General features: G+C 35.0%; 1 protein-coding gene and 1 long non-coding RNA gene across 2 annotated transcripts; both read right to left on the bottom strand.

The window, feature by feature from the left end:
* Positions 1-16140: 16140 nt before the first annotated feature.
* On the bottom strand, positions 16141-66401 carry LOC125666313 (receptor-type tyrosine-protein phosphatase alpha-like). The gene is made up of 16 exons (XM_056152444.1): positions 66370-66401; positions 55983-55999; positions 55802-55878; positions 55559-55574; positions 55295-55392; positions 53082-53210; positions 52122-52270; positions 49313-49448; positions 48641-48784; positions 47650-47743; positions 46052-46128; positions 45346-45480; positions 29268-29387; positions 25181-25335; positions 18066-18201; positions 16141-16448 (listed from the first exon to the last, which is right to left on the bottom strand). Exons 1-16 carry the CDS (start codon positions 66399-66401, stop codon positions 16398-16400), a joined length of 1566 nt encoding a protein of 521 aa, XP_056008419.1. The 3' UTR covers positions 16141-16397.
* Positions 41273-44687, bottom strand: LOC125666522 (uncharacterized). The gene is made up of 3 exons (XR_008799186.1): positions 44655-44687; positions 43706-43844; positions 41273-41296 (listed from the first exon to the last, which is right to left on the bottom strand). It is a non-coding gene; the product is annotated as an uncharacterized LOC125666522 (long non-coding RNA).
* Positions 66402-72089: the final 5688 nt, after the last annotated feature.

The raw sequence follows: 72089 nt of genomic DNA, 5'->3' as shown, positions 1-72089 counted from the left end.
TTTTTTAATTACCCCAATGAAAAGTAAAGTTTTTGGCAGGTGATCGCTTGGGTATTTTCCTCTTCCCGCCATGCATGTTAATCGCGCACTCATCGCCCGATAGTTGGTGAGAGCACCTCAACTATGATCATTGGCGATTTGTAACACGATTTGGGTTTACAATTTTTATTCAATGATGACCATGAGGATTTTCTCACAAGCATGTGAGGATCACACATTTCGTGAAATTAAACTGAGAGATGATAAAATGGATATCGACACGGCCGCGAGCCTAGATCTAGTGAATTCTAATTTGAACATCACCATGTGTTGAAATTGTCAGGTGGTGTTCAATAATTTATTTACACAGCACAGTTTTAAAAAATATGCAAATGATGTATCTCCAGTTATTGTACACTTTTTATAAAAGGAAAAACACTACAGCCATGATACAATTTTATTCAAACCAACCAAACTTTGGATACATACCATCTCGCACGAACGACAACTCGTACAAGCAAGAAACTGCGAAAATCCGGAATTTCTATCCGTATGCATTCGGCATCCGTAGGTTCTAGATCATAACGTCTATCAATGCTCAATGAATCGGATGCATATATAATTACACCGCCACCGTGTGAATTCCTATCTTTTCGAAAAATTTATTGAAATCCATCTATATAAATATCATCGTTTATAACTGAAGCGTCCAGGCCAGGTGCGTTTCTGTGAAACATAAAATATCAAAGTCTAACACGAAGCTCAAAAACTGGTCGAACTTATTTCTAATGCTTCTTACGTTCAAGTGGAAAATATCCAGTGTAAATTGTGTTACATGAAATGGCCCTGGGTTTGTTTCAACATCCCCCGATAAAAACAAAAGTAAGTTTATAATTTGAAACACGTAATTCATAAACAATCCCTCTTGCACACCTTTTGACATTAAACGTATGCTTTTCCTAATGATATGATTTTTAAGACACTCTATAAGAAATAAACAAAATCATTAAGTTATATGACATGCGAAATAACTGCGATTTGGTTGTACATCTGATTTACAGTGATATAGTCCGCGGTTGGATATTGATCAAATGGGAACAGCATACTTTGGGAGGAAAAATGAGGGTTACAATGTTTTTGTAATGAGTACATATATATCAGTAAACAATTCATATTAGTATTATATGATGGTAGTGATAATAATACAATTGCATGCTAAATCAAAGTTAAACTGATAATGAATAGGTCAGTATGGAGGTCCATATTAATCAGATCATGACCTTGACAAAATGTGGTAAAGGTCATTGCAGGATCGAGCGGATCAGATGTTTTGGCCCCCTCTCTTCAAATTTCATTCGTCCAGTAAGAATACACTTCACCGTCGCGTTTTGCTTTGGCCAATTCCTGAATCATTCCCTGTCGGTACCTCGTTAGGTCCTCTGTGAAGAATATTGTATTGTTTTTGAGTTTCCGTTTTTCTTAGTATACCCAGTTTTTGTATATTTCCGATTTTGATCGGTTTGCTGATTGGATGGGATCGGAATATGTCGCCGTCTGTCAGATCGATATTCATCTTATTTTAGTCATTTCTATCAATTTTCATCAGGATCGGTACTTTTTTCCCTCCAGTTTGAATATAGTGATTTTATCTAAGATATGGTCATTTCGTTTCAATTTCTTTTTATAATATATTTCTTCGATATGTATATCTCTTTTCTAACTGACATGTTTTTTGAAGATTTTATCCTTAGATTTAAAAAATATTAACAAATAACATTTTCGATTTTTGAAAATATTTTTTTCTAAAAAAAAAAGAATGTTGAACGTTTATATCTGAATCTTTTAGGCTTGTTTTATTAGATATTCATATCATGCACCAAATCACAGCGAAATTTGGACTCATGAATCTCTCACTTGCAAAGAAAAAACCCTTTTTTCATTCCGGGCAAAATCATAAAAAATTCAAATAAAATACTTGAGAGCTTGTATCACTCTTTAGATGGTGAAATCATACTTCATAAGAGGTGTCTTAATTAGTCACTAAGAATTTTTTTTGTGTAATGAGCTACCTTAAGGCTTTCTATTGACACTGGCATCATTTTTCTCGTCTCCCCAAACATAATAATGTTGACCAGAAGATAACACACGTGTACATGTAGAACTGTTTATCTCGCTGTATTTAACACATGTGTACATGTAGAAATGTTTATCTCGCTGTATTTAACACACGTGTACATGTAGAACTGTTTATCTCGCTGTATTTAACACATGTGTACATGTAGAAATGTTTATCTCGCTGTATTTAACACACGTGTACATGTAGAACTGTTTATCTCGTTGTATTTAACACACGTGTACATGTAGAACTGTTTATCTCGCTGTATTTAACACACGTGTGCACGTAGAACTGTTTATCTCGCTGTATTTAACACACGTGTACATGTAGAACTGTTTATCTCGCTGTATTTAACACACGTGTACATGTAGAACTGTTTATCTCGCTGTATTTAACACACGTGTACATGTAGAACTGTTTATCTCGCTGTATTTAACACACGTGTACATGTAGAACTGTTTATCTCGCTGTATTTAACACACGTGTACATGTAGAACTGTTTATCTCACTGTATTTAACACACGTGTACATGTATATCTCACTGTATTTAACACACGTGTACATGTAGAACTGTTTATCTCACTGTATTTAACACACGTGTACATGTAGAACTATTTATCTCGCTGTATTTAACACACGTGTACATGTAGAACTGTTTATCTCGCTGTATTTAACACACGTGTACATGTAGAACTGTTTATCTCGCTGTATTTAACACACGTGTACATGTACACCTATATAAAACCCATTTCATATTGTTTGGGGTATCCCTTCTCTTCATTGTTGTAATTATCTTATTTTTGTCTATTTTGGACTCTGAATTAAAACATTAAAATTCTATTCTATAATCACTCGATTTTGAGTGAATCTTTCGGGTTCCCTGTCACTATAACAAAAACTATTTTCGATCGCCAAACATGAACAACAGAAATATATGTCGTTATGCATTATCAACACTAGTGCTTACTGCGGCCCTTTGCATATATAATTTGACTGTACGAAATAATTTATCACGTAAACTTGACCTATGCTTCAACACGTATATACATATATACACATACTGTAAAAGGTCTGTGATGCGCTGCTGATCAGAGGCCCGGGGATTTTAGGGTTTGGTGAATTATAGTACTAGTTCGTTTTTTATCTGGGATATTTTTCTTCGTTTGACAAAACGGCTAAACTCATTAAAACATAGCAGATGAAGGTCCAGTCATTAAAACAAAGCAGATGAAGGTCCAGAAAGTGTTCAAAGGGTAGACTTGCTCAAGTCTCTATGTTGTTTTTATTATTCTATCATTTCGTTCAAATTTTTCTGTGTTTCAGAAGTCTAAATATCTGCTCTCTGCCATACTTAATGTCACCAAACATTAAAAGAGAGTAATGATTATTAAACATAGAGACTTGAGCAAGTCTATTCAAAGGGCTGCTACCAAGGATGGCACTTTTTTATACCAAAGCCGGAAGGGGGATAAAAATAGCACAACATGACTCTTTTGGTGTTAAAAATAAAAAACATATATACATGTATATATAAATCAAATAAATCAACCGCACCACTCCCGTTAGATCCGCCGCTGATGTACACGAGAACTGTACAGAGCCCCGGTGAATAACTGTTACATGCGTCACATCTTGATTTTTATCTTGTGTATTACTCGTGTTTAGTGTCTGGATAATACAGACTCCTGTAGTTAACCGTAACCCGGAGAGAGAGAGAGAGAGAGAGAGAGAGAGAGAGAGAGAGAGACAGAGAGAGAGAGCAGAGGAGAGAGACAGAGAGAGAAAGACACACACACACACAGAAAGAGAGACAGAGAGAGACAGACAGACAGAGAGAGAGAGAGAGAGAGAGAGAGAGAGATAGGAGAGAGACAGAGACACACACACACAGAGAGAGAGACACACACACAGAGAGAGAGACACACACACAGAGAGAGAGAGTAAAACATGTAGAGTGAAGACAAATTTCAACCAATAGACAGAAGTTTTGAGGACAGAATTGCATTATATGACTTTTTTTTTTTTTTTTTTTTTTTTAGAGAGAACAACTTTAAAAACAAAGACCTCTTCCTGAATGGAATAACATGTTATATATACACTAAGTTGGAACAATGTGACAAGGAATTTGTGTACACCTGTAGGCATAATCTATAGAATGGAAGATACATGTAAATAGTACACAGAGATAATAAATTACAGTTACTGCTTACAGACGAGAAGATCTTGCACAGTTTGAAAAGACCGAAGAGGACTTGAGTATCTTAATTATTCAATAAATCATGAAATTTAACCACAATGGTGTTATCAATATAATATCTAGGTACTTTCTTTCGTTCAGATCTGGAAAAGTCACACCGCAGGAGATAACGAAACTAAGCACCAACATTTCTAGACTCACTCGGAATGCGTATTCTGTCATCCCTGTCGACACACCAAAATCTAACTTGATCACTGATCGATTGTAAATTGATTCAGGAAGCTAAAATGACATAAAACTACTTTTTAAATTACGACGGAGGCCAATCAGGTACCGGTAATTAATTCTCAAACTTATGGAAAGTCTTACAGATAAATCGGAGCTTTAGGTATCTCGTAAATTTTGTAATACCAATTTTAGAATTGATCCATTGACCCAGACATTAAAACCATTTTTATTAGAATTGATCCATTGACACAGACATTAAAACCATTTTTTTTAATCAGGAGCCTTGTCTTGGAGCACACTGAGAAATTCCAAATTCTGATGAAACACCTTCATTGGTTTTTCTCTTTTGATTGTAATACATGTATGTTGTGCTGAAGCTTTGATAAAGATTGTTTAATAAAAAGGATATTTGCTCCTTACCGTTGAGGATTCTTTTTCAAAACAATTGTCAATACTGAATTTAAAGCAATGTCGACCCTAAATCTGAAAAAAATAGTGTTGCTTTAAAATGTGCTATTATCAGTTTTGTATTTTACTGTAACCATTGTTATTGATACAATTAAAACTTAAGTTTAAGATTTGATCAAAATAAAGTTCTCGGTTCTAGTGAATAGATAGCATTATATAGAAATCTATTTTTGTACAGGAAGACAATAATGTAATTTTACTTTATTAGAACCACGGGATAGGTTTTCTAACACAAATATTAATTACAAAAGTTTATAAACCTTATTTTTGTTCTGTCTTTGAAATAGTAAATCACAATTTTACAAAACTTTCACGACACCAAAATGACAGCTAATATTGCTATAATAACAAGAGGCTCATGGGCCACATCGCTCACCTGAGTCACCTTGGCCCATATCTGAAGACTTTCCATATACATTTGCATGTAAAACCTTAGTCCCTATTATGGCCCAAACTACCCTTTGCAAACTTGAATCTACACTATGTCAGAAAGCTTTCATGTAAATGTCAACTTCTTTGGCCCAACGGTTCTTGAGAAGAAGATTTTTAAAGCTTTTTCCTATATTTGTATGTAAAACTTTGAACCCCCCCCCCCCCATTTGTGGCCCCATCCTACCCCCGTGGGCCATAATTTGAACAAACTTGAATCTGCACTATGTCAAAAAGTTTTCTTGTAAATATCAGCTTTTCTGCCTCAGTGGTTATTTAGAAAAAGATTTTAACTATATATTTGTATGTAAAACTTTGATCCCCTTTGTGGCCCCATCCTATCCCCGGGACCCATGATTTGAACAAACTTGAATCTGCACTATGTCAGAAAGTTTTCATGTAAAAACCAGCTTTTTTGACTCAGTGGTTCTTGGGAAGATTTTTCCTATATATTTGTATGTAAAACTTCGATCCCCATATTGTGGCCCCATCCAACCCCCGGGACCCATGATTTGAACAAACTTGAATTTGCATTATGTCAGGAAGCTTTCATGTAAATCTCAGCTTTTCTGGCTTAGTGGTTCTTGAGAAGAAGATTTTAAAAGTTTTTCCCTATATATTTGTATGTAAAACTTTGATCCCCCTTGTGGCCCCATCCTACCACCGGGGGCCATGAATTGAACAAACTTGAATCTGCAATATGTCAGGAAGCTTTCAGGTAAATTTCAGCTCTTCTGGCCCAGTGGTTCTTGAGAAGATTTTTAAATGACCCCACCCTATTTTTGCATTTTTGTGATTATCTCCCCGTTGAAAGGGACATGGCCGTTCATTTGAACAAACTTGAAAGCCCTTCACCCAAGGATGCTTTTGGCCATGTTTGATTGAAATTGGCCCAGTGGTTCTGGAGAAGAAGTCGAAAATGTGAAAAGTTTAACAGACAGACGGACGACGGACAAAAAGCGATCAGAAAAGCTCACTTGAGCTCACTTCAGCTAAAAACCACAATTGGATATCTGCCTAATCAGGGATGTGACTGAATTCCCAAGAAATCGGAGGAAAACTGGTCAAAAAGGGAGGAAAACACCTCACCCTACCTGAAAAAATATCATTTTCTGCCACTTTAGATCAAATTCAGAGTGTTTCATTTTTTCGAAAATTGAGCAAATCAGAGGATTTCCTCTGAAAAGAGGAAAAATCACAAGATCGGTAAAGTTGGCTACTAGTAACCAGCTACTAGTAACTGGCTACTTAAAAAGAGAAAAGTTGGCTACTAGTAGCCAGCTACTTGAACCAGGGAAAGTTAGCTACTAGTAGCCAGTTACTAGTAGCCAGCTACTAAAAGTAAGAAAAGTTAGCTACTTGTAGCCAGCTACTACAAAATATAAAAGTTATAATTACTGATAGCCCGCTAGCAGATAAAGGTTAATGAGTTTGAAAATTATTATCTATCAGATTTATTTCTAAAGAGGACGAGGAGTCGTATGATATTTCATGCTCAATTATCCCCAGTTACATAACGTTACAATGCAAAATACGAATAAACTTTTTCAACTGAGTGTTTACTTTAAAAGTTATACGGATTGAATTCAGACCTTCAATCATTTGATATACCATCCATTTTGAGATATCGGCTACTTTTACAATTTGATTCGAGTTACCCTGAAATTTCAACATAAGTGTGAATACCGTAAGGAACTTTATGTTTGTATTAGATATCTGACGAATTTACGACTATACATATCGCAAGAAGTGATAGATGGTGTTTTGGTACGCCAAGAATTTTCAGATATCGCTCTTTAGGAAATCAGTTACATTTTGATTATCGGTACAATGAAATTTCAAGATCCGTGTGAATACCATAAAGAACTCCGTGTTTATATCATATATTTAACTAACTTACAACGATACGTATGGCGAGTAGTGATATTGGGTATCGTGATATGTCATCAATTTTCAGATATCACGCTTAAAGAAGTCAGCTACATATACCTTTCGATGGCAGGTAAACTGAAATTTCAAGTTTTCGCAAATATCTTAAGGAACTCTGAGTTTGTATTAGATATCTGACTAATTTACAATTATCAAAGTGAAGAAGAGTGATATTAGGTATCTTGACATGCCATAAATTTCCAGATATTACGCTTAAGGAAGTCAGCTACTTATACTTTTTGATTCTAAGAACAAGGTACGGTTGTATATATAAAAAGGCCCAAAAAAATTCTCTCCATAAAATGTGTCTGGAATTAACCTTAATCAGCGTTTTAAGAAAGTAAAATAAATGCCAGGTATACTATGTCAACAAAATCAGAATGATAGTCCTAAATGGATAGCATTATGACATCATGAATAAGACATTTCCCGCCTTTTTCTCAAAATAAGCCTGAAAACTTTCAAATGTCATACAAATCATTGCTCAGGAAAAGATGTGCGCATTTGTCGAGCAAAATGAAAATGATATATATTGTGTATTATTTTGAGATGAAAAACATGCTTCAATATGAATTTGCTCGACGCATGCGCTGTGTGTTTTCTAAAAGGAAAACCACCTGAATTTGTGGATATTTTCATTGAAAATGGCATTTTTGCAATTTTATGCCAACTTCAAGCTCTCGTCATATGACACAAATCATTTTGCTGATCAAACTGAGTGAATTTTGGGTTTGCTAAACTATTCCTTAATTGAATGCCAGAATTTGAGCTCCATGTGAAATCATCAATATTTTGGGCCAGATGACTGTAGAAACTGTACCTACTTCTTAACCTGAAATTTGAAGTTTTTCATAAATATCTTAAAGAACTCCTTGTTTGTATTATATATCTGACTAATTTACAACTATCCATGTGAAGTGGAGTGGTATTAGGTATCTTGATATGTCATAAATATCCAGATATCACACTTAAGGAAGTCAGCTACTTATACCTTTTGATTCCTGGTATCCTGAAATTTCAAGTTTTTCAATATCTTAAAGAACTCTGTGTTTGTATTAGATACCTGACTAGTTTACAACTATTCATGTGAAGTGGAGTGGTCCTAGGTATCTTCATATGCCATTAATTTTGAGATATCACCCTTAAGGAAGTCATCTACTTATACCTTTTGATTGCAGGTAACCTGAAAATTAAAGTTTTTGGAAAATATTTTAAGGAACTCCGTCTTTGTTTTAAATATCTGATTAATTTACAAATGCACATATGACAAAATCTGATATTAGGTATCTTGATATGCCATCAATTTTTAGATATCACGCTTAAGGAAGTCAGCTACTTATACCTTTTGATTCCTGGTAACCTGAAATTTCAAGTTTTTCATAAATATCTCAAGGAACTCTGTGTTTGTACTAGATATCTGATTAATATACAATTATCCATGTGACGAAGACTGATAATAGGTGTCTTGATATACCATCAATTTTAAGATATCGTGTTTAAGGAAGTTAGCTACTTTTATCTTTTGATTACAGGTAAACTGAAATTTCAAGTTTTATCAAATATTTTAAGGAACTCCGTGTTTGTTTTAGATATCTGATTAATTTCTTAATCCAAATATTACAAGATGTGCTATTAGGCATCTTGATATGCCATCAATTTTCAGATATCGCCCTTAATAAAGTCAGCTACTTTTCATTCCTAGTAATCTAAAATTTCACGTTTTCTGTACATATCTTAAGGAACTCTGCGTTTGTACTAAATATTTCATTCATTTACAATCTCACATATGACAAGGAGTGATATTAAGTATTTTAATATGCCATCAATTTTCAGATATCACTAGTAAGGAAGTCAGCTACTTAAAGCATTTGATTCCTGACAACCTGAAATTCAAGTTTTGCATAAAAATCTTAAGGATCTCTTTGTTTGTATTAAATATCTGACTAATTTACAACTATCCTTGTGAAGTGAAGTGATATTAGGTATCTTGATATGCCATCAAATTTTAGATATCACGCTTAAGGAAGTCAGCTACTTATACCTTTTGATTGCAAGTAACCTGAAAATTAAAGTTTTTAGAAAATATTTTAAGAAGCTCCGTGTTTGTTTTAGATATCTGATTAATTTACCAATTCACACATGACAAGATGTGTTATTAGGTATCTTGATTTGCCATTAATTTCCAGATATCACGCTTAAGGAAGTCAACTACTTATATTTTTTTATTCTAATTAAGCTGAAATTTGAAGTTTTCCGTAAATATCTTGAGGAACTCTGCGTTTGTATTAGATATCTGACTAACTTACAACCCTCCACGTGAAGAGGAGTGATATTATGTATCTTGATACCTATTATCATACCTCTTCACGTGGATAGTAGTTTACTAGTCAGATATCTAACAGAAACACAGAGTTCCTTAAGCTATATGCAAAACACTTTAAATTTCAGGATGTCTGGAATCAAAAGGTATAAGTAGCTGACTTCGTTGAACGTGATATCTGAAAATTGATTGCATATCAAGACACTTCATATAAAACCCAGTAATATCGGCAAAGATAAATTAGTCAGATATCTAACATATGTATTTGAAAATTGATGGGATATTAAGAGACCTAATATCACTCCTCTTCAGGTGGATAGTAAATAATTAGTCTGATATCTAATACAAACACACAGTTCTTTAAAAGATATCTACAAAACTTTTGAAATTTCAGGTAACCAGGAATCAAAAGGTCTAAGTAGTTAACTTCCTTAAGCGTGATATCTGAAAATTGATGGCATAATAAGATACTTAATATCACTCATTGTCATATGTGAGATGGTAAATTAAGATATTGTCATACAAACGCAGAGTTCCTCAAGATATGTAAGGAAAACTTGAAAATTCAGGCTACCTAGAATCAAATGGTATAAGTAGCTGACTTCCTTTAAACGTGATATCTGAAAATTAATGGCAAATCAAAATACCTAATATCACATCTTGTCATGTGTGAATTGGTAAATTAATCAGATATCTAAAACAAACACGGAGATCCTTAAAATATTTTCTAAAAACTTTAATTTTCAGGTTACCTGCAATCAAAAGGTATAAGTAGCTGACTTCCTTAAACGTGATATCTTAAAATTAATGGCATATCAAGATACCTAGTATCACTCCATTTCACATGGATAGTTGTAAACTAGTCAGATATCTAATATAAACACAGAGTTCTTTAAGATATTTAAGAAAAACTTGAAATTTCAGGATACCAGGAATTAAAATGTATAAGTAGCTGACTTACTTAAGCGTGATATCTGGAAATTTATGGCATGGCAAGATACCTAATATCACTCTTCTTCACTTTGATAATTGTAAATTAATCAGATATCTAATACAAACTCAGAGTTCCTTAAAATATTGGTCGAAAACTTGAAATTTCAGGTTACTTGCAATCAAAAGGTATAAGTAGCTGACTTCCTTAAAGGTGATATCTGAAAATTGATGGCATATCAAGATACTTAATACCATTCCACTTCACATGGATAGTTGTAAATTAGTCAGATATCTAATACAAACACAGAGTTCTTTAAGATATTTATGAAAAACTTGAAATTTCAGGTTACCTGCAATCAAAAGTTATAAGTAGCTGACTTTGTTAAGTAAGATATCCGAAAATTGTTGTCATATCAAGATACCTAATATCACACCTCTTCATGTGGGTAGTTGTAAATTAGTCAGATATCTAATACAAATACAGAGTTCTTTAAGATATTTTAAAAAAAACTTGAAATTTCAGGTTACCAGGAATCAAAAGGTACAAGTAGCTGACTTCCTTAAGCGTGGTATCTAAAAATTGATGGCATATCAAGATACCTAATACCATTCCACTTCACATGAATAGTTGTAAATTAGTCAGATATCTAATACAAACAAGGAGTTCTTTAAGATATTTATGAAAAACTTGAAATTTCAGGTTACCAGGAATCAAAAGGTATATGTAGTTGACTTCCTTAAGGGTGATATCTGAAAATTGATGGCATATCAAGATACCTAATACCATTCCACTTCACATGGATAGTTGTAAATTAGTCAGATATCTAATACAAACAAGGAGTTCTTTAAGATATTTATGAAAAACTTGAAATTTCAGGTTACCTGCAATCAAAAGTTGTAAGTAGCTGACTTTGTTAAGTATGATATCCGAAAATTGTTGGCATATCACGATACCTAATATCACACCTCTTCACGTGGGTAGTTGTAAATTAGTCAGATATCTAATACAAATACAGAGTTCTTTAAGATATTTATGAAAAACTTGAAATTTCAGGTTACCAAGAATTAAAAGGTATAAGTAGCTGACTTCCTTAAGCGTGATATCTAAAAATTGATGGCATATGAAGATACCTGATATCAGATGTTGTCATATGTGCATTTGTAAATTAATCAGATATTCAAAACAAAGACGGAGTTCCTTAAAATATTTTCCAAAAACTTTAATTTTCAGGTTACCTGGAATCAAAAGGTATAAGTAGCTGACTTCCTTAAGCGTGATATCTTAAAATTAATGGCATATCAAGATACCTAGTATCACTCCATTTCACATGGATAGTTGTAAACTAGTCAGATATCTAATATAAACACAGAGTTCTGTAATTTATGGCATGTCAAGATATCTAATATCACTCTTCTTCACTGTGATAATTGTAAATTCGTCAGATATCTAATACAAACTCAGAGTTCCTTAAAATATTGGTAGAAAACTTGAAATTTCATGTTACCTGCAATCAAAAGGTATAAGTAACTGACTTCCTTAAGCGTGATATCTGGACAATTATGGCGTGTCAAGATACCTAATATCACTCTTCTTCACTTTGATAATTGTAAATTAGTCAGATATCTAATACAAACTTAGAGTGACTTATGATATTTAAAAAAACCCTTGAAATTTCAGTTTACCTGCCATCAAAAGGTATATGCACCTGACTTCCTTAAGTGTGATATCTGAAAATTGATGACATATCACGATACCCAATATCACTACTCGCCATACGTATCGTTGTAAATAAGTTAAATATATGATATAAACACGGAATTCCTTAAGGTATTCATACTGATCTTGAAATTCCATATTACCGATAATCAAAATGTATAAGTAACTGATTTCCTAAAGAGCGACATCTGAAAATTCGTGGCGTACCAAAACACCATCTATCACTTCTTGCGATATGTATAGTCGTAAATTCGTCAGATATCTAATACAAACATAAAGTTTCTTACGGTATTCACACTTATGTTGAAATTTCAGGGTAACTCGAATCAAATTGTAAAAGTAGCCGATATCTCAGAATGGATGGTATATCAAATGATTGAAGGTCTGAATTCAATCCGTATAACTTTTAAAGTAAACACTCAGTTGAAAAAGTTTATTCGTATTTTACATTGCAACGTTATGTAATTGGGGATAATTGAGCATGAAATTTCATAGGACTCCTCGTCCTCTTTAGAAATAAATCTGATAGATAATAATTTTCAAACTCATTAACCTTTATCTGGTAGCGAGCTATCAGTAATTATAACTTATATATTTTGTAGTAGCTGGCTACGAGTAGCTAACGTTTCTTACTTTTAGTAGCTGGCTACTAGTAACTGGCTACTAGTAGCTAACTTTTCCTGGTTCAAGTAGCTGGCTACTAGTAGCCAACTTTTCTCTTTTTAAGTAGCCAGTTACTAGTAGCTGGTTACTAGTAGCCAACTTTACCGATCTAAAATCACACCCCTTCCAATTCACGGAGTAAGGCAGTAATGGGGTGCACTTTTTTAGATTTAGGATTATTTTGCTTATTAATGATAACGACGCGCTCATCCGGGTTAGAATAGGCCTCAGTACTCCTTGCTTGTCGTAAGAGGCGACTAAATAGGGCGGTCCTTCGGATGAGACCGCAAAAACCGATGTTTTCGAGATCTCGCTTACAAGTAAACATAGTTGTCGATAGGCGAAAATTTATAACGTATGACTTTCCGAGACTGATCAGAGCCATTTAAAACATTTGTAAGGTTTGTAAAGGGACGAGAGTAGTTGATAAATGTCTGAGGAATTTTTCATTTCGTGCTTTTGGGTAGATTGTGTGAGAAGTTGGAGAAATAAACCTAGAAGCGAGTGCAGCTTTTCGTGCGCAATAAATATACAGGTTTTACTATGAGTGACACTGTAGCTCTCCGGTCTGTCAACTTATATTTTTTTTTCGGAGAGCTACAGTTCTGCAGCTAGTATATTGGAGGATGTTTGTATATCAGAGGGTGTGTGTATATTGGAGGGTGGGTGTATACTGAAGGAGTGGGTGTATATTGGAGGGTGTGTATATATTGAAGGGTGCGTGCATATTGGAGGATGTTTGTATATCGGAGGGTGTGTTATATTGGAGGGTGGGTGTCTATTGGAGGGTGCGTATATATTGGAGGGTTTGTTATATTGGAGGGTGTATACATATTGGAGGGTGGGTGTATATTGTGGGGTGTGTGCATATTGGAGGGTATATGTATATTGCAGGGTGTGTGCATATTGGAGGGTGGGTGCGTGTATATTGGAGGGTGGGTGTATATCGCAGTGGCGTAGCTAGGGATGTAGACAAATGTAAGCTTCTGAGCTCAGCATAGTTTGGGTTACGGTTTTCAGTTACGGTAGCAAGTTTTCATTCTGGTAATACTTTTATAATACGTCAGCAATGATAATATAATTGTACAGAACAAGCTCTATAAGGTGTAGGAGCAGTCAGCTTTGATTTGATTTGTCTCTTTTTCTCTACTGAAAACAGATTAAAATAGAATATCTAGGAATAAAGGTTTTCAAATCAAACCAAATAAAAAGTGAATAAATATAAAATTGAATAATTTTTTAAAAAAATGCACACAAAGCTAAATATTCCAAATCGCCGTCTGTCCTAAATCGTCGTCCGCCAATATTCTATTGACGTTTTTAGGATAGATTAAACAGAAGTTTTTTTTATTGTACCCCTCTTATATGGGGGTACATAGGTTCCATGTGATGTCTGTCCTCACTCATATCTTTGGTGTTTGTTCACCTATTGGGCTAAAATTTTGTATGTAGATTACAAGTGACCCTCTGACATCCCTCCCTAAAAATGAGAATTCTGGAAAGAGCTTAAAGCGCCGCGAGCTGTGCACATTTTTCAGCAACTCTGGTGTTTGTGAGCCGCTACGTGGGTTACACGTGTCCCTGGCACGTGCTTCACGTAACATAAAATCTCTTGATCGCGAGCCCAAAGCCTTATAGGGAACTATTTCCGACCGTCACTCTGGTGTTTGTGAACCGATTAAGCTGAAATTTTGTATGAAGGTTATATGGGACTAAGCACATAGATTTCATTTCTTTGTTTGCTTGCTTGGTTGTTCATTTACTTATTTGGAGAGAGAGAGAGAGAGAGAGAGAGAGAGAGAGAGAGAGTTAAACAAACATACATTGAAAAATAGAGAGGAAGGATGGATGTTTCTCAAGGTTTTCACGAGTGTCCAAACGGTGGCTAACAGGCTTAATTTAATATGAGGTCAATAACAAATATGCGATGCACAAGACCTAACAACCCCATGATCAGCAGCTAGAATGACCCTACAACAAAAGACAAAATGATTTTTTTTCGAACACATCCCCCTCTATCTCTCTCTGGAGGAATAGACGAACAAAAATTATGTAGACAACAATGACACCACCAACAAAATGTATCATTAGGCCTCTCCACTTTGTGGTCAGTTTCAATCTTAGTATCATTAGGTCTCTCCACTGTGGTCAGATTCAATTTTAGTGCCATTAGTTTCTCCACTATGTGGTCAGATTCAATCTTAGTGTCATTAGGCCTATCCCCTTTGTGGTCAATTTCAATGTTAGTGTCATTAGGCCTCTCCACTTTGTGGTCAATTTCAATGTTAAGTGTCACAAGGCCTCTCCACTTTGTGGTCAATTTCAATGTTAGTGTCATTAAGCCTCTCCACCGTGTGGTCAGTTTCAATCTTGGTATCATTAGACCTCTCCACTTTGTGGTCAGATTCAATCTTGGTATCATTAGGCCTCTCCACTATGTGGTCAGATTCAATCTTAGTGTCATTAGTCTTTCCACTGTGGTCAGATTCAATCTTAGTGTCATTAGGCCTCTCCACAGCCACCATGTCTCCAGATCACTAGTTCAAGTTTGAATTTGAAAAGCTTAACATTTGATTGTATGAGCGATGTTGTATTGTTTAACGTCCCTCTCAAGAATATTTCACTCATATGGAGATGTCATCATTGCTGGTGAAAGGCGGCAAAATTTAGGTCTATGATCTGCGCTTATGGCCATTGAGCAGGGAGGGATCTCTATCATGCCACAACTGCTGTGACAAAGGGCCTCGGTTTTAGCGGTCTCATCCGAAGCGCCTCATTCAGTTGCCTCTTATGGCAAGAAAGGGGTACGGAGGACATATTATCCCCCCGTGACGCTTAACATTTGAAAAATGTAAATACATTTCAAAGTGATGAGGAAATTCTTTATGGAAATTTGTAAACACATTTCAGATCACCAAAGCGATTTCATGAAATTGTGACGGATGTAGAGGGGGTTATAGGGGCCTGCAACCGCCCCTTTGTTGAACATTTGCAAAAAATGGCCATTTCCGCCATTTTGGAGTCTTCATTCCACCCTATTTTTTAGAAGGAAATGCACAATCTTTGGTTACAACCACAACAGCCTCCCCGTACCTTTGAAATTTTTTAGGATCTGCACCCTAATGAAATCCTCAATAGTATCAAAATCATCAAATTGAACATCTTGCTGATATCTGTTTAATGATGTACGACAACCATCCTGTCAGTGTTTTGATGTACACTAATTAAACTATAAAAACACCAAGATATGTACATTACACAAACCCAGTTAAAACATTGACAGTTCATTGTGGGGCATTATACAAGCTCAGTTACATCATCGACTGTTCATTGTGGAATATCAGACTCGGTTATATCATTGACTGTTCATTGTGGGGTATCAGACTCGGTTATATCATCGACTGTTCATTGTGGGGTATTACTGGGTATACAGTTCTGCAATCGCTTGGTAACAAAACTCGTACTCATCCTGGAAAATAATAAAACAAAAGACAAGTTTAACTTTCTAAAAGGATGTAGAAAGGCAGTTCATCACTTCTATTTCAAAGCATGTGTAACAAGAGATGTTTGTAAAACACATATGCCCCCCATGGTGCAAAATTGAAAAGGGTTATACATACACCTCATTTAATTGATAGTATTATCATCAATTCAAAATATTGAGCAGACAATATCTTCCTATGTCAAGAAAGAATTGACCATGTGACCTAAAATTCAATAGGGGTCATCTACTCCTTATGCTGTACCAGTGTACCAAGTTTGGTACATGTCAATCAAGCAAATAATTTTTAAAATATAGGAGACAATATATTACTATGTCCAGTTCAACTATTGACCTCAAAATCAATATGGGTCATCCTCTCCTGAAGATGTACCAGTGTACTAAGTTTGATGTCTGTCAAGTAAAAGGGTTATCATGATATTGAGTGGACAGTATATTACTATGTCCAGTTTGACCCTTGACCATGTGACCTCAAAATCAATAGGAATCATCTTCTCCTGAATATACACCAGTGTACTATTTAAAGTTTGATGTCTGTCAAGCAAAGGGTTCTGAAGATATCGAGCAGACAGTATATTCCAATGTCCAGGTTGACCCTTGACCTTTAACCATGTGACCTCAAAATCAATAGGGTTCATCTTCTCCTGAAGATGTACCAGTGTACCAAGTTTGATGTCTGTCAAGCAAAGGGTTCTGAAGATATTGAACGGACAGTATATTCCTATGTCCAGTTTGACCCTTGCTCATGTGACCTCAAAATCATTAGGGGTCATCTTCTCCTGAAGACGTACCAGTGTAACAAGTTTGATGTCTGTCAAGAAAAGGGTTCTCAAGATATTGAATGGACAATATATTCCTATGTTCAGTGTGACCCTTGACCTTTCACCATGTGACCTCAAAATCAATAGGGGTCAACTTCTCCTGAAGACGTACCAGGGTAACAAGTTTGATGTCTGTCAGGCAAAGGGTTCTCAAGATATTGAACGGACAATATATTCCTATGTCCAGTGTGACCCTTGACCTTTGACCATGTGACCTCAAAATCAATAGGGGTCATCTTCTCCTAAAGATGTACTAGTGTACCAAGTTTGATGTCTGTCAAGCAAAGGGTTCTCTAGACATTGAATGGTCAGTATATTCCTATGCCCAGTTTGACCCTTGACCTTTGGACCTCAAAATCAATAGGGGTCATCTACTCCTTAGGATTTACCAGTGTGCCAAGTTTGATGTCTTTCAAGCAAAGGGTTCTTGAGATATTGAGAGGACATTATATTCCTATGTCCAGAGTAGATTGACCCTTGACCTTTGGACCTAAAAAACAATGATCATCTTCCACTCATAACCAACCCACATATGAAATATCATTATCATCAAGTGAATGGTTCTGAAGATATTGAGTGGACATGTGGTCTACAGACCGACCGACCGACAGTTGCAAAACAATGTGCCCCCTCTTTTTCAAAGGGGGCATATTATGTCAGAATTTCTGTTTATATCTCTGGGCATGCCCAGTTTCAGTAAAGCTGTCAACATGTCAGCTCGAGACCTCCATAGAATTAGTCGCGTGTGGGAGTGTTGTCATACCATGGTAGACATCATCCGTGGAAGCCTGATGTGAATGTCGTGCACGATACTGAACAGGTCCACAGCTCCGTCCATACTCAGTTGTTCCATGGCGTTATACAGAGCTATAAATACCCCACAGCCGGAAGCGCCATCACTACAAAATATTCCACATGCATTTATTAATGTTATCTTATCGTAATGTAGCAAACTAACTTTTTAATTTTGAATTCAGACACTTATACAACTAAAACTACTTTTGACTAATTCTATCGAGGAATTAAATGTGTGCTATTGCTAGACAAAAGTTCCGATCAGATATATTTAGATGAAAGCATTGGATAACAAAAACAAGAGGCCCATGGGCCACATCGCTCACCTGAGAAAAGAGCGTTTATGTTTTAAACCCAACATGGCAGGTGTGACCAGAAAATCAATAGGGGGTCATACACGTTGTAAATATGTGCATTAAGTGTGTAATTATAACAATTGAATGCCCTTCAGTCAAAGGTTTTTGGTGCCAAGATTAATGATATTCACCAAGTTGTTCAAAAGGAATCGACGGCGAGTTTTCTTCTTCTTAATTTATAAATGAAGACAAAAATGAAATTATATCACTAGATTTATTTGGATGCAAAATTAACAAGAGCAGAAAAAATTGAAAATTTATCTACATTTTTCCCTATATATTCCCATGTAAAATTTCTTAAACACTCTTCCTTATATATTCCCATGTATAAAAAAAAAAAAAAAAAAATCAAAAAAAAAAATCGATCTATGTGGCCCCAACCTTCACCAGGGGACCATGAATTCCACAAATTTTAATCTGCACTACCTGATAATGCTTTTACATTAAAATTACTAATCATTACTATGCTCTTCTTGAGATGAAGATTTTTGAACATATATATATTTTTTTAAAATATTTCAATGTCAAACTTAGCTGCAGAACTGTAGCTCTCTGAAAAAATATTTTGACATAACAGAGAGCTACAGTTCCACCCCTATTAAAAACCTTCGATTTACGGCGCACAAAAAGCTGCGCACGGTTGAGGCCTGATATCGTTGTATTCTTGAGTTGCTGTCTCATAAATTTAATATCAAAAAATTCTTAACATATTTTCCTACTATACTTGTGTCTAAACATACCTTCAAATATTCATTAAAGCCCCATACGACCTGAAAACTCCCAGCTTCAAATGATTTCGTTTGTTGACGTAGCCATGTTAGGTAGCCGGTCAATTCGAACCTGGTTAATTCCCATACTTGCACAATAACGTCTAAATGTGAACTAATATACCCACAAATATTTCAGCTAAATATTTTAAATAATATATCATCCCAGTGCCTTTAAATAATAATTATTCAAATAGCTAAACTCACGGTAATGCGTCTTTCATTAGTCTGGTCCGGTCTCCATCCTTGCAACATGAGTGTTAAGGACTTTAGTAGCATTTTCATGAATCAAGAGCTTATTTTACCTTTAGAAAAACTTTATTTTTCTTATTTCTATAAATCATTCGTATTGATAATAAATGGAGAGCGAATACATAACATATAACGAATTTTATGAATAGATACCAACAACAACAGGGTACGAATTGACCGGCTACCTAATATGGCTACGTCAACAAACGAAATCATTTGAAGCTGGGAGTTTTCAGGTCGCATGGGGCTTTAATGAATATTTGAAGGTATGTTTAGACACAAGTATAGTAGGAAAATATGTTAAGAATTTTTTGATATTAAATTTATGAGACAGCAACTCAAGAACACAACGATATCAGGCCTCAACCGTGCGCAGCTTTTTGTGCGCCGTAAATCGAAGGTTTTTAATAGGGGTGGAACTGTAGCTCTCTGTTATGTCAAAATATTTTTTCAGAGAGCTACAGTTCTGCAGCTATGTCAAACTTTGAACCCCTATTGTGGCCCCTCCCTACCCCCGGGGGCATGACTTGAACAAACTTGAATTTACACTACCTGAAGATGCTTCCATATAAATATGATTAATCACAGCTTTGCTATTCTTGAGAAGAAGATTTTTAAAGATTGTCCCTATATATTTGTGTGTAAAACTTTGATCCCCCCTTGGGGCCCCATCTTATCCCCGGGGGCCATGATTTGAACAAACTTGAATCTGCACTGTCAGAAAGTTTTCATGTAAAAATCAGCTTTTCTGGCTCAGTGGTTCTTGAGAAGAAGATTTTTCCTATATATTTGTATGTAAAACTTTGATCCCCTATTGTGGCCCCATCCAACCCCAGGGCCCCATGATTTGAACAAACTTGAATCTGCATTATGTCAGGAAGCTTTCATGTAAATCTCAGCTTTTCTGGCTTAGTGGTTCTTGAGAAGAAGATTTTAAAAGTTTTTCCCTATATATTTGTATGTAAAACTTTGATCCCCCTTGTGGCCCCATCCTACCACCGGGGGGCCATGATTTGAACAAACTTGAATCTGCAATATGTCAGGAAGCTTTCAGGTAAATTTCAGCTCTTCTGGCCCAGTGGTTCTTGAGAAGAAGATTTTCAAATGACCCCACCCTATTTTTGCATTTTTGTGATTATCTCCCCTTTGAAAGGGACATGGCCCTTCATTTGAACAAACTTGAAAGCCCTTCACCCAAGGATGCTTTTGGCCAAGTTAGGTTGAAATTGGCCCAGTGGTTCTGGAGAAGAAGTCGAAAATGTGAAAAGTTTACGGACAGACAGACAGACGGACACCGGACAAAATGTGATCAGAATAGCTCACTTGAACCTTTGGTTCAGGTGAGCTAATAACAAATGTCATTCCGGAATCATAGAATTTTCAACAAGGCTTTTATTCCGTACTGAGCACACCTCAACATGACTGTAAGCAACTGAAGGTATAAATGGTGCACATGTCAAGATTAACTGTTTTGCTTTTACATATTGTACCGGTCACAGTAACCTCCGTGGTTAAGATGCTTGCTTAATTTCTGATCAGAAGTTCTTGGTTTGATTCTCACCTCCAACGCTGCGTCAAACCTAAGACGTTTAAAATACGTATTGAATATTCCTTCACCGTGCGCTGGCAGAATACATATTGAATATTCCTTCACCGTGGGCTGGCATCAGAAGAGAAAGTCACCAAGACGTTTAAAATACGTATTGAATATTCCTTCAATGTGCGCTGGCAGAATACGTATTAAATATTCCTTCACCGTGGGCTGGCATCAGAAGAGAAAGTCACCAAGACGTTTAGAATATGTATTGAATATTCCTTCACCGTGCGCTGGCAGAATACGTATTAAATATTCCTTCACCGTGGGCCGGCATCAGAAGAAAGTCACCAAGACGTTTAGAATATGTATTGAATATTCCTTCACCGTGCGCCGGCAGAATACGTATTAAATATTCCTTCACCGTGCGCCGGCATCAGAAGAGAAAGTCATGTGTCTATTTGCTACTTATGACATCTCTGCAGGGGATGCTTACTCCTCCTAGACACCTGATCCCAGCTCTGGTACAGTCCTAGACACCTGATCCCAGCTCTGGTACAGTCCTAGACACCTGATCCCAGCTCTGGTACAGTCCCTGAAACGTTCTACTTTACCATTTTTCTGTTCGCTCACCGTGCGTTCACCGTTCACAAAGCGTTCACCGTCATTCAGAACACTATAAAGTCAAAGGATCGATTTTCATAGCAAGGCAAAAACGAAAAAGGAACTTGTACATAAGAGTGAAAGTAAACTTCTTATTATATCAGAAAATTGATTTATAAAGTACAAATATCAGGAGTATCAACTGCCAAAATTCAAGGAAAACTGCAAATCACTCATCAATATCAAAGAATAGAATAAATCATTGTTATTATCATTACAAAACACAAGTATTGTTTGGGTAAAAAGTGGGAGAAGTTCTGAATGAGAGAAAAATGCAAGAACCTTCAGTTATGAATTTAACCCTTATACATGTGCATATAGCAAAGAACAAGCATCGTGCGCTGGTACGTGTACAAAAATGAGGCAGTTTCAGTTAATAAATACCTTGCCCCCACCCGAATTATCATTTTAATATTTTGAAGTATGGAAAAAAGCACAATTTATAATATTTTATTTTATCTCACTTGACAAGAATTCTATATAAGTTTATCATTTTTCTTACCCCCCCCCCCCCCTCTCTCTCTTACTTAAAAAAAACCCACAATGCTACACTGTATGTTTCAATGCACATTCGTGCTCAAATGTCAAATTGATTTGACAAATATTTCTGATTGTTTTACGCCTATCTTTATGAGAGACATTGTCAATAAATATATTTACTCCTTTCCCCAAATTTAAGTTTTGAACATTTGTCTCCAATATAAAGAGGAAATATTTCTCGTATATTTCTGCCCCACATATGATAATACGTATAGTTCAATGCAATAAACAGTTTTATCCGCATCAGAAATATACAAATATTGCACAATTTAAATGTAAATTCATGGTCACACTATTTATTTTGTACGTACGTAAATTAATTCTGGGATATTATTTCCTCAGTTCGATATACTCAGTACCTATATTTACAGTAAAGTGAATTACGCAAAATCTGCATGGGAATTCTTTTATACTATTTAGAAGCGTTCAGATGTCAACACGAGGTACATGATGTACCTGTTCTACCCGTGCTCATTGTTCAGTGTATTTATCTCCACTCCTGTCGGGGATGTTTTTTTAATTCAGTGTGTAATCCAAACGACCACGCTCGTAAATTTTGAAGTCATTTATGTGCATCTGTAAATTCTTGGCACTAATTACTAGACTATCTTTAATTCACATGCATCATTAATATACTCTTGTATTAAGAAATATAATACTATGCATCTTAAGTCAAAATCTATAATTACATGTAGCATACCGAGATAAAGCACCGACATTCATGATTTATGAAAACATCAAGAATTCTAAATATCAAAAAATATACGTTTCTAGTTTTCACGTATTGTATCTGTACAGAATATAAAAATATACGTTTCTAGTTTTCACGTATTGTATCTGTACAGAATATACGTTTCTAGTTTTCACGTATTGTATCTGTACAGAATATACGTTTCTAGTTTTCACGTATTGTATCTGTACAGAATATGCGTTTCTAGTTTTCACGTATTGTATCTGTACAGAATATGCGTTTCTAGTTTTCACGTATTGTATCTGTACAGAATATGCGTTTCTAGTTTTCACGTATTGTATCTGTACAGAATATGCGTTTCTAGTTTTCACGTATTGTATCTGTACAGAATATGCGTTTCTAGTTTTCACGTATTGTATCTGTACAGAATATACGTTTCTAGTTTTCACGTATTGTATCTGTACAGAATATACGTTTCTAGTTTTCACGTATTGTATCTGTACAGAATATACGTTTCTAGTTTTCACGTATTGTATCTGTACAGAATATACGTTTCTAGTTTTCACGTATTGTATCTGTACAGAATATACGTTTCTAGTTTTCACGTATTGTATCTGTACAGAATATACGTTTCTAGTTTTCACGTATTGTATCTGTACAGAATATACGTTTCTAGTTTTCACGTATTGTATCTGTACAGAATATACGTTTCTAGTTTTCACGTATTGTATCTGTACAGAATATGCAATACCTTTCTTTTGTACAGAATATAAAAATATACGTTTCTAGTTTTCACGTATTGTATCTGTACAGAATATACGTTTCTAGTTTTCACGTATTGTATCTGTACAGAATATGCGTTTCTAGTTTTCACGTATTGTATCTGTACAGAATATACGTTTCTAGTTTTCACGTATTGTATCTGTACAGAATATACGTTTCTAGTTTTCACGTATTGTATCTGTACTGAATATACGTTTCTAGTTTTCACGTATTGTATCTGTACAGAATATACGTTTCTAGTTTTCACGTATTGTATCTGTACAGAATATACGTTTCTAGTTTTCACGTATTGTATCTGTACAGAATATACGTTTCTAGTTTTCACGTATTGTATCTGTACAGAATATACGTTTCTAGTTTTCACGTATTGTATCTGTACAGAATATACGTTTCTAGTTTTCACGTATTGTATCTGTACAGAATATACGTTTCTAGTTTTCACGTATTGTATCTGTACAGAATATGCAATACCTTTCTTTTGTTTGTCCATCATTGTTACGTGCATTGATGTGAAATTTACGATCATTTTCATGAAAAGTATACATCCAGTATTTGCACAAAAATGAACAAACAGATGTATTCATATATATATATCCTCTACCTAATTATAAAGTAAGTACAATCCAAGGGAAAAATCCGAAATATACCAAATGAATAAACCATTTTGCGTTCACAAAATTGCGTTCACCGTTCGCTCACCGTTCAAGTGGGAAAGAAGAACGTTTCAGGGACTGTATATCCAGGGGTCCGTGTTTGCCCAACTCTTTTTTTTTTTTTTTTTTGGATATTGATCACTGTTCGATATTTTCGCCTTTTATCTATACATAAACTATGACATTCATGCATTTATAGACTTGTAGGGATCCAGGTTAAAATAAGTCCTTAATAGTATATCTTGTTTATCGTAAGAGGCAATTAAATGGGGGTGGTCCTTCAGATGAGACTGCAAAAACAAGGTCTCATTCCAACACGATAAAGATCCCTCCCAGCTCAAAGGCCATAAGCGTAAAGCATAGGCCTAAACTTCAAAGCCTTTCACTGGCAATGGCGACGTCCCATGTGAGTGAAAATTCTCGAGCGGGATGTTAAACAAGACACAACCAACCAACATGTAGCAATTTACTAAATATAACATATAAATATACTACGATAAATTTATATATACTAACTATGACATAACTATTTACTTGCTATAACATAACTCTTTACTAACTATGACATAATTATTTACTAACTATGACATAATTATTTACTAACTATAACATAGCTATTTATTAACTATGACATAACTATTTACTAGCTATAACATAACTCTTTACTAACTATAACATAGCTATTTATTAACTATGACATAATCATTTACTAACTATAACATAGCTATTTATTAACTATGACATAACTATTTACTAACTATGACATAACTATTTATTAACTATGACTACTATTTACTAACTATGATATAACTATATACTAACTATGACATAACTATTTACTAACTATGACATGACTGTTATAGGTCCTCCTCCCTCTTCCTCTCGTGTCTGACGAGCTTCCTTAATCACTGTTGTGGCAAGCTTTGTGTCACGTGGTATTATGTTCTTAGTGCTCCAAGATAGAATCTCATACACATGTACACGATGAACCTCTGACCTCTGCAAGTAAACGATAAAATAACAATAAAAATCACAAGATAGGATCTCATACACGTGTACACGATGAACCTCTGACCTCTGTAAGTAAACGATTAAATAACAAGAGGCCCATGGGCCACATCGCTCACCTGAGTAACCTTGGCCCATATTAGAAGATTTTCCATATCTATTTGCATGTAAAACCGTAGTCCCTATTATGGCCCCAAACCTACCCCAGGAGGCCATGGTTTTTGCAAACTTGAATCTACACTATGTCAGAAAGCTTTCATGTAAATGTGAACTTCTTTGGCCCAATGGTTCTTGAGAAGAAGATTTTCCCTATATATTTGTATGTAAAACTTTGATCCCCTATTGTGGCCCCATCCTACCCCAGAGGGGCATGATTTTAACAAACTTGAATCTGCACTATATCAGAAAGCTTTCATATAAATCTCAGTTTTTCTGGCTTAGTGGTTCTGGGAAGAAGATTTTTAAAGATTTTTCCTATATATTTGTATGTAAAACTTTGACCCCCTATTGTGCCCCTGGGCATCCAACCCCCCGGGGGCCATGATCTTAACAATTTATAATCTGCACTATATCAGGAAGCTTTTATATAAACCTCAGCTTTTCTGGCTCAGTAGTTCTTGAGAAGAAGATTTAAAAAGATTTTTCCTATAAATTTGTATGTAAAACTTTGATGCCCCCCCCCCCCCCCCCCTTGAGGCCCCATCCAATCCCCGGGGTCCATGATTTTAACAAACTTGAATCTGCACTATATCAAAAAAACAAAAAAAAAAAAAAAAACAACAACAAACTTCGACCCGCTATTGTGGCCCCATCCGATCCCCGGGGGCCATGATTTTAACAATTTAGAATCTGTACTATATCAGGAAGCTTTCATATAAATCTCGGCTTTTCTGGCTCAGTGGTTCTTGGGAAGAAGATTTTTCCTCTATATTTGTATGTAAAACTTTGACCCCCTATTGTGGCCCCATCCGACCCCTGGGGGCCATAATTTTAACAATTTAGAATCTGTACTATATCAGGAAGCTTTCATATAAATCTCAGCTTTTCTGGCTTAGTGGTTCTTGGGAAGAAGATTTTTCCTATATATTTGTATGTAAAACTTTGATCCCCTATTGTGGCCCCATCCGACCCCCGGGGGCCATGATTTTAACAATTTAGAATCTGCATTATATAAGGAAGCTTTCATATAAATCTCAGCTTTTCTGGCTCAGTGGTTCCTGAGAAGAAGATTTTTAAAGATTTTCCCTATATATTTGTATGTAAAACTTTGATCCCCTATTGTGGCTCCATCCGACCCCCAGGGGCCATGATTTTAACAATTTAGAATCTGCACTACCTAATAAAGCTTATCTATAAATTTCATCTTTTCTGGCCCAGTGGTTCTTGAGAAGAAGATTTTTTAATGACCCTACCCTATTTTTACCTTTTCTTGATTATCTCCCCTTAGAAGGTGGCCTGGCCCTTTATTTTAACAATTTAGAATTCCCTTTACCTAAGGATGTTTTGTGCCAACTTTGGTTGAAATTGGTCCAGTGGTTGTTGAGAAGAAGTTGAAAATGTGAAAAGTTTACAGACGGACGGACGGTGGAATACGGGTGATCAGAAAAGCTCACTTGAGCTTTCAGTGATCGCGAAATGTTGAAATGTTTTACAGGACATTCAGTCTGGTAAACACAGGAACATTACCGAACCGAATCACATTTTACCAGACCGAAAAAAAGTAGTAGTATTTTTATATTAAAACATGAAAGACTTTGAGCCTCCTGGTCATTGGATTTTCGTTTTAAAGGTTTACTGTGGACTGCATTACTGTTCCATTTTAATTGGAACATGTTGCCGTTTTTGTATGGTTTTTTTATATAAATGGAACTGGAAGTCGAAACGTAGCAGCGATTTTTTTTCTCTACCCACTGGTACCGGTACCAATTCAATTGGGAAAAATAGCGTCAAAATCGAACAAATTGGGAATTTTCTACCAATGTATAGGCAAATGATTTCAGCTAAAAGAAAAGAAAAAATACAACAAAACAAGAAGTGTTCATTTCTTTACAAACTTCTTTACGGTAATATTTGTTGTTGTGAAACATAAGGAATCATCGTACAAAACACACTGCCATGATCTGTACTTTCGATTTAATACCGGAAGGGAACATTTTAGTTAACTCATACGTTTCAGACTAAGAAAATTACGATTTCAGTGGTCTATTTTTCGGCAAGTGAATTGGGAATTTTTAGTCTCAAAATTGGGAAAAATCAACGGTTTTTGGCATTGGAAATGGTACTGTTTATCGGTACCAGTTATATAAGGGGGGACAATGCTGCGTAGTTTTCGAAACCGTTGCTGGAAAGTCACCGGACATTTGGACCGAAAATATAATGAAGTTTACCGGACCGAGAGTCAAATTACCGGACATGTCCGTCGGTCCGACGACATTTCGCTTTCACTGGCTTTCAGCTCAGGTGAGCTAAAAATCACAAGATAGGATCTCATACACAATGAACCTCTGACCTCTGTAAGGAAATGATCAAATAATAAAAATCACAAAAAGGTGTGTAATTCAACGTTTAATATAAATGAACGGATCGGCGTTTGTAGGCTTAATCTTATTTATGTATTACATAAAACATATCAGTGCTAGATGATAACAAGTCAGAATTAGATATCAGCTGTGATTACCAATCATATCAGCCGTGAATTAATCATATAATCTGTGATCATAAATCATATACACTACAATTTAATCATATTAATCATATCAGCCGTGAATTAATCATATAATCTGTGATCATAAATCAAATGGCCCATGATTTAATCATATTAGTAATCATATCAGCAGTAATTATAAACCATGTCATATGTTATTATCAATTGTATCAGATGTAATTATAAATCATATCATCTGTGTAAAATCTTATTTAGTACTACATGTATTACATGCAACATATTACTGCTAGATTAGAATATGTCAGAATTAGATATCAGCTGTGATTACCAATCATATCACTCATTTTATCATAAAATTTGTGATTATAAATCAAATGGATGCAGATCTAATAATTAATAATCATATCAGCAGTGATTATCAGTTTTAACAGCAGTAATTATAAATCATATCATCTGTGTATAACTGACTGATGTATTCCACGAACCATATTACTGCTAGATTTGAATATGTCAGAATTAGATATCAGCTGTGATTATCAATCATATCAGTGTGATTTAATCATATAATCTGTGATTATAAGTCATATACACGACAATTTAATCATATTAATCATATCAGCCGTGAATTAATCATATAATCTGTGATTATTAATCAAAGACCCCACGATTTAATCATTAATAATCATATCAGCAGTAATTATAAATCATATCATCTGTGTATAATCTTATACTTATGTATTCCACGAACCATATTACTGCTAGATTAGTACAAGTCAGAATTAAATATCAGCTGTGATTATCAATCATATCAGTGTGATTTAATCATATAATCTGTGATTATAAATCAAATGGAAGACTCATCTAATCATATTAATAATCATATCAGCTGTATTTATCTATCATATCAGTCACAGTGTCATTTAATCCTATAATTTGTGATTATATTAATCATAACAGCTGTAATTATCAATCATATCATCTGTGACCAATCAATACAATTTATTGTTAACATAGCTTACTTTTATACATTCTATCCGTGACCAATCAATACTATACAATTATTGCTGTTTTTGAGGTCAATACGATGATTTAGACACCTGAGGAATACAATATTCCGAGCCCGAAGGTAAACATTGTTGGATCTCAGCCAATGAGAGAGCTAGGAATTATTCAATCATATAATAAAATCTATTGTTAACATAGCGTACCTTTATCTATCTGTGACCAATCAATACAATCTATTGTTGACATAGCTTACCTTTGTGCTTTCTATCCGAATGGTAACTCTTTGAATGTCACTGGTAAGAAATCCACTCGCTTCTCTGTAGATTTTGTACTGTGATAACTCAGATGACTTGTCCGGATACCAAAGCACGGTCTGTAATATCATAAACATATTAATAAAACAGGTTAACACAGACGTCACAAGACGAAAATAATATCATAAACACATTAATAAAACAGGTTAACACAGACGTCACAAGACGAAAATAATATCATAAACATATTAATAAAACGGGTTAACACAGACGTCATAAGATGGAATAAGTAATTGTAACCGAGTGTAGTTATAAAAATGTCATCAAATGAAATAACTAATTTTGTATTGTAACCAAAAATTTTATATTGTAACCGAGAATAATAATACAATTATTTCAGAAATTGCAAGACACTAGCAATATTTGATTATATATTTTATTTGGTGATAAAGCGCATGGCTGATAAAAGTATCAAAAGCAAACAAGACAAGTTCAAATTGTGGGCTGCCTCACACCAATGGCAAGCCCCAAAAGCATCATATCAAAGTCAACATCAACTAGGGATGACATTGACCTTAGGAAATACAAAGGTCAAGGTCAAACACAAAATTCAAGATATGACCTTGACCCTGGGAGATGCAGAGGTCAAGGTAGTGATTCAAACAAACATGGCCTTAAGCCTGGGAGGATCAGAAATCAAGGCCGAATAAATCCAATGTCATATCTTTCCAATGAACAAAATAAGCGGCTCGTTGGGCAATGTGCTCTTTAATCCCATCAGTCATTGTTTCTGTATCAGCCACGCCGACATTTATTTGGGAGAGTGTAACCTGAAAAATAAACAAGAGGCCCATGGGCCACATCGCTCACCTTGGCCCATATCTGAAGACTTTCCATATATATTTGCATGTAAAACCTTAGTCCCTATTGTGACCTCAAACTATCCCTGGAGGCCAGGATTTTTGCAAACTTGAATCTGCACTATGTCAGAAAGCTTTCATGTAAATGTCAACTTCTTTGGCCCAATGGTTCTTGAGAAGAATATTTTTAAGGATTTTAACAATATATTTCTATTTAAAATTTTGATCCCCTACTGTAGCCCCAACCTATCCCTGAAGGTCATGATTTGAACAAACTTGAATCTGCACTATGTCAGGAAGCTTTTATGTAAATGTCAGCTCCTCTGGCCTAGTGATTCTTAAGATTTTTAAATGACCCTACCTTAATATTGCATTTTTGTGATTCCTGTGAACAAACTTGAATCCCCTTTGCCCAAGGATGCTTTGTGGCAAGTTTGGCTGAAATTGGCCCAGCGGTTTTTGAGAAGAAGTTGAAAATGTGAAAAGTTTACACCACCGCCAGACAAATTTTGATCAGAAAAGCTCACTTGAGCCTTTGGCTCAGGTGAGCCAAAATCTCAAGTCGTCAAGAAAAAAAAATATATCTGAAAGCCCATTAATTGGAATAAAATTAACAATCGACTGATTTTCGATTATTATCGATGATTTGATCACTAGGTTTTGGAGAAGAAGTAAAAAATGTAGAAAGTTTACAGACAGATGGACAGACAGACAACAGGCAACAGAGTATGCAAAATACGTCGGACCGTCGGACATTTCCGTTAAAAAAGGATCGGTCGGGTTAAAGTTTGTATAGTTCCTGACCAAATGTCCGGTATTGTGTTAGTATTTCCGGTATTAAACATGTTAAACTAACTTCAGTTTTTCCAAATAAACGTGTATACGCAAGGTAAATCAGGGTAGATATATGAATTTCAGTAGGCCCGTCGATAACCGTCTTTAGTAAAATCAGGATCGGACTACCAAGTATTATTGACGCACATGCCCTGTGCCAGTTATATATTTCCGGTGGGGATTATGATCCCCTACTAAAATATAAAAATGTGCAATTCCTGGTAGGAAATCAGGGAAACAACCCGTTCTTACAGAGAAAGTTGCTGCTAAGAAGTGTGAGGAAACAAAGAAAATGTTAGTGTGCTTGGCAGGAAAACCGGCCCCAATTTGAATACAATGATCTGGTGCAGAAAGGAAAACACTGCAAATTGTAAGTTCGTGTCTGGCTCTGATAATTATAGAATTAATTCTGTAAAAGGACACGGAAATAATAAATGGTGTAAACACTGCGCCAAAGTAACATCCACAAGTGACCGCCTCAGACATTCAGAATATGTGACTGAACTATTGAATAACCCCCGTTTATACCTTTATTAGGATGAGAGTAATTATGAAGAACTAGAAAAGTCAGAATTGGAGGATTCTGAAGATACTGAAGGTGAAATGACTGAGAATTAGAAGTTGAAAGAGTTTAAACTTGAAATTTCGAATCATGTTGAATCATTCCACACAACATTTGGGCTAGTAAAATTTTATTTGGGCTACCAATTATTTGTACTCTCATTTGCCCTATAGGCTTGTAGTCAGATTAAACATTAAGCGCAAAGATTGAATTTTGCACATAAGAAAATTTGGTCTGGTAAAATTATTTTTGGTCTGGTAAAGCTAGATTGTTTACCAGACCGAATGTCTGGTAAAATTAAAAATCATTTGCGTACACTGGGCAATCAGAAAAGCTCATTGAGCTTTCAGCTCAGTGAGCTAATGTTGTAGAGTTATTTTTTGTTAATTTTCTATATCAATGCAATGTATCATAATTCAAATTGAATTATCTCCCTTAGACAGTGGTAAATAGATATGTTAAGTCATAATAAGGAAGATGATGACATACAGACAGACAAAGTGACATGACCCCAAAATCCATAGGTGTCGACTTCTTATTCTAAAACATTTCTGTACAAAATTTGAATACTATACAATGAAAACTGAGTTATCGTGTCACAAAGGAAGTGTTGAGGGATGGACGGATGTGATTACTATAGGGCTCTCGCATTTCATGCGGGGCGCTAATCCGCAATTACATTCCATTTTGTATTGATGTATACTGCCCTAAACAACAAGTTGTTCAAACATACATTTCATTTATATGAAAGGACGGAGCAAACTCATCACTGAGGCTTTTCGATTTGGACGTTTGCTTAATTGTTGAGGATAGTGACCAGTGCCTGGTCATCATCACTCTTTTTGATTTGGACGTTTGCTTAATTGTTGAGGATAGTGATCAGTGCCTGGTTATCAATGTGAAACAGTACTTTCCTATTTTCCAGCTTTCTCCCCCATAGACTTATGGCCAACACCACTTGGATCAAGTGTTGTCATGTCTGAAAGGATGTCTGATCTATCCCAACCCGAAAGCCACTTGGAAAGTAGCACCATTCAATGATTACCTTTGAAAGTATGCCCCACAGCCCAGATCCTTAGCACCTGAGCTGTCTAGAAGTTTAAAACTAAGTGTGAAGACCACTCTGACTTGCAAAAGTACACTTTCCCATTAAACTCTTCCAAAAATGTAAACCATAAGTGCATATATCTTCTTTCATTTCTTGATTTGATTTCACCAAGTAGACTAAGTGTGGCTACTGAACTCCAATGGTTGTGTCATGCATTCGATTTCACCGAGTAATGTGGCTACTGAACTCCAATGGTTGTGTCATGCATTCGATTTCACCGAGTAATGTGGCTACTGAGCTCCAATGGTTGCGTCATGCATTAGCCTAACAAAAGCCCTGACCTGGTGTCATAGCTTTAGTAGAGAAATTGAGCTTCCCTAACAATGACTAATTGCTGTAGCGTTACCCGCTTTCTGCTTACAAGTTGCTTTAGAACAGACCAAGTTCTATGCACTTTGCAGTTGGAACCCGTACCATCATGTCAACAGCATCAATTTCTAGCCCTAAAAACACCAGACTGTGTGGGACGTAAAGATTTGGTAGCAAAAATAAAACCATCTAGGTAATGATCAATGGTAGTTAAGCCACTCTTTTGTTCCACAACCCATTGTAAAAAAGTAGGAAACTCCTCGAAAACTTTGCATGATAAAGAACAACTCATTGGAAGTGCGGCACTTGTCTAGATGTAATAATTTCCAACTACCTTGATTCCCAATAGGTCAGTCACCTGGATTAATAGGTAGAAGTCTAAATGCTTCCCAATATAAGCCCCCCTACCCTTACCTACTTTAGCTTACATTTGGACAACAGAATCAAAAGATGTATAATATTGCACTGCAGGGTTCGAAATTAACTTTTTCAAGCACTAGTCCGTACGGACTAGTCGCTGTTGATGTTCACTAGTCCGTAAAACATTTCACTAGTCCATCCAGTACATCATATTAAATGATCTTCATTTTATTCAACAGTATTTAATGAAACCAAACACACCACAGTTGCAATCAATTTAATTTCTGACACATACAGAAGAAATAGACCACCATATTTTATTTCGCATTCTAGATCTTCAGAAGCATACAATATTAATCTCCGAGTTAATCCTTTTATAAACATCCATAAGTGCGTTCGAGATCGACATTCCTGTTGTTTTGGTGCTCAGATCTTAGAGCCACAGGAGTTCGAAATTTTATCAATAAAGTCAATAAAATTCACTCGATTGACCAAGTCATGAGCTATAGTGTTATGAACTACTGTGTTAGAGCATAGACATATAACCGTTATATGTCTATGGTTAGAGTCGCGAATGACGAGAACATGTGCACACAAACGTGCATGTTCTCAGACCACACTACTTGCAATTCTTGCACCTAGAATACGTTCTCGTGATGTGTACTTGGCGTTCGGAATCGGCAGGAATTTGACAATTTGTGCACGTTCGAAGAACGGCGGTCTCGAATGCACTCCATGTGTTTGGAAGCTCAGGATGTCATAGTCACGCAAACACTTAACCATGCAGGTAATTAATCGACCATACGTTCAAACATCTAAGAGACTCGGACAAAACTTGCTAAAAATCTTTACCATATTCAAGATTGTTTTCCAGATTTTCACTAGTCCGTACGGACTAGTGCTCTAGAGAGTTCACTAGTCCAACACGTTTTTTACTAGTGTCGGACTTACGGACATGAGTTAATTTCGAACCCTGCACTGTGGATTCTAAAGGGTCATGCAGTATACAGGTTCAGGCTATTATCCGGAGGAAATGACAAATGATTAATAAGGCGCCACCCTAAGTTATCACCTTTCGGAACAATTCCAGTAGGAGATACACAGAGATTAGATATAGGCAGGTTCTGAAATAGTCCCCCAATCCTTCCTAATTTGACCTCATTGCAGTCTTCGACGTTAACCGGTGGCCCGATGCCCGAGGATGGTTTCTTATATGTTCTGTATATATTACAAATAAAGCGTGGATTGACTCAGACTGTCGTGACTTAACAGTCAAATTTTGCCTCGTAAAACGATCAACCATGCTGCCTTTTCTAAAGTATTAAGGGAGGGGACTCATCCAGGAAATTCCAAACCTCCCAAAGCGTATTTCACAATCACAACCTGAACCATCAGATCAAAAAAAAAAAAACAACATTGGTCATACGAGCAGAAAAGAGAACGAAAATTCATGCCCCATTGGACCGAGGGTAGACCTTGGCTAAGATTTGATTCTGGAGAAAACAAAATGTTTTGTACGTGGTGTATAGAAAGGACATGGTGTTTACAAAACAAAGTAGAACATGAGCTGCTGATGTATCCGCGAGATTGATATGTTAAAAAACAAAATAAGATAATCCTTTTAATGTCAGTTGTTCTCTAACTTATGATCATCGTGACCTGTATTTTCCTACAGTAGAACATACGTTTATCAGAATCAGCATTATAACACATTGCAAATGACAAGTGGTCAAATTAGAAAAAACATGTTGGGCCTGTAAAATATTGTTCAGGCTTGCAAATTATTATACTGGGAAGCCCATAGGGCCTGACTGCTTCACAAAGTTTTTCGTGAAGACCATCATTGTTTATTTTTTCCATAATTTTGTGGGAATGTCAATATGCTGAAACTAAATTCCTATTTTCTAAATGGGTTCTTGGGCCTGAATGATGTAAATGCCATAAACGGCATCCAAAGGAAAATCCTGACAGTAATGTGTGTGCTATAGATCTTTCGGGATATAGTTTGCCAGGTAGTTTTTAAGCACTGATTTATTGATTGGGGTTTTTCCTAGTTCCCTTATGTTTTTGGTTGCCTCTATTACTCAATTTTTGTGGTTGTGGCGACTGCTGCCTCCAATGATGTTAGTTTTGAAACCCTGCATGCTGATTGGATGAGGTGTATGAGGGGCTTGAAACCCTGCATGCCGATTGGATAAGGTGTATGAGGGGCTTGGGCAACGAAAAGATGATTGAGCCGATTTTTGTCCATAAGGTGCATAGAACTGAGGCTCATTTGGATTGCAATTAACTTACAGGTGCAGGACACTACAAATGCACTGATGAGAATAATAAAACTGCCCTTTTGTGTTGTTTGTGATGGAATGTAGGGCTTAGGTGACATATGAAGTAACCATAATTCGGTATCAACCCCCCCCCCCCACCGGAGCTGGAAGAATTGATGGCCTTATGAAGTCTGTACTGGGTATCACAGAGCTCCAGATAATTAATTTACCACAAAGAATATCTACCCCCTGATTTTCAAAACAGTGATTTTTTGGGGGCCAAAATGCCACCGATATTCGGCTGTTTCGCGATCCCCTCACTAAAATTAGCTATTTTTTCCCCAATTTCAAATCTAGGGAAATTAGGCCATTTAAAAAAAGGTTACCGTATATATATATTTTTTTATTGTTTGATTTTTTATTTGACTTTTACATTATATACATATATGTAATTTAATCTACACAATAATATCATCAATATTCATATGCAAAAGACATTTCATAAATAGAAAGAAGGAGAAAGAAAGAGAGAAAGAAAGAAAACATATAAAACAAAGGGGGCATGGAACACAATCTTAGGTTAAAAAAAAAACAAAAACAAAAACAAAACAACTTTTTAAGGTAACTCCATACTCGCAGTTTTATCTGATACAAGTTTGAAAAATGTATTTATTTCCATTCATTAGAGTTAAAACTAACGAATTATCAAATAAAATACATATGTCATCACACTTTTTAAGATACGAGACGTACATAAACAGAATCATCTATCACCGTCAGAAAATCGCAATTTTCCTTAAATAGCGTTATCAAAATTTCATACAAACTGGTTATGACGATATAGTAGCATTCATAACAATTTCATGAAACTGTATCTTCACAAAAATATACAAAATGTCTGTAAAAATAAAGGAAATCTATCGCATAATAGACTTGATAAAGAAATCAATAGAAACAGTTATTGCCCTTGGATTCAATATTTCAAAACGTATCATTGATTATTCATCTATAATTTAGACTTTTGAAATAGTTTATTTTTAACAAGATTTTTTACAATAACTATCGGGAAAGACTCCAACAAAATGTATGTTCCTATCACGCATAAATGTAAAGAAATCATTGATTTTGCAAAATCTGATGACATCACAGGAGGGTGGAATTACTTTAATACAATCATAATTTATCATAAATATTTTGCCAGTATCTCTCAAACTCCCTATACCTGCAGTTTTTCAACAACAAAAGTTTTTCTACTGTAATTCTATCAATGATAATTTTTTTGGATGCATCTATACTTAATTTGCTTACACTTGAGAATTTACTAATATAAATATATTGCTTTATCATCAGAATTATCAAATTTTCCACCTTGTGTACATTCTTATTAGCAAATTTTCCAAAAAGAATTGCTTGTCTATCAAAACTAATATGCCTGTCCAGTTTTTCGCAAAGCCTTTCTTCAATTCCGTACCAGATCTCTTTCACACATGGACATTCTACAAATATGTGATCAATAGTTTCAAAATCCCTCTTGCAAAATGTGCAAATTGGGGAATCAACAATTCTAAGTTTATGTAAATAGTAGTTGCATGGAAATATTCTGTGTAAGATTTGAAACTGTAACCATTGCAATTTAGATTCTTGAGTTGTTTTAAAAGGAAGTTCAAATATATTTTTCCATTCTAGCTCTGAAAAGCCTTCTTCTGTTTCTTCCCATTTTGATATAGATTTAATTTTGGTTGCTTTATGGCTTATCAATTGCTTATACATATCTTTACAACCTTTTTTATCTTTGAAATATATTGAAATAGTAGAGGGAATAATAGGCAAAAGTGGTTTTGTAGTTCTTGTATTGTCTTGTATAAGAACTTGTCTTTGTTGGATTGCTTTCTTTAGTCCTGCATATTCTACAAAATTCATTTTAACTTTCAAAACATTTTGTACATAATCAAAGCTGTACAAGTTACTATTTTCATCAAGAAGATCATAAATAAATATAATCCCTAAATCATGCAGACTTTTAACAATACTGATCTTCCACCAATAGTAATATTTGGATTATAACAAATATGTTCATAATAAAAATCTGGGTTGATTTTATCTTTTGCAGAATTTATATTTGACCAGCTCTGAAACACATCTATCCAAAAACTGTTGGTTATTTTTACCCTTAAATTATTGATAAAATCGATTCCAAATACCCATATCTTTTCTATACAAGTCATTAGTTCTGCCCCCAGTAGTTTTGTCCATTTTGCATTTGAATGTAGAATACGTCGAATCCATGTTGTTTTAAGAGCAGTGATAAATTCTTTATAGTCAACCATTTTAATACCCCCATTAGCATATTCTTGAATTATGACATTTTTCTTTACCGTATATTGCTGACAAAGAGTAAATACGTTTTTTTTCTTCTTCAGTTTTATTCTCCAAACCACTGCACATGCAAAAGGTTTTGTAAAGAATATGTAAAACGATAGAGGCATCCATGCATATATTAAGCTGAGATGCAGCGAAGTATATAGTTTCCAGATACACATTAAGCCATTGTTGACAATTTAGTTTGACCGCCATTATATGTAGGGTCAGGCTAATAATAGGAAGTGGTCAACAGTATAGGGTTTTACTAAAATCCGAAAAATAAAAACAGGAGACATTCTGGAAACTTGATTATTAATATAATATTTACAAGATTATGGGTACAAATGCTGGTGAATTAATAATTTATTATTTTGTTTATGAAATTAGACAATAAGTATTTCTTAGAAAAAGTAAATAATATCTATACAAGGTGTGACTTCCAATACACATTTAATGTTAAATAATAATTTATTTTATGATTTTAAATCAGATCTGAAATAAACCTCAAAACAAAAAAAATGTTATTTGATTATTTTATGCATCGTTTTACCATTTTAATTTACTACGGAATGATTTTTCCCAATTAGAGGAAAATGTCACTAATTTTTCCCATTCAAAAGGAGGGGTGGTAGTTTGAAAAACAAGAAATCACTGCAAAACAATGAGTATTTTTTCTTTTCAGAAAAAGTCAAAAGAATATTTTGTCAATTTACAGATTATCTTTGCTGTTTTGCCACTAATACAGAATTTGATTACTTAATCTAAATATAATCACATATTATGTGACCGAGTGTCTGACACTAAAATTCAATATCCTAATGACAACGACGAGTTTATAATGAAAAGAAATACAAAATATTTTCACCTTTAAATATACAATTATAAATTTATTGTAAATATTGAATAAATTTCATGAACACCAATCAAACAAAATAATTTATCAGTTTGTAAATTAAATTGTTTTAAGCATCTATGACCCAAACATATCAGTTTCAATGTCAAAAGATTTTGGTTGTTTTTTCTAAGCTCACAGGGATTTTTTTTACCCCTTGAATCCAGGGGCCAGGGCCTTCAAGTTTGAGAAAAATAACGATATTTGATTTAAATTGGGAAATCTGTTTCATACAAATAAATAAGAAAAACAAGTAAAAAGTTAACCATTGATTTGATTGATGGATTGAATATGGATTTACGTCCCTCTCGAGAATATTTCACTCATATGGAGATGTTACCACTGCATTGGGAATGGGGCCAAATTTCGACCCTCTAGTCTACAGACCCTAAAACAATCCCTGGCTCACCTTAGCCCAATTATTTAAAGATTTCTCTTTGTAAATATTCGCATGCAAAACTTTGATCCCTATTGTGGCCCCAATCTACTCCCAGGGGCCATGATTTTTACAAACTTGAATCTGCACTATGTCAGGAAGATTTTCATGCAGGGCTTGAAATTAGCGAGAAATACTCGCAAAATGTGAGTACATTTGAAAAATAGCGAGTAACAAGAGGTACTGTGAGCAATGCTCACTAAGAATACCCCCCGCTTACCCCAATCTCCCAAAGGGTGTTGGTAATAGGTAAAACTTCAGTATTATGATCCAAAAGGTATCTAGGAACACAGCATCTCCATGCGATGAAAAAAGCCATTAAAGAATTTAAATGGAAACCATATTGCTACTTCGATGTCCAGTGCACGTGACCTTTGACCTTTTGACCCCAAAATCGATAGGGAACATCTTCATCCCATGGGTAGTCCATATGTACGATATGGTGACTGTAGGTGGAAAGGATAACGCTTTAGAGCCCCGAAACCATATTGCTACTTCGATGTCCAGTGCACTTGACCTTTGACCTTTTGACCCCAAAATCGATAGGGAATATCTTCATCCCATGGGTAGTCCATATGTACGATATGGTGACTGTAGGTGGAATGGATAACGCTTTAGAGCCCGGAAACCATATTGATACTTCGATGTCCAGTGCGTTTGACCTTTGACCTTTTGACCCCAAAATCGATAGGGAACATCTTCATCCCATGGGTAGTCCATATGTACGATATGGTGATGGTAGGTGGAAAGGATAACGCTTTAGAGCCCGGAAACCATATTGCTACTTCGATGTCCAGTGCGCTTGACCTTTGGACCCCAAAATCGATAGGGAACATCTTCATCCCATGGGTAGTCCATATGTATGATATGGTGACTGTAGGTGGAAAGGATAATGCTTTAGAGCCCGGAAACCATATTGCTACTTCGATGTCCAGTGCGCTTGACCTTTGACCTTTTGACCCCAAAATCGATAGGGAACATCTTCATCCCATGGGTAGTCCATATATATGATATGGTGATGGTAGGTGGAAAGGATAATGCTTTAGAGTCCGGAAACCATTGCGTCTACAGACGGACAACCCGATTCCAGTATACCCCCCCCACAACTTGTTGCGGGGGGTATAAAAATAGTGGACACTCGAAAATCTTAGCGAGTGGTGATTTACAAACCATGATCGTATCCTATCCGTTTTATATGGCGAAGCGCTGTTCGCTCTTCTTAAACTTGCATTCAGAATCATACAAACACTTACATGAACGACCGATTTCAACAACCGTTTCTATCCGGATTTTTCTTATATGATTTTTTAAAGAAACTCGGAGTCAAACAAATGCTTAAGAGGTCGGACATCGCATTATGATCATGTGCCACAAGTTCTGTTAACTTATAGGGGGTGATTAAATTGAATTCCAAGTATGAGATTTTTGTTATTCATTTTATCTATAAAAAAGAAAAAAAGAAAATTGGAGTCTAGTTTTACCAAGTCTTCTGGTAGTCATTTTCATCAGAATGACCAACATTGTATATCAATTTACTGTCATATTGATGTCGGGTTGTTGTGATGACGGTTTAGCGGTTCTTGAGAAGATTTTTAAACGACCCCATCCTATTTTTGCGATTATCTCCCCTTTTGATGGTGCCATGGCCCTTCATTTGAACAAACTTGAAAGCCCTTTACCCAAGGATGCTTTGACCAAGTTTGGTTATAATTGGCCTGGTGGTAATGTAGAAGTCGAAAATGTAAAAAGTTTACAGACATACGAACACATAGACGACGGACAAGAGGCAATCAGAAAAGCTCAGGCAAGCTAAAAAAATTAGACAAACCTTATTCTGCCCATATATATTGTTTACATTTTCTTCTCACTGCAAACTTCACAGAGAACTCTCGGATTCCTCTCACCTTGTAATGTTTCATGGTAACCAAGAATTCCTTTTCCTCCACCTGTGTAAACAGAGTGTATGAGTGAACCAATAATTCGTTTTCCTCCACCTGTGTAAACAGAGTGCATGAGTGAACCAATAATTCGTTTTCCTCCACCTGTGTAAACAGAGTGCATGTGTGACAGGAGGTTGACATATAAATGCAGGACTCCCATTCTCGCAAAAAGGGGTGAAACGATGCATCGCGATGCAGCTGAATCGCGAAGTAGTGGTCTCCATTCGATGTTCAATTTATTCGGGGTCTCTTTCGGTTCGATACGGTTCTAAAATCAAAGCACACATTGCTCTTGAAAACAGTTTCTGATTAGCCAATGGAATTGAAAATTGCCCAATCAACACACGAGTAAACTTTGCTGTATCAAAATGGACGCATGCGATTTGAAAAGTGCACCCCCAAAGTATAAATCCTGGGTATGGCGACATTTGGGCTTTAGAACAAGTGATAAGAGTGTTGCTCTATGTTAAACGTTTTTACATTATGTAGAATTTATTTGCAGAGAGCAATAAATGCAACGAAACATAAGAAAATCTTAGCATTAAAAAGACTTTGTTACAATATTGTATCAAATCGAAAATCATCGAATCGAGACTATAATATTGAGAATCGAATCGAGAAGGTACTGTATCGTTTCACCCCTACTGCTGATGGGGCGGCATTTCAGTAATTTTTCTAAAGTTTAATGGAAGAGGTATCATTGTTTTGGTGAAATTTTCTGTGTCATGATTTTAGCAGCAATCAATCGTTTACGATCGACAATACTAATCTATTTTACATGTATGGGTCTTCGACTGAACTCTACCTCTTTAAGAAAGAAGTAAAACAAATATTGGTTTTGAGTTAAATCTTCCGAAATCTTTAACCGTCTTTCAAAATTGTCATCTAATGTTTTTCATAGTGATTATTTAATGCAAGATCAAGCACTGAGCTAACCTCAATTCATAGCTATCGTATAGATTATTCGTACTTATACTATCACAAGTACGGGAGTGTAAAGCGTATAAATTTTGCATTCTCTTATGCGTAATTTTACATATGATTTTCAACTTAAATGCATATTTGGTACTAAAAATTTAACGAGTGTTTACGCCCATATGCACCTTACCGTATATACTCGCCTACAAGTCGGATTTTTGGGAGTCAATTCTTGGTCCAAAACCCTATGTCCGACTTATAGGCGCGTCCTAAGAAGATTGGTATTTTTCTGGGCGGCGAAATGTAGTGTTTTTTAAACAACTCTGACGATTATCATGGAATACCACACAAATGATTATTGTTCACAAATATCTAGACATATTGTATTGTTTGTGTATTTTAAAATCATGTATAAAGTACAAGTATTTACATATTTTTATCTAGTTAAAAATAATTTACATACCAATAACTAATACTTTCAATTCAACTAATCTATCGTTTATCTGTAAAATTGAATTACGAACCCGATTTAATATTGAAATATTCATATGTATACTGGCTGAAATATATTTCATAACAGATTGAATATTGTTAACAGATAATTTAGATCCTCATTCTCGACTCTTAAAAACTCTATTGTTGATACAATGAATTATACCGGAATCCCACAATAACAGTTTGCGCGAGGCGCGTGCCACTAAGTAAACACGGTGTCAGGTACTGGTAATTAGACCATAATTGCTTAGGTAACAAGGGATCATTGCCCATAATAGAACAAGGGTTGCGTTTAAACCCCAAATAGATGTGGCTTGGATATTGAGCAGATCATAATTATTAATTTCTCGAAATATTTGTTGAAACATTGGTAAAAACACTAGAGCATCGACTTGAAATTGTCAACCGAATCTGACAAAAATTTGTACCGACTTATAAGCGGGTCAATGGCAAATTCCTACAAAATAACCTTAAACAATACAACCGACTTATAGGCGAGTATATACGGTATCTGGAGCTCTGAATGATAATCAAACCAACTTACTGCCCCTCGCAATATTGTATGATGTACTTTAGTAACTCGGACGATTTAGCAGGGCGTAAGGCCAGATATATTGATACAAATACTAGCATTGTGTCACTCCATTTATCAATGGCGTCAATCTTTTTTGTAGCCTCTTTCAACTTTGGTAATTATCTCCCTTGTACTAGCGAGTACTAAGTTTCTTTGACTTGTATTAGCGAGTACTAAGTTTCTTTGACTTGTATTAGCGAGTACTAAGTTTCTTCGACTTGTACTAGCGAGTACTAAGTTTCTTTGACTTGTATTAGCGAGTACTAAGTTTCTTTGACTTGTACTAGCGAGTACTAAGTTTCTTTGACTTGTATTAGCATGGTTTTGTGTCCACTCACGCTCCATATGATGATGGAGAGAATCAAATAGAAGCACCCGTGGGTAACTGACGACGATTAGCACCATGGCCCCCAGAAGATGGAATGAGAGATTGATGTTCGATTTGCCTTGCACTAAATTGTTCCTGACTCACTGACATTCATGCATACCTAAACTATGCACCAATTGCATAGGTACATTTTTACCTTCTGCGGGCTGCTGTACCCATGGTGGGCTCTGCTGTGAGGCTGGCAGATTTTGTAGGTCCTCCGTACCCTGCAGCTGGGCCTTGTCCAATGATTTCCCTCAATGGAAATTCAACTTCTTTATATTATATTCATGTACCTACATAAATCGGTAAATAGAAATCGAATAATGAATACAATTCTCTAGCTTTTCGGTTTAGGGTATCTAAATGTATATTGGAACGAAATACCTAACTGCTAGCGGCTATAATATACTTCGTAAATCAACGTCAACTTTTTCGATTACAAGAGTAAGAAATTTGAGACAATATCTAGTCTAGATCACTGTACCGACATATTAATTGAAACTAGATGACTAGTCGTGTAAAGTTAAAAAATACTCAACTTCAAACTTGCAATCCACGAAAACTCCATTGGGTAAAATGTCGATCCCGATTTGAATTATGAGTAGTTCGCGCGTAAACATCGAGTTGTGACTTCGATATAACGTGCAGAAAATGTAATCTAACTAAAGCCAGTCCCTACTAATTCACTTCTTGTAGGGAAAATTTTATAATTAATATATTTGTAATAGTTTGCATTCTAACAAAAGGAATTTATACCCCCCCCCCCCCCCCCAATTAAAATTGGTATTTCAGCGTAAAAATTAATTCGAATCTATTTCACTTGTACATAATTCTGCTGTATCAGTATGTTTAAAAAATTTAACAATCAATGTTTTATCAATTAAATTGAAAATGTAATGAGGGAACCAGCATGGCGGCCGATGATCAGAGACACGTGTAAAATTAATTCGACAAACAATCCTACATCATCGTAAATCTGACGCGGTAAATGTGACAAAGAAATCTAACAGAAGATACAACTGTGCCAAACCAAATCTCAGGTTTTGCGTATTTGAAAATTCAGATATTAAATACAAATTCTTATGAACTAGTGGAACACCAACCTCCTTGTAGCAGTTAATGAAACAATGAAAAAGGTTGTTTGAATCCGGGACACTTAATTTATATATGTGCAAGGGAAGTAATTGTAGAACAATGAAAGACAACTCAAATAGTTTGCAACCCTTCGATAACAGCATCATATCACATAGATGTCAAAATGTCATCAGATGTAACAAAGTAATACCCAGTGTATACAGACGTCACGAGATGTAACAAAGTAATGCTATATTGTAACCCAGTGTATACTGACGTCACGAGATGTAACAAAGTAATGCTATATTGTAACCCAGTGTATACAGACGTCACGAGATGTAACAAAGTAATGCTATATTGTAACCCAGTGTATACAGACGTCACGAGATGTAACAAAGTAATGCTATATTGTAACCCAGTGTATACTGACGTCACGAGATGTAACAAAGTAATGCTATATTGTAACCCAGTGTATACAGACGTCACGAGATTAACAAAGTAATGCTATATTGTAACCCAGTGTATACTGACGTCACGAGATGTAACAAAGTAATGCTATATTGTAACCCAGTGTATACAGACGTCACGAGATGTAATAAAGTAATGCTATATTGTAACCCAGTGTATACTGACGTCACGAGATGTAACAAAGTAATGCTATATTGTAACCCAGTGTATACTGACGTCACGAGATGTAACAAAGTAATGCTATATTGTAACCGAGTGTAGTTCAATCAGGGGATGCATGGTAACCAGCACACGTGACTTCTGACGCATCATCAGCCGTATCAAGTCCTCGGCCGTGTTGTCAGCAGGATACGGGGCTACTATCAGACCATTATATTCTGTTATTGTCTGTGAAGAGAATTCTAGTCAGTAGAGAAACTACAGAGGCATTACGTTCAAGATTTATTTCTATCAAAGCCAAATGGACGGGTTTATTAGTGATTGTTTGATATTTACTATACTTCTATAAAATACAGGACATTGAACATAGCTATACATTTACTATGTTTCTTAGACTTGCTCAAGTCTCTGTGTTTAATAACCAGTACTCTCTTTAATACTTTTTAATAATGCCAAACATAGTTTGGTGACATAGTATGATAGAGAGCAGATATTTAGACTTCTGAAATAAGTAAAATTTGGACAAAATGATAAAGTAATAAAAACAACATAGAGACTTGAGCAAGTCTATATGGTTCTATAAAATGCAGGACATTGAACATAGCTATATAAGAATGATTAAAGAAATTCTTCAATTTTACTTCCGATGCAATTAAAAAAAAAAGACACACCCAGTACGCAATAGCTAACACGTGTACAGGGGCGTGGTAACATTATGTACAGGGGCGTGGTAACATTATGTACAGGGGCGTGGTAACATTATGTACAGGGGCGTGGTAACATTTCTACAGAGACGTACGGAGAGGAATACTGTGTTGTAGAAATCATTTCTTGTCCTTCTCTCCCCGGACGGGAACGTCACACGAAATTCTTCATCTTCAATGTGAAATAGATAAAAAAAGAAAATGGATTAGAAAATTTGATTTTCCAATATTGTATATATATAGGACAAATGTCGTCTTTAATTTATATCCACCCAATTTGACGTTATCCTAAATGGGCATATTTAAAACTGAGCGAATCTGAATTCATTCATTACTTTAAAACGGCAACAACCAACATTTTCCATTTTACATTACATATAGCAAAAATGACACTGACCAAAATTTACCAACATACAGTATTCAAATTCAGTTACAAATAAATGAAACTATTTTCTCCCTCAGTGCCCTCGTCCGAAAATAAATATTTTCTTGACTATTTGATAATAAAACAAAGCAGAAAAAGTGAATAGGTTGGTTGCGTTCGTTACAAGATCGCTTTTAATGAGCAAACATCAAATCGACAAAGCTGAAAAATCACTCATGAAAACATGAATTCAAAACTGAAAATGGGCTGGGTGGGAGGGAAGGCTAAGGCACAGAAATACAAAAGCGACCTTTGTTGCTTGTAACGAACCTTGCACTGCCTGAACACTGACCAGTAGTAGTAGTAGTAGTATATATATATATATATATATATATATATATATATATATATATATATATATATACTAAGCGCAAAAGCCTCGTGTATTCATGAGCTGAAAAACCCGCGAAATGTATTTACGGAAAATAACGAAAAAAGACGAAATGTAAAACGTAAAGAAATGAATTTCATTCTTTCTATTCCAAACACAAGGTTATATACCATAAAAGTTTCCAACAACATCAAACTATGACGATTACTAATGAGACACACCCAACTTTACTGATAAGATGTTTATAATGATTATTTACCTGATAAGATGTTCATAATTAATTACCTGATAAGATGTTTATGATTAATTACCTGATAAGACGTTTATCATTAATTACCTGATAAGATATTTATAATTAATTACCTGATAAGATGTTTATAATTAATTAACTGATAAGATATTTATAATTAATTACCTGATAAGATATTTATAATTGATTACCTGATAAGATGTTTATAATTAATTACCTGATAAGACGTTTATCATTAATTACCTGATAAGATATTTATAATTAATTACCTGATAAGATGTTTATAATTAATTACCTGATAAGATATTTATAATTAATTACCTGATAAGACGTTTATCATTAATTACCTGATAAGATATTTATCATTAATTACCTGATAAGATGTTTATGATTAATTACCTGATACGATGTTTATCATTAATTACCTGATAAGATGTTTATCATTAATTACCTGATAAGATGTCTATCATTAATTACCTGATAAGATGTTTATCATTAATTACCTGATAAGATATTTATAATTAATTACCTGATAAGATATTTATAATTAATTACCTGATAAGATGTTTATCATTAATTACCTGATAAGATGTTTATCATTAATTACCTGATAAGATGTTTATGATTAATTACCTGATGAGATGTTTATCATTAATTACCTGATAAGATAATTGTAATGATTGCTTACCCGGTAGGACGGTAGGCATTAAGTTGAGTTGGATGTTTCTGTATCCAGTTTCATTGATGAGATCATCATAGACTGGTCTCACACACATCAGCTCCTGTATTGAACTTAACGTGTTACTTATCTTGATGTCAAACGAATTAAAGGCAGCATTTCGCAAATTTTATTGATGTTATAATGGTCTAGCTTACAAATACAAAGTTCCAGTGAGTTCAATGCTGTCTGACGTGTTTCATATTAATTGCCAGGCCATGCTTTACAAACTGACGTGTTTCATATTAAATGTCAGGCCATGCTTTACAAACTGACGTGTTTCATATTAAATGTCAGGCTATGCTTTACAAACTGACGTGTTTCATATTAAATGTCAGGCCATGCTTTACAAACTGACGTGTTTCATATTAAATGTCAGGCCATGCTTTACAAACTGACATGTTTCATATTAATTGTCAGGTCATTCTTTACAAACTGACGTGTTTCATATAAATTGCCAGGCCATGCTTTACAAACTGACGTGTTTCATATAAATTGCCAGGCCATGATTTACAAACTGACGTGTTTCATATTAATTGTCAGGCCATGCTTTACAAACTGACGTGTTTCATATAAATTATCAGGCCATGCTTTACAAACTGACGTGTGTCAGGCCATGCTTTACAAACTGACGTGTTTCATATTAATTGTCAGGCCATTCTTTGAATACTGATTTTGACTACAGATTACTCTGTTTACTCGATAAAGATTAATCGCTCATGGCAGATATGACCGGTCAACGGGGATGCCTACCCCTCCTAAGCCACTAACCCCACCTCTAGTTTGTCCAGGGGTCCGTGTTAGCCATTCTTGTAATTTTGTATTCTTTAAAGGAATTATGAGATTGATCACAGTTCGTTATCTTCACCTTTTCTCAATGGATAAATCTTGGAATTCAGATAGAACTGACAGAACGAATGATAGAAGTAATGAAAGGTGGAACTGACAAGATGGCGCTCACACAGAACTGTTTTCTCAGATAGTTTTCCTTGTCCGGTTTCTGCATTTCTTCTGTCAATATTGTGGAGAGTTTCTCTTTTCTGATCGGGTAGACATTCCGATGAAACGACTCCTTCAGTGTGTGGTAGAGTAGTATATACTGTTCCTATTGACAGATGGAGGAACACACCGTCAGTATTATTAAAAAATAGACTTGTATCTGGAATTTATCCTCTGATTAGATCAGTGGGTTCTCTCTCTCTCTCTCTCTCTCTCTCTCTCTCGATCGATCGATCGATCGTTCGTTCGTTCATGATCGAACGTTCGTTCGTTCGTTCGTCCCACAGAAGGTTTCATTTAGTGTTGAACGACTTTGAATAAGATTGCAAGTTCCTACTATATGTGTACACAATTTGAATTTAGAACACCATGACTTCATCACATATTTTTTTCTATTCATGACAATTTTAATATGTGTCTTATACCCTATTAGTTAAGACAACAACTTGTGACCAACCATAACAAGCATTTGCATTCATCATGAAATTTCATATAACAAAAATGGTTTAGAAAGAAAGATAGAAGATACCAATAACTTTCGGATTAAGAAATTAATATGAGTGATTGTTTCGTTTATAAAACTTTGAAAACGAGCTTATTTCCCAGTTCACTGTCTGTAAACAAAATTGCTTACCATATTTTCCACCATGTTCATTCTCTGCTCACACATTTCCACCAGACATTTAGTGACGTTGACCCGTCCAGCTCTCTGACCAGCTCTGTGTAATTTGTCCAGGGCTATAAACGTTCCCGTCCGTCCACCTCCTTCACTGTGGGTCAAAATCAAGGACAGTGTCCATTTAATCATCAAAGCTTAGCTCTAACCATTCACAGTTACAAGTAATTCAACACAATATATGAAATACAGTATTATTTTAGTGATTGTATCATCTAATCATCAAAACTTAGCTCTAACCATTCACAGTTATAAATAATTCAAAATAGTAAATCGCATGCATGATGTCTTAAACGTTGTGAAAATTCTATAAGAAAATGGAAGACATTATTCATAATTCAGTGATTCCGTCTACTCAAAGAATTGTTTGGAGTTACTCCACCACGCCTAATACACGACATTTAGAATCACTCCATCACGCCTAATACCCGACATTTAGATTTACTCCATCACGACTAATACCCGACATTTAGAATTACTCCATCACGCCTAATACCCGACATTTAGAATCACTCCATTATGCCTAATACACGACATTTAGAATTACTCCATCACGCCTAATACTAGACATTTAGAATTACTCCATCACGCCTAATACACGACATTTAGAATTACTCCATTACACCTAATACCCGACATTTAGAATTACTCCATCACGCCTAATACCCGACATTTAGAATTACTCCATTACGCCTAATACTCGACATTTAGAATTACTCCATCACGCCTAATACCCGACATTTAGAATTACTCCATCACGCCTAATACCCGACATTTAGAATTACTCCATCACGCCTAATACACGACATTTAGAATTACTCCATTACGCCTAATACCCGACATTTAGATTTACTCCATCACGCCTAATAACCCGAAATTTAGAATTATTCCATTACGCCTAATAACCCGACATTTAGAATCACTCCATTACGCCTAATAACCCGACATTAGAATTACTCAATTACGCCTAATAACCCGACATTTAGAATTACTCCATTACGCCTAATAACCCGACATTTAGAATTACTCCATCACGCATAATAATCCGACATTTAGAATTACTCCATCACGCCTAATAACCCGACATTAAGAGCGGGAGCATGCATTTAATCTTTAGTTTTTTTTCCACACGAAAAATGATATGTGATGGAATTTTCAAAAGATGAAGAGCAAATAGAAATGGTGAATTTCAGCAACATGTGATATTTGCATATTTACATTTCCAACGCTTTGCCTGATATCTCTACACATTGTAATGATGACCATTTCTTCACGAATACGCTGTGCGACTAACGCGCACTGATAATTTTAATGTCTGAGGATCCCAACAGAAATGAAAATACTGTTGTGTGTTTCTATTTGCACTAAATTGACCTAGATTGTTCTAGAGACGTGATGTTTATACCTGTTGTGACACCTGTGACCTAGATTATTCTAGATCTCAATAAATGCTATTTTTAGTAGAAAGATTACGTAATGGTTGCATTATGGTCTTTCAAGATTTTCCTTTAAAAATTCATTCCTATTGTATATAGACTGAAAATCTTCTGATTAGAAAAGCTCTGGTTAGACCCTTACTATTCATCTGGACTTTATATCATACTGGGGAGTACGATTTTGGAATTATTATATTTGTGTGTGAAGTTTCTGGCTGGATTTATTGTTAACCTATATTGTGAATAAGTTGGATATACAATGCCCTATACATGATAAAAATATTGTTTCAATTGTTAGTAATAAGTTATATGAAAAATTTAAATACCAGTGGTGTAATACACTCTCAGACAAACAATTTGGTGAATTGCGAACATATGCACTATTCAAAACAAGATTCAGTAATTTGTACTCCTCGTGTTTTGCAATGTTTCACAAATTTCAGAATCAGTTCTCACTCTTTGGCTATTGAAACTGGACGTTACACACAAACACATGTAAATGAGAGAATATGTACTGTCTGCAAGTCTGACTGTGTAGAAGATGGATGTATGTACTGTGACGTCAGCACTACTTTTCACAGCGCTACATGCAAACTCCCCGTCGAGGCCTCATTACGTCACCTACGAATAGACCTCTCCTATGTGACGCACCACAATATACAGATTTGTATATTGTGAGTCCGCGATTATCACGCAGACAAATTACACTAAAGAAGTAGTTTGCAGTTAAAAGTTTGAAGATATTAATATTAAGAGCATTAATATAAAAGTATGGATTTTATTTTAAACATAAAATGATCAAAAGATCATTAAAAAGTAGGGAGACTGCTCAAATTATTGTGTAAAGTAATGAACTTGATGTTTACGTTCTTGTTTTGAAAGTTATTTACGTTTGACGTTACGTCATTCTACAGTGACGTCACAGTATACGCGGCCTAAGAAATCACTATCCCATAATGCCTAAGTGGAAGAGTTTGGTTTGTGAGCAAACGAACTCTGGTGGAAGTTTGCGCTACATGATGTATGTACTGTGACGTCAGCACTACTTTTCACAGCGCTACATGATGTATGTACTGTGACGTCAGCACTACTTTTCACAGCGCTACATGATGAGGGTATGTACTGTGACGTCAGCACTATTTTTCACAGCGCTACATGATGTATGTACTGTGACGTCAGCACTATTTTTCACAGTGCTACATGATGTATGTACTGTGACGTCAGCACTACTTTTCACAACGCTACATGATGTATGTTGGTCTGAAGCGTCGCAGTTCATACCCTCGTGAATTTTCGAAAAGTTATTTCTGAAATCAATCCCTTTAAATAACCTGCAATGCACGAGGACTGGAGAACTGGGACAGGCGTCCTGCGCCCTCTTCACACTCCTGTAAAACTGGACCAGCTCGGAGGGATACGGAATCTCACTGTCTGACCACATCGTGAATTGAAAATGACACACCAATCTACTGGTTGCTGTCTGTAATAATCAAAGTACTGAAATGAACTACTGGGAGTGAAACGTTTCAAACATTTAGAGAGAAAAAAGTAACACAGTTTTTTCTCCTAATATTGATTTACATTCACTTTTGCACAGTTAACATTGACTCCATTAATTCCTAAATTCATTTATTTACTATATCTAGAGGTTCAATTAATTTGTTTATCACACATTTATTCATTAGATGCAGAGACTCAGGCGTGTTCTGGAGTATGTCAGCCTCCAACCCCTCTAATCAGCAACGAACTCGTCCATATAGTGCCTACGATTTAATCAGCAATGAACTCGTCCATAAAGTGCCTAGCATCTAATCAGCAATGAACTCGTCCATATAGTGCCTAGCATCTAATCAGCAATGAACTCGTCCATATAGTGCCTAGCATCTAATCAGCAATGAACTCGTCCATATAGTGCCTAGCATCTAATCAGCAATGAACTCGTCCATAAATTGCCTAGCGCGCAAGTTACAATAAAAGTGTCCGTTTCATAATGTTGGTGAAAATTAAAGCTGAAGTTTATACTCAATAAATTAAAGAAAAAGCCACGTCTTTATCCTTCATAACACATTCAACGAAATATTTTTTTCTGAAATGGAATCGAGTTTTCGAGTAAGATCATATGTTTTAGTCACTTACAATTACATCGCTTGAATACGAATTCACTTAAAGCTATCATGGACCTCGATTAAGGATTGGGGTAAGATGTTTAACTTTAAAACTTTCAGGACCAGATATTACGATTGTCATACTTAGTCCTTAACATAAAGTTTGTTGCGGCTTTCAGAACTTACCGTTTTTTGTTCCAACTTAATTTTCCTCAGGGTATAAAACGCATACTTCTTCTCTTGTAACAGGCGTACGGAAATAGACCCCTCTACCCGAACTTTTCCTTTAATGGGCCAGTACTGGTAACATTTCTCCTACATAAATAGATAATAGCTATAAATAGATAATAGCTGTTTAATGGGCCAGTACTGGTAACATTTCTCCTACATAAATAGATAACAGCTATAAATAGATAATAGCTATAAATAGATAATAGCTGTTTAAAGTGAAAGTTGCTTTATAATATGTATATCTATATTTCCATTCACTCAACTGTCGTTGAACTTGTAAGGAGGAGAATATGCTAACGACAGTACGCAGTAATACAAGTTTCTGCTGTGGACAAGATGTGGAAGAAGAGACGATTTCTTTGGTACAGTGTGCGTTTCGGATTTATTAGTTCTGCTTTCTTTGGTACAGTGTGCGTTTCGGATTTATTAGTTCTGCTTTCTTTGGTACAGTGTGCGTTTCGGATTTATTAGTTCTGCTTTCTTTGGTACAGTGTGCATTTCGGATTTATTATTTCTGCTTTTCTCCGGGTCTACATTGCAACTACTATCACAACACAAACTTCCGATAGTAATCCATTATGCTACTACTCCACACTCTGGGAGAACAGAACATGGAAGAACGTGGCGTATTTTGTGATCACCTTTGTGATTGACTTTGTGATGCAGGATGTTGTGTTTCAGTTCCATGATATAGATATACAATAATGCTTACAGTAATATAATCAATAGACAACAGGACAGTTGTATTCACGACGAGTTACCACTTAAAAGTTTCGGTAAAGCAGTATATTTAATGGATCACTGTCGTTATAGATTTAGCTTATTGTTTCCGTGACGTTGTATATTTAACAGATCACTGTTGTATATCAATCTATATTATTGTCTGTGATGTTGTATGTTTAATATATCACTGTTGTATATCAATCTATATTGTTGTCTGTGATGTTGTATGATTAATATATCACTGTTGTATATCAATCTATATTGTTGTTTGTGATGTTGTATGTTTAATATATCACTGTTGTATATCAATCTATATTGTTGTCTGTGATGTTGTATGTTTAATATATCACTGTTGTATATCAATCTATATTGTTGTCTGTGACGTTGTATGTTTAATATATCACTGTTGTATATAAATCTATATTGTTGTCTGTGATGTTGTATGTTTAATATATCACTGTTGTATATAAATCTATATTGTTGTCTGTGATGTTGTATGTTTAATATATCAGTTGTATATCAATCTATATTGTTGTCTATGATGTTGTATGTTTAATATATCACTGTTGTATATCAATCTATATTGTTGTCTGTGATGTTGTATGATTAATATATCACTGTTGTATATCAATCTATATTGTTGTCTGTGATGTTGTATGTTTAATATATCACTGTTGTATATCAATCTATATTGTTGTCTGTGATGTTGTATGATTAATATATCACTGTTGTATATCAATCTATATTGTTGTCTGTGATGTTGTATGTTTAATATATCACTGTTGTATATCAATCTATATTGTTGTCTGTGATGTTGTATGTTTAATATATCACTGTTGTATATCAATCTGTATCATTGTCTGTGACGTTGTATGTTTAATATATCACTGTTGTATATCAATCTATATTGTTGTCTGTGATGTTGTATGTTTAATATATCACTGTTGTATATCAATCTATATTGTTGTCTGTGATGTTGTATGTTTAATATATCACTGTTGTATATCAATCTGTATCATTGTCTGTGACGTTGTATGTTTAATATATCACTGTTGTATATCAATCTATATTGTTGTCTGTGATGTTGTATGTTTAATATATCACTGTTGTATATAAATCTATATTGTTGTCTGTGATGTTGTATGTTTAATATATCACTGTTGTATATCAATCTATATTGTTGTCTGTGATGTTGTATGTTTAATATATCACTGTTGTATATCAATCTATATTGTTGTCTGTGACGTTGTATGTTTAATATATCACTGTTGTATATCAATCTATATTGTTGTCTGTGATGTTGTATGTTTAATATATCACTGTTGTATATCAATCTATATTGTTGTCTGTGATGTTGTATGTTTAATATATCATTGTTGTATATCAATCTATATTATTGTATGTGACGTTGTATGTTTAACAGTTCACTGTTGTTATAAGTTTACCTTATTATCTTCTGTGAAATTGGACAACATGACAACAACTGAAACCTGTTCCTGCCAGATCATCAACCAGTGGTCATCTACCGTGCTCTCCAGGGGTCCTGAGAATAGTATCAAAGATTAGTATAAACTATTGGTCATCTACCGTGCTCTCCAGGGGTCCTGAGAATAGTATCAAAGATTAGTATAAACTATTGGTCATCTACCGTGCTCTCCAGGGGTCCTGAGAATAGTATCAAAGATTAGTATAAACTATTGGTCATCTACCGTGCTCTCCAGGGTCCTGAAAATAGTATCAAAGATTAGTATAAACTATTGGTCATCTACCGTGCTCTCCAGGGGTCCTGAGAATAGTATCAAAGATTAATTTAAACCAGTGGTCATCTACCGTGCTCTCCAGGGGTCCTGAAAATAATATCAAAGATTAATTTAAACCAGTGGTCATCTACCGTGCTCTCCAGGGGTCCTGAGAATAGTATCAAAGATTAATTTAAACCAGTGGCCATATACCGTGCTCTCCAGGGACATGAGAATAGTATCAAAGATTAATTTAAACCAGTGGTCATCTACCGTGCTCTCCAGGGGTCCTGAAAATAGAATCAAAGATTAATCTAAACCAGTGGCCATCTACCGTGCTCTCTGGGGACATGAGAATAGTATCAAAGATTAGTATAAACTATTGGTCATCTACCGTGCTCTCCAGGGGTCCTGAAAATAGTATCAAAGATTAATTTAAACCAGTGGCCATCTACCGTGCTCTCCGGGGTCCTGATGTAAACAACAGTGTCAAAGATTAGTTGTTTTATAAGCCAGAGGTCCTGAGGGTGGAGAACAGGTTAGTATAAACTAGAGGTCCTGGAAGTGGAAAACAATTAAAAAGATTAGCTGTTTTATAAACCAGAGGTCCTGAGGGTGGAAATCAGGTTAGTATAAACTAGAGGTCCTGAGAATGGAAAATAGCATCAAAGATTAGTTGTTTCATAAACAAGAGGTCCTGAGAGTGGAAAACAGTATCAAAGATTAGTTGTTTCATAAACCAGAGGTCCTGAGAGTGGAAAATAGCATCAAATATTAGTTGTTTCATAAACCAGAGTTCCAGAGAGTGGAAAACAGTATCAAAGATTAGTTGTTTTATAAACCAGAGGTCCTGATAGTGGAAAACAGTATCAGAGATTAGTTGTTTTATAAACCAGAGGTCCTGATAGTGGAAAACAGTATCAGAGATTAGTTGTTTTATAAACCAGAGGTCCTGAGAGTGGAAAATAGCATCAAAGATTAATTGTTTTATAAACCAGAGGTCCTGAGAGTGGAAAATAGCATCAAAGATTAGTTGTTTTATAAACCAGAGAGTGAAGACCAGTGTTTTATAAATAAGAAATCAAGCATGCATTTTCGTGTTTCTCGCAGGAAAACCTCGATTTCATTGTTGTATAAGCAGAACATACACCAATGGTAAAGCAGAAGGGAGGTTCACGGAAGAGCTATAGACTACGTCTACATGTAACAGCTGATTTAAGGCAATGTATACTGTATAATCGGGTTATAGACGCTTCAGTAAGAATTACATTTGAAATAACCCTGATAGAATGGAAAATAATGGACACGGCGTTTCTTTGCTGTATACAATAACCCTGATAGAATTGAAAATAATGGACACGGCATTTCTTTGGAATATATGCCATACAGTAAAGTTAAAAAGATATCCATTTTCTTTTAGTATAAGCTTTGGCTACGTCAAACAGAAGGTCAGGATGTGTATTCCGGAACTGCTCTATCTCGTTTGATGCTTACTGTCAGGTCAGCTGTTGTCATTCTGGTGGAGAGAGCCGCTTCAGGGTGCCTGTGATGAGTATTTATCCATTGTATGAAAGAAATAACTAACCCCGTGAAACATTGCTCTCTTTTTTTATACGCAAATCTGTTGTAAGATGTTCCACTGCATCCTCACTTATCCTTGTAATTCTGATCTAAACCAACTGTTTAATGTTGGAATTCATAACATCCCCACCCCCACATGATTGCATGGACTTGATATATTTTGTGTACCTATGATTCAATTTTTCTCCATATATTTTTAGGGTACCCACTGATCTTAAATCTTAACATGAAGACACATACCTTGAGATGCTATATATCGGAGCCCGTCTTCAGACTAGTGAGAATATGAAAAGAAATATCATTAAGATATTGACCATTAAAGTCAGTTATCACACGCAAACCATTCAATATTACAATTAACATTGTCCATATCAGAAGGAATCGAAAATCTAAAAATCTAATACATATTTTCAAATAACATCCTTTATCTATATTTATGAGATATCTCAGCACCAAAGGTGGATTTTTCTTATATTCGTTGGATGTGTTTTAAAGATGTGATACTTGATAAGCAATAAATAAAGAATGTGAAAGGTGAAGATAACGAACAGTGATCAATTTAGAGTTGGGTAAACATGGCCCCTGGGCATACCAGAGGTGGGATCAGGTGTCTAGGAGGAGTAAGCATCCCCTGTTGAATGTTTAGCTTCTTTAATTACCCAGTAAAATGCGTGTCACAGTTCTTGTTTTTGTGTCAAGGTTAAACCAAGGTCACAATCTTTCCATACCAAATTCCAGCAGAGAAAAGAAAGTGAATGGTAATAATTCTAATTTAAACGTTACAACAGTAGTAGATACTATTTATGTCTTCTTCACAAAGCAGACTGATATATCTAAACCAATATAAGATGACCCGAACTTAGATTTCTGCACATCGATCCTTGTTCAATGTTTTATTTTTTTTTTTACTTTGTGAAACTGCTGTAAAAAGGTATATATATATATATATATATATATATATATATATATATATATAACGACACAAAATAAAGTATGTACTATTTAATCCAGTTGATCTGAAAATCGCTTTAGCTGAGATTTTGTTCTGACAGAGAAAATAAACAGAACTTTAAAGCTTCCAATCGGACAATATAGTGATATTTTACTACGCCGTTGATCCAAGAGGAAATATAGTCCCCCATCATCCAAGTTCTCCAGACCCTATCTGAGCGTTAAATGTTACACAGGTAGGCAAGAGCACCGTTGCTTCCTCACCGACATGTTTCATATCTGTATAAGAATTATTTGTAAAGGACTCGTTGCGTTTGAGGCCAATTTTTGCCCCGTTTCCAAATTAAATGATATTTCTCAAAAGTCTTCGATAGGGTGTATCTTTTCGTAATTGATTTCGTAAGAACATTTATTTACGTATAATAAAAGTCATGAACAGGAAGGCCATGTTGTGAATTTATGATTAAAGTAATCCATATTACATGCATTTCGCCTCATGTTTTCAGCTTTATTTATTTTGCAGTGTAAGGTTTGAATCAACATATACTTCAGTTTTGAAAAAAATTGCGATGCCAAATAGGATACCGAACGAACTTAGTTTGTTTTTTGTGGATATCTTCTAATTCGTCGAAATGATGACAATGATTTTTAAAATTGATTATTTCTAACATGAACAAGTGAAGATAATGAACAGTCATCAATCGCATAAATCCTAAAAATTAAATGAAGAGAGGGGCAAACACGCATCCCTGGTTATACCAGAGGTGAATTAGGTGGCTGGGGTACATTTACAGAGGTGAATTAGGTGGCTGGGGTACATTTACAGAGGTGAATTAGGTGGCTGGGGTACATTTACAGAGGTGAATTAGGTGGCTGGGGTACATTTACAGAGGTGAATTAGGTGGCTGGGGTACATTTACAGCGCTGGTAACACGAAATGGTGTTAAGAAGAATGATAAGTGTGCCAAAGTAATCACGAAAATTAACATTTTTTTAAAATATTTTGAAACGCTACGCTCACTCCTAGTACGTACAGTACACGACACGAGTTTTATACACCCCACCGTGGAAAGACCACGGTGGAAAATCCACGGAGATACACCGTGTCCTCCGTGTTCCACGGTGTGTGTTATTTGCGAATACACACAGCTGCTAGGAGCTTTGTTCTGGCCACGGGCGCCTTGCGGGAGATGTGAAAATGTGCCGCAGGCCAAATAATAAGATAAGGGTGGAATTTTAAAAAAAGAAAAAATGTCAATATTTTCCCCTCTGATACTTATATTGTTTTTCAGCATATTGAGCCGATTCCAACGATACCAAACACTTTATATTATGTTTTTAAGAAAACCTGGTTTTGACTTTTTTTCTTTTAGTCTTCTTTCTTCATTGAAATATTCTTAAATTCTATGTTAAAATAATGAGTACTTGCAGGCAATTCCTGTTTTGAATGCGAATTAGTATATTCAGTAAATGAAAAACATACATGTACAACATGTGATAGGGATATTTAATAATTACCGATGTGCTCTCTCTCTCTCTCTCTCTCTCTGACAAATGCGCTGTTTAACATAATTACCTCCATCATATTGTGTTGATATGCATCTTGACAAATATAACTTGATCCAATATAGACATTAGAGCATTATATATGATTAACAAATTGGAATTAATTTATTACGTAATTAATAGAAGCAAAAATACAAACCATTGAATGATTTATTTTTAAAATCCCGAGTTAATAACATTCGACCGAGATTTATGTTCAAAGTACTTTGATAGAGGTTTTCATAAAAAAAAAAATGTTCATCGGGAGTGTCTGGATAATGCAATGATTTTTGTATAATAAGTATATACCATGCAAATTCCTAGGGTCTTTCTCACAGTATAACTAAATTACGGTTAGCTAGTTTGGGTTTTGACTTCTCATGAAAAGAGTGAAATATATTGGGTCGGTGCGATATCAGATCTAGTCTAAGATCACGGGTATCTTACGCCGACCCAATATATTTCACACTTTCCGCAAGAAGCTAAGCACTTCAGTTGATTTCAAATACACGGATTAGCTGACCCCCATTGTTCTACTGAGACAAAAACCCCTTCGAATTTGCATGGAATGTACAAGTTATACACAGGTCATTGTTATAGTCATACATCATAGTACCGCTAACCCGACAAACATTTTTTTTTTATTTTGAATAAGTTATTGAATGACGAAGTATGACCAAACTGCAATTGAACTTTATAGAGCCCCGTGCTAACATTACTTATATTTTTCAATGTATCAGAAGGGGTATGTTGCCGGTTAAGTTGTGTAAATTTCTTGACAAGCAATAAAATAACAACAAAAATGGTGCTTAAATTGTCCGATTACGAAAACCTTTCAAGTTTTCAAAGTACACCCTCTCCGATTCTACGTGCTCGTAATCAATATTTAAGGATGTAAATCCTCGGTGTCAAATGCAACTAGTTCATAAAAAAAAAAAAACTAATATAAATATAAACAGAAATGACTTAACGATTATTTGCTTTTATTCATATACGTTATCGATTATTAAAATCTTTAATTTAATCTTTAGATGCATTAGATAATGAAAGCAAGAGAGAGAGAGAGAGAGAGAGAGAGAGAGAGAGAGAGAGCATTGGTAATCATTAATTATAATATTCATGAATGTATGCAGATACGGGAAGTTTAATACGTTCAGTATAAATCTTGAAAGTACAATTTCTTTCTGATTAATTAATCAGAAAGAAATTGTATCCATCCCCTTTCATTCTGATATATTTTTTTTATTTCCCATTTTGTTTTCTTTACATGTTAAATTTTTCGGCTGGTCCGGGTTAGGACTAATGAATGAGTCCCCCCCCCCCCCCCTTTCTAAAACGATGTTACGTGCTTAGCTGTCTATCTCCCTCTCAGTCAAAAATAAAATAAATACATGCTATATATACTGCAACATCATTGGATTTACTGGATAATTTTTCGATTGCACCTTCATAAAACATGTTAATGCAAGCGGACTATCTAGGCTTCTTTTTTTCATCTTCGTTAGCCGAGATTATTCGTGCACGAATGCACAGTTGACTCAAAACCCATTGCTAGCGGATATTAGATGAATTTTACCCCTGTATTATGTTATAACTGACCAAAACCTAGTACGTTTGTTTTACAACTTTCATTCAGAAGACGCGCAAGTTATTGAGTTACTGAATAAACGAGAAAACGTCTGCATTTTTATTTCAATCGTTGTCAACTCTTTACTTTGTGATATTTCAAGACTACATGTACTCAATTCAATTTATTGAATCTCATCACCATTATGCAATGGTATACAAAAATATAAAGACAAAAAGCTGTTATATATACATTTAGTAAATAATACATGCGTGTAATAAAGTATTTATCAAGTTAGAAAAAAACCCTTAAAAAAACGTGTTATTATTAATGTGAAGTATGGGCATTCTAATGAAATTTTCTTAATGAAAGTACGGAGTTTTCTAAAGGTTTGTTTAAAAGTAAAGATAGTTTTAATATTTATTTGTTTAAGTGATAAAAATTTGATTCTTTGCTCACATTGCTTCACAGTTGAGTACATAATGAAATTCATATCCAATGTAAACATGTACATGTATATAGCTGACCTTAATCACATATTCTTAATTACAATGAAAACTTTACGTAAAAATAAACTATTGCTTATGGTACACATTTCTTTGAACTGCTGTTTATCAAATTGAAATTACTGGCATGTGATTGTCGTTGTTCATGACCCTTTTTTTATTTGGTGAAATTGTGCTGCACGTGCCGTGAAACAATGTACCGACGAGTGGTAGGAATAACACAGGTGTTTATATACAGGATGTCGAGAATTTGGGCGTTTCATAAAAAGATATGAACGTCTGCAGGGAAGTCTACATACGGATATGAACCGAAAACACCAACGTATCATTAAACAACAATTACAAGAATTTAATGATTTATAGCTAATTTCTAAATAAGTAATGGGGTGAGGGCATGTATGCTGGCCAAGCGAAAAGGTTTTTTGGGTGAATCATTTCGGAAATTATTTCTTTGTTTTATCACACGGAGGTACACGATGGCATCGACGGAGGTACAGGTGACATCCACGGAGATGCGCGGTGGCATCCACGGAGATCCTCCGTGGACTTCAATGTCTAGCTCGCGCGGAAAAATAGGACTTCAAAGGTGCCGACAATTTTAAAGGTCCACCGTGTTTGGGGCAAATTTGTTCCACCGCGTTGCGTGGAACACGCATAAAACTCGTGTCGTGTACTGTACGTGAAATTAACGTGTGACCGGTCGACAGGGGATGCTTACTCCTTCTAGGCACCTGATCCCACCTCTGATGTGTCCAGGGGTCCGTGTTTGCCCAACTATCCATTTTGTATTGCTTATGGGATTTATGAGATTGATCACTGTTCGTTATCTTCACCTTCCATATGCATCATCAAAAATTAATTAACAGAACAGCAAACAGGTGGCCCAGCCATTTTGACCAGATCCATAACACGCACAAATGTAGGGCTCTGCTTTGCGGCTAGGAAGGTAATACATAGTTTCCTTTTATCATAGAATAAAACAAGAAGTTACCGATATATAGCTGGCGTTAATGTAGTCTGGTTGATTTTCTTTTCGTCTTAGAATAACCCTGGACTGGTCATCTGAAACAAAAACAAAACACTAATTAACATCACTGAATTTACAAACACTAATTAACATTACTGAATTTACAAACACTAATTAACATCACTGAATTTACAAACACTAATTAACATTACTGAATTTACAAACACTAATTAACATCACTGAATTTACAAACACTAATTAACATCACTGAATTTACAAACACTAATTAACATCACTGAATTTACAAACACTAATTAACATTACTGAATTTACAAACACTAATTAACATCACTGAATTTACAAACACTAATTAACATTACTGAATTTACAAACACTAATTAACATCACTGAATTTACAAACACTAATTAACATTACTGAATTTACAAACACTAATTAACATCACTGAATTTACAAACACTAATTAACATCACTGAATTTACAAACACTAATTAACATCACTGAATTTACAAACACCAATTAACATCACTGAATTTACAAACACTAATTAACATCACTGAATTTACAAACACCAATTAACATCACTGAATTTACAAACACTAATTAACATCACTGAATTTACAAACACCAATTAACATCACTGAATTTACAAACACTAATTAACATTACTGAATTTACAAACACTAATTAACATTACTGAATTTACAAACACCAATTAACATCACTGAATTTACAAACACCAATTAACATCACTGAATTTACAAACACTAATTAACATCACTGAATTTACAAACACCAATTAACATCACTGAATTTACAAACACTAATTAACATTACTGAATTTACAAACACTAATTAACATTACTGAATTTACAAACACCAATTAACATCACTGAATTTACAAACACTAATTAACATCACTGAATTTACAAACACCAATTAACATCACTGAATTTACAAACACTAATTAACATTACTGAATTTCAAGGATACATTAAAGAGCAGCACACTATCTAAGGTATATCTTACTTAATGTGGCTAAAATTCGTTGACCGTTTGTTCTTAAAAACGTTTGAAATTCCTAACCTTATCCTGATACTTGGGACCTGTGGGCCTTGTCTATATAAATAATACACAATTTATATAAACTACACACATAGCAATGAACACACCAGTAATAGAGCTCTATATAAATAATACACAGTTTATATAAACTACACACATAGCAATGAACACACCAGTAATAGAGCTCTATATAAATAATACACAGTTTATATAAACTACACACATAGCAATGAACACACCAGTAATAGAGCTCTATATAAATAATACACAATTATATAAACTACACACACAGCAATGAACACACCAGTAATAGAGCTCTATATAAATAATACACAGTTTATATAAACTACACACATAGCAATGAACACACCAGTAATAGAGCTGTCTATATAAATAATACACAATTTATATAAACTACACACATAGCAATGAACACACCAGTAATAGAGCTGTCTATATAAATAATACACAGTTTATATAAACTACACACATAGCAATGAACACACCAGTAATAGAGCTGTCTATATAAATAATACACAGTTTATATAAACTACACACATAGCAATGAACACACCAGTAATAGAGCTGTCTATATAAATAATACACAGTTTATATAAACTACACACATAGCAATGAACACACCAGTAATAGAGCTCTATATAAATAATACACAATTTATATAAACTACACACATAGCAATGAACACACCAGTAATAGAGCTGGGATCTATATAAATAATACACAGTTTATATAAACTACACACATAGCAATGAACACACCAGTAATAGAGCTGGGATCAGGTGCCTGGGAGGAGTAAACATCCCATGTGGACCGGTCACATCCGCCGTGAGCACTTTATATTGATCAGGTAAATGGAGTTATCCGTAGTCAAAATCAGTGTGTAAAGAATGACCGAATAATTTGTGTGAAACACTTCAGACATCATTCGACCCAGTGATAGCTTGTATTTGCAAATTAAATCGTTATATTAACAATCATAGAATTTGCAAATTGCTTACTTTAACCCTTTAACGCCCAGTGACGCCTTTTGACGCCTTTTATGTGACGACCGGATTAAATTGGGGGCGTTTTGTTAATAATTGGAATATAATGAAACAAATCATATTTTCTAAAAGTAGAGTAAAAACTAAACAATTTTTCTACTCAAAAGTTTTTCTGTGCGATGTTGGGAACTAGTTGAAAACACGCATTTAAAATCACACATCGTTACCGGAAAGTAGGAAAATTAAGTCGAAATGACAAAAACTGTGTTATATTCTGTTAGTAAAATCTTTTCTGAAAAACACAATATTTAAAAACGTATATCATATTCAGAAATGCTGAAATATTTGCTTCATTTTTTCTTATGATCATATTTAGGTACGGGCAAGTGTCATAGACCTATTTCTTCATGAAAGTAATGCAATTTACAAGTTAAACGCGAAAAAAGTGCACTTTGACGTCATTTGACATTAGCGTGCGTGTGTATTGCGCAAATAAATTATATAACGATACAAAAGTATATTTACGTGGGAAAAGTAAATAAATTTGTGATTGGGTTTTTGTTTTTGTTTTATGAATTAGAACTACTGTTTTACAACCTAAATACAATGTACATTTATTTTCCCTATGCAAGCGTGTCCGCCTTCAGCCTAGGTATACGTGTGTGAACAATGGCTAATGGTATCTTCACATTCACGGATTTTCTTACGGACCCTTACGTATTCCACAAATCCATAAAAGTACACGGATTGTTACGATTTAGACATGGATACCAACGAGTGATTTACGAATGCTTGTGATTGACTACGAGTCGGAGATCCGAAAGGACTCGTAAGAAAAATCCGTGATTTTGAAGGTGGTATAATGCGCACGGGATTTGTGGTTTTTTTTTCTCTCTCTCTATCTTTTTCACGTACATGTCCGCATTCAGCCTAAGTACATTTTTTGTATATGTGTGTGAAAAATGGCTAAAGCGCACGGGATTTGTGTGTTTTTTCTCTCTCTATCTTTTTCACATACATGTATTATATAATCTAGAAGAATAAAGATTTGTTCACATTTGAGTGTCTCACATGCATGGATTAAAAAAAGGTATAGATTTATAGTTCCATTAGATGAATAGGCAATAAATATGATGCAGGCTATGGAAAGGACTAAAATGTACATTTTTTATAAGTTAATCATTACGAGCGAGTTGTCAGTGTGTGTTTGATGTAAGTATGTATACTCATTTAAAAGTGTTAGCGTTTAGATTAGGATTTTTCCCTTTATTTGCAATAATAATCTGTTAGAATTTAAAAATAACTTCAGTACAAGTATGTCAAATGAGTTGTTTTAACTAAATATTTCCATTTCTTGTTACGTTGTCATGACTGTAACATAAACAGCGCATAATTTAATCATGGAGTATAGCGCTGAAAGCGATACAAGGCTCAGTTTTGTTGTCCGTTGGGTCACCGTCAGACATTGGTGAAGATGACTACAGTTATGAAGAAGTTTCTATAATAAGGACAATGAATCAGAATATATAGAAACACAGTCACCAGTGTACACTGGACAGTCATTTGAGTGCCATACCGGATTTCTACTTCTAGTCGCATCAACTCCATAGCGTAAATATTGTAAAGTTCCATGAAGATGCTGGTCCTTCTCATGAACTTGACTCCTTATATAAGGGGGTAGCCGTCTCCCCATCTCTTCCCCCGAATAGTGATAAATTGCATATTTCATTTGGGAACTAAAGCGTATTACATGCCAGTTTACTACCCATATGCACTGCAACGGTTATAATATTTATATATAAATATAACAGGCTAACGCGATATTGCAAATGTATTTATATTCTGTATTTGTTAATTGTTTCTTTTATCTGTCAAAACACAATGGGTACGGCATCGAATACGTATATGATCCATTGATGCAGTGGTGGAAAAGGAAAAACGAAGGAGTTTTAAGAAAAGAAGAATAAGAACCTCCCCACTAAACCTCTTTTCTCCCCCTCCCAGCCCCTTCCTTTCATCCTCTTATATCATGTATACTGTTACGTTCTGCTGATATTACCTCTTATCAGTTTTGGGGAAACAGCAAAGGATACAGATATGTACGGAACAGAAAGCAGATCGAGTACAGGACGGCGTGACCTCAACAAACCACATGCGTATCTTTGATGGGAATTAAACAATTACCCAATATCCAAATGTACAGAGACATATATACAAATACGTAATATGTACTGGTCAGATGACAATGCATCGGTAAATTTCTTTAAATATTTGATGACAATGACAACAATTTTGATCAAATTTCCGTTATTAAAAAAAAACACCACAAAACACACACACATACAGCATAAAGTATACAGATATGTAAATAAAAAATATTGCGAACTTTTTTAATTACGTCAGAGAAAAAGTACGATTGTGTACAGTGCCGACGAAGACTCTCTGATCTACATATAATACTAAATAGTGATGCTTTTAAAAGTACGCTTAAAATATTAGTAATCAATTATCACTACATGTAAAATCATGCAAGAAACTACTCTATTGATTGAATATTGTTTAATGTCCCTCTCGAGAATTTTTCACTCATATGGAAACTACTTTGTAAAAAGGGATTCTATTATGTACGGTACACACTCAGTACACAGGGACCTGCAGGATAACCGCATTACATGCAGGTATTTTATACAGGACAGGTACGTACATGTATGTAGCATAATTTTTCAACAGGGGGAGGGGAAGCAGGAAAAAAATCCCTACACCATTGTCTAAATTTCTTAACGAGCAAATAAAAATAAATAAATGGATAAATGAATAGATAAACCAAAAAAACATTTTTAAAAAGTTCTTCTTTAGGACAATCAGCACTTAAATTCTCCAAACTCGAGGTGGGGATGCGGGAGTAACGTGCAACCTTTAAAAAATTCTGAAAATTTAAAATTGAGGGGTGTTACATGTATTAGCGCCGACTCATAAATAATCCCAAACTTCGACTTCTTAAATAGGGGGAGGGGGTTTCGCACCTTTCAATACATGTACACAAGTTCAATTCATAACTTCGACTTTACATTTTTATATTTCAATACTATTATGAAATATGGGAGGGGGTCACCAAATATATCTTTTAACATTAAAAGATGTTGAGAAAAGTTGGGGGATGGCAACACCCCCACCCCTATTATACGTGCCTGCAGGAAACACGTTTTATATTCTATGGTTGAACACCCCAGGTACCGTGAAACCTTACAGGCATTACTCTTTAATTGATTTCTCACTAGACGTTGCCCAGTGTCTGATCGGAAACTTCTTCAGTCCGATGAGAAAACGGCTTGCATGTGAGACACACCAGCGAAAAAAGCGTCGGTGCCGATGGTGTAGTTCTCTATGCGTGATCGAGGCGAGACAGTGTATGCATTATTTTTATAATATAAATAGAAAAAATTCAATAACAATTTAGATCATATAACGCTCAAAATATATGGTACACTGTTTTATCAATATATTCACCGTCGCAAACCACGCCTAATGTACATACGTACGGTACTCCCGGACTTGGTAAGCGTGACTAGCGCGGATGCAATATACATGTAGTTGGCTTATTGTATTATAAACGAACCAAGCTATTGACGCATTTATGATCTACTGAACAATATTATATTAGAATTTGGAGAGTAAAGGTATTTAATTTCTATAGGCATATGGTTGTATGTATTGTAGGTTTATAAATCTTGCATGTATATTTGAACTTATACTGCTAGTTTTCATGATATCATTACGTACATGATGTAAATATTGTGATAGTTTATTGAACAATTTTTCTATTTCAAGGGAAGAAAAGGATCAAAAACTCATTTTAGCGATTTATGGATTATTGTGTTGCCATGGCAACCATAACATCAGGTCATACTACATAATTCAAAACTTAGTGTAGCAGTTTACTGGTCAATTTGTATTTTCATGTGAAGGAAGGGATGAAAATCAACAACGAAAATGTACCGAAAAAAAACCAAACATATTTTTGTGATTCATGGACTCATTTAGTTGCCATGGTAACTGTAAAAATTCGTTACACTGCATAATTGGAAACTTTTTTTTTTTCATTTTGAAATTTATATTCTAAAAATATGCGTAGAGAGAGTTTTAATTTTCATTAAAATTTTTCTTTATCAAGTTTTAAGGAACACTTTACAATAATTACAGGTACTATAAGTCTACTGTAACTTATGCGCATATTGTACTTCAATGTTAATGTACATGCATGGTTATATCTACAATAAATGACACTAAATTTTATGAATGCATGTTATACATGCATATGAATACAACTATTCCTAAAATTTATTTAAATGAAGGCTGATAAACATTCAATTTGTGTGTTTTAAGTGACGAAAATGGTGAAAAAACACATTTTGGGGATATATGGGGTATTTTTGTTGTCATGGCAACCGTTACACCATATTTTAGGGCATAATTAAAATCTTCAAGATTTTTCCTTTCAGAATATGCATAGGTTATATTACGAAAATATGACTAGAAAATGCTTTAATTTCAATTTGAAATATTTGTATCAGCTTTGAAGGAAAACTCGAAAATTTCTGGTAGTTAAAGGGTTAAACGAAACTGTTGAAACCCCTTACCATCGACTTTTTTTGTAAGAAGCCTGCCTCGATTTAAAGATTAATCATACACAGAGCATGCTGACGTGTATCGAATCAGTTGAGAGATAGAAACATCATATGTAGGTGATAATGGAATACTGCTACGTAAATATGGGAAGTTGACGATGGAAAAATTGAAGTAATCTCGTTTGTATGGTGTCCGAATAGGGCCATTTGCAAAAGCATGACTGCGCGTTAGTCACAACACGCCGTCACACCAACAAGCAACGCACCTTCAAGAAAACAAGCAACGCGCCTTTGCCCAGACAAGCAACGCGCCACCGCGCCAATAAGCAACATGTTGGCGTGACGGCGCGAAGGCGCGTTGCTTGTTGTCGTAAGAGCACGAAGGCGCACTGCTTGTCTGCGCGAAGGCGCGTTGCTTGTTAACGTGACGGCGCGTTGTGACTAACGCGCAGTCACGCTTTTGCAAATGGCCCTATCCGGACACCATACGTTTGTCATGAAGTTGTAAAATAGTATACAGACTGTCATTTCATAAAATAGTATACAGACTGTCATTTCATATTTTTGAAAAACTGGTTGACTTTAAAAGAGCATATTGTTATGGTTTTCAGATGAGTTCACCTACACAGTGCATTTGAGTATCAGAACGAGGCAAGGTCATTTTACACTGTCATATCATATCATTAAAAAAATAGGTTGACCTTGACAAAGCATATTGGTGTAGATAGGTGACAAGGTCATTTCACATCTAATTTTATACAAGTTGACCTACAGAGTGTATATGATTTAACAATATAAGACAAGATCATTTCAATTCTATTTCTAAATACATGTAGGCTGACCTAGAAAAAATATACAGGAGTATACGTACACGGCAAGGTCATTTCACATCTATTTTTAGACAGGTTTCGCATAAGTTTAGCGACAGTGCAGGCTATGTGGCTCTGTTCTCCAATAGGAATGTTCTGTAAAAGTGAAATGTCTCGTCTTAAGGTATCCGATCCATTTACATAAAGTCAATGTCTGTAGCACTAAATCTTTTGTGAAAACAAAATGCCTGATTTTTAGTGAGATAGAGAGAGAGAGAGAGAGAGAGAGAGAGAGAGAGAGAGAGAGAGAGAGTAGATGTCACATCTATTTATAGTGAATTAGATTTTTTTGTCAGACTTATCTCCCCTTGTAGAAATGTAGAAAAAAATGAAATACTTTCATAATTTGTATGGTGACCTTTACTTTTCTTCCCATATTTTGAAAGACCATGGTAATAGGATTCTTTTCATCATGAGCTTTCTTTGGAAATTATATTCTAATTGACTTCATATGTCAGAAATGTGTTTTTCTCATAGGGATTAATGTTAATCTCTCTATAACAGATATTTCTTATACATGTATGTCTTGTCAATTTTGGAAATTCCTCTGGTGAATCACTGTGTATGTTAATTATCTTTCATTTGATACCAAATTTTGTATCACATTAATTATTGGGGGAAATGGTGGTTTTATGGATCGGATACATTAAAAGGACATTTGCTGTGAAAGTGATTGCAACCATTTTATTCTCAAAAGCTCTCAACGGAATAGAAATATGTATTAATGACTAATAAAAACATTTCTTTTCTTTTCAAACATGAGAAACCTAATAAAACTAAGTTAGATAACCGCTGTTAGTGTAAAGAAATATATAAGGAAGAATTATTGGCTTGCGAGCCTATAATTATTTAATTACCAAAATTACACATTCATGTGACTGCTTTGATTGATTGATTGATTGAATGTTGTTTAACGTCCCTCTCAAGAATATTTCACTCATATGGATACGTCACCACTGCCGGTGAAGGGCTGCAAAATTTAGGTCTATGCTCGGCGCTTATGGCCTTTGAGCAGGGAGGGATCTTTATCATGCCACACTTGCTGTGACACGGGACCTCGGTTTTTGCGGTCTCATCCTAAGGATCGCCCCATTAAGTCGCCTCCTACGACAAGCAAAGGGGTACTAAGGACCTATTCCTAGTGTTATTACTAAAATATATAATATAGAGCATATTTCGTTGAATTCAATTTTTAGTGAGAAAATGACAGTTAATGCCCCTTTAAACATGTATACTTTACATTTAATGGGGGAGTGTTTGACTTTACATGACTGTGTGTTAATGGGGGAGTGTTTGACTTTACATGATTGTGTGTTAATGGGGAAGTGTTTGACTTTACATGACTGTGTGTTAATGGGGGAGTGTTTGACTTTACATGACTGTGTGTTAATGGGGGAGTGTTTGACTTTACATGACTGTGTGTTAATGGGGGAGTGTTTGACTTTACATGACTGTGTGTTAATGGAGGGTTGTTGGACTTTATTTGACTGTGTGAACGTTCAGTACCTGGAATTCCTGGGTTAATTCTGTATATCCCGTGATTTTATCGTATCTCAGTCTGTCTGTCAGGTCACAAGTCGCCATGTCCTGTACAATACAATGGCCTGCCTCACTGACCTGTCCCTGCTGGGATTTTCTGATGGTAATTTTTGTATCAGAAGGCACTAAGGTATATGAAATAAAAATTTTATTTCTGAACATATCTTAATGATGAAAATGTAGCCAGTAATTATGAAATAAAACATTGATTATAAATGGATAAATAAAATGTATCAATTATGAGAACAAAATATTGATACCAT

The sequence above is a fragment of the Ostrea edulis genome, chromosome 10 (assembly GCF_947568905.1).
Source record: "Ostrea edulis chromosome 10, xbOstEdul1.1, whole genome shotgun sequence".
In the NCBI taxonomy this organism is placed as follows: Eukaryota; Metazoa; Mollusca; class Bivalvia; order Ostreida; family Ostreidae; genus Ostrea; species Ostrea edulis.
The sequence above is the reverse complement of the archived record's forward strand: the minus strand, read 5'-3'. Positions and strand labels throughout refer to the sequence as shown.

Bases quoted from the DNA above. Each gene is read 5' to 3' on its own strand.
- LOC125666313 (XM_056152444.1), bottom strand. From the start codon at position 66,401: ATGGAGTTGATGCGACTAGAAGTAGAAATCCG. The intron at 18,202-25,180 runs GTTAGTAAATAG...AATATTTTGTAG, and splicing joins CCTATAACAGTCATGTCATA to TGATGGCGCTTCCGGCTGTG. The intron at 16,449-18,065 runs GTATGACAACAC...ATTATTTTCCAG, and splicing joins CACGGATGATGTCTACCATG to GATGAGTACGAGTTTTGTTA.